The sequence below is a fragment of the Procambarus clarkii genome, chromosome 72, assembly GCF_040958095.1.
Source record: "Procambarus clarkii isolate CNS0578487 chromosome 72, FALCON_Pclarkii_2.0, whole genome shotgun sequence".
NCBI lineage: Eukaryota > Metazoa > Arthropoda > Malacostraca > Decapoda > Cambaridae > Procambarus > Procambarus clarkii.
In genome coordinates this window covers 9,584,987-9,657,075 of record NC_091221.1, presented here as the reverse complement: position 1 = coordinate 9,657,075, position 72,089 = coordinate 9,584,987, and the positions used below count along the sequence as shown (strand labels likewise).

At 48.9% G+C, this 72,089-nt stretch overlaps 2 protein-coding genes across 2 annotated transcripts; both read left to right on the top strand.

Moving 5' to 3' along the window:
- The first annotated feature begins 21,229 nt into the window (after positions 1 to 21,229).
- On the top strand, positions 21,230 to 23,810 carry LOC123773584 (micronuclear linker histone polyprotein-like). The gene is made up of 2 exons (XM_069312568.1): positions 21,230 to 21,296; positions 22,789 to 23,810. The coding sequence occupies exons 1-2, from the start codon at positions 21,230 to 21,232 to the stop codon at positions 23,808 to 23,810; spliced, it is 1,089 nt and encodes a 362-aa protein (XP_069168669.1).
- A 23,716-nt stretch (positions 23,811 to 47,526) lies between these two features.
- LOC123773680 (probable H/ACA ribonucleoprotein complex subunit 1) lies at positions 47,527 to 57,130 on the top strand. The gene is made up of 2 exons (XM_045767515.2): positions 47,527 to 47,586; positions 56,326 to 57,130. The coding sequence occupies exons 1-2, from the start codon at positions 47,575 to 47,577 to the stop codon at positions 56,830 to 56,832; spliced, it is 519 nt and encodes a 172-aa protein (XP_045623471.1). The 5' UTR covers positions 47,527 to 47,574; the 3' UTR covers positions 56,833 to 57,130.
- The last annotated feature ends 14,959 nt before the right edge of the window (positions 57,131 to 72,089 follow it).

The window sequence follows — 72,089 nt, the reverse complement described above, 5'->3', positions numbered from 1 at the left end:
GATTGATAAAGATTAAGCCACCAAGAGGTGGCACGGGCATGAATAACCCCTAATACTCGCAAGAGGATGACTGATGAAGATTAAGCCACCCAAAAGGTGGCACGGGCATGAATAGCCCGTAAGTGGTGGCCCTTTTGAGCCATTACCAGTATCAATAGATGATGCTGGAGATCTGTGGAGGTGCGACTGCACCCTACGTGACGGGAGATGTCTCCCGTGCTCGCAAGAGGTTGTTGTTATAGATTCAGCTACTCGGAACAAGTTCCAAGTAGCACGGGCTATGGTGAGCCCGTAACTTACCTGGCACAGGAGCGGGGCAAGAAGCACGGGCTGTGGTTAGCCTCGTGGACGGGAGATGTCTCGCAAGAGGTAATAACTTGTGCTTAAGTAGTTACTTGCGGCAACCATTGTAAGTGGTGTGGTGCTGGGACCTTGTGTGACCTCTGCGTGTTCACTCTGACTAGCAGAGATCCTGGGAGACTTCAGCAGCATACATAATAAAGAGAAAGCAATAAGCGATGAGCAATGAAAGCGTGTTGGAATGAGGCAGTGAATTGATGAGTCTTCCGTCTGTTGAATATTATAGAGGGAGAGTGTGTATTCACCTAGTTGTGCTGGCGGGGGTTGAGCTCTGGCTCTTTGGTCCCGCCTCTCAACTGTCAATCAACTGGTGTACAGGTTCCTGAGCCTACTGGGCTCTATCATATCTACATTTGAAACTGTGTATGGAGTCAGCCTCCACCACATCACTGCCTAATGCATTCCATTTACTAACTACTCTGACACTGAAAAAGTTCTTTCTATGTGTGTGTGTGTGTGTGTGTGTGTGTGTGTGTGTGTGTTTAATATTTGTATTTACTATTTGTGCCTTCAGAATCGAGCTATTAGCTCTTGGACCCCGCCTTTCTAACCAATCTATTTTTTACCTCTATGCCTACTACATATATTTCTGACATGTACACAGGCATCCCCAGGAAGCAGCCCGTAGCAGCTGTCTAACTCTCAGGTACCTATTTATTGCTAGTTTAAATTCGAACACAAGTCCTCAGTGAAGCCATGCCACACTTGGTCCGGGAGACATCTCCCGTCACGCAGGGTGCAGTTGCGCCTCCACAGATCTCCAGTATCATCTTTTGATACTGGTAATGGCTCGAAAGGGCCACCACTTACGGGCTATTCATGCCCGTGCCACCTCTTGGGTGGCTTAATCTTCATCAATCAATCAATCTCAGTGAAGCACTTGTTCCGGAAGTGTTCGAACGTCAGCAGTTGCGAGTGTGTTTTTCCATTCATAAACCAGCCCGTCCTCCAAACAAAGACCCAAAGTTCATTCCATGCATCCGCCAAACCCCCCCCCCCCTTGTTTATGAATGAAAAGCGGTTTACACACGACTCACAACTGCTGACGTTCGAACACTTCCGGAACAAGTGCTTCACTGACGAATTTTGTTCGAATCACAACGCTATAAATGCTTCACCCACGTACTACAAATACAAATAATCGCCAACAGAACCTAAACACCTAACCTAACCTATGCCTATTTATACACAATATGCTAATATATTATAATATTAATTTATACTTGAGAAAATTCCCGTTTTGAATAAACAGCATGTTAAAATTTATGAATGCGTCTGTGGGGTCGACCGCTGGATGTAATGGACTTGAGTCGAGGACGGGTTGCTCTGTGCGTGCTTCACCCACGTACCACAAATACAAATAATCCACAACAAAATGTTAAACACCAAACCAGACCCAATCTAGGGTTATCTATAAGCTAAATTCTATAATAATTTACGATAAAAAAAAATGAGGATTTAGAATCCACAGTAATGAGAAAACAGATGACTGCCACTCAGGGGTCGGGCGCTGCTTGGTCGAGCCTATCCCGAGAACAGGCTGACCCAGATTATCGTGATGAATACCTTTAATTTACTACGGGCTCGCCATAGCCCGTGCTGCTTGGAACTTTTTGTTCCAAGCAGCGAATCTTAAACAACAACAACAAACCTTGAAGGTAACTCTGCCCTGGGAAACTTCCGGGACCATTGCTGAATACCTTCCAGAGTGTGTTATGGCTGTTATGACTGTGAAAAGGATTTATCGTCTGTCGGCGACGGTAAAACCTTGTGCGTACTGTGCGCTGTTGATGTTATAGATTCTGCTACTGGGAACAAGAAGTTGCAAGTAGCACGGGCTAAGGTGAGCTCGTAGTGGACTTACCTGGCACAGGAGCGGGGCAAGTAGCACTGGCTATAGTGAGCTCGTAGTGGACTTACCTGGCACAGGAGCGGGGCAAGTAGCACTGGCTATAGTGAGCTCGTAGTGGACTTACCTGGCACAGGAGCGGGGCAAGTAGCACTGGCTATAGTGAGCTCGTAGTGGACTTACCTGGCACAGGAGCGGGGCAAGTAGCACTGGCTATAGTGAGCCCGTAGTGGACTTACCTGGCACAGGAGCGGGGCAAGTAGCACTGGCTATAGTGAGCTCGTAGTGGACTTACCTGGCACAGGAGCGGGGCAAGTAGCACTGGCTATAGTGAGCTCGTAGTGGACTTACCTGGCACAGGAGCGGGGCAAGTAGCACTGGCTATAGTGAGCTCGTAGTGGACTTACCTGGCACAGGAGCGGGGCAAGTAGCACGGGCTATGGTGAGCCCGTAGTGGACTTACCTGGTACAGGAGCGGGGCAAGTAGCACGGGCTATAGTGAGCCCGTAGTGGACTTACCTGGCACAGGAGTGGTGCTGTACTGTGCGCGGTGCAGCACACCTTAATACTGCTCATTCACCTTAGCTCGACAAGGACCTACACTTCACTCTCCTACACAAGAACGGAAGAACAACGAAAGAACATAAACAATAGAACAAAACAAACAAGCACCATCAACAACCATCAAAACAAGACACAAAAATATTTGAACAGAAAGTGAAAGTGTTGGGCATGAAGGTGGGTGTGAGGGCGCACGAGCGCGCGCGCCCTCACAGGCCAAAACCCCGGGTGAGGATCAGGCGGGAGGGGGGGGGGAAGTGAGGATCAGGAGGGAGGGGGGGGGGAAGTGAGGATCAGGCGGGAGGGGGGGGAAGTGAGGATCAGGCGGGAGGGGGGGGGGAAGTGAGGATCAGGAGGGAGGGGGGGGGGGGAAGTGAGGATCAGAAGGGAGGGGGGGGGGAAGTGAGGATCAGGAGGGAGGGGGGGGGGAAGTGAGGATCAGGAGGGAGGGGGGGGGGAAGTGAGGATCAGGAGGGAGGGGGGGGGAAGTGAGGATCAGGCGGGAGGGGGGGGAAGTGAGGATCAGGCGGGAGGGGGGGGGAAGTGAGGATCAGGCGGGAGGGGGGGGGAAGTGAGGATCAGGCGGGAGGGGGGGGGGGAAGTGAGGATCAGGAGGGAGGGGGGGGGGAAGTGAGGATCAGGAGGGAGGGGGGGGGAAGTGAGGATCAGGAGGGAGGGGGGGGGGAGTGAGGATCAGGAGGGAGGGGGGGGGGAAGTGAGGATCAGGAGGGGGGGGGGGAAGTGAGGATCAGGAGGGGGGAAGTGAGGATCAGGAGGGGGGAAGTGAGGATCAGGAGGGAGGGGGGGGGGAAGTGAGGATTAGGAGGGGGGGAAGTGAGGATCAGGAGGGAGGGGGGAAGTGAGGATCAGGAGGGAGGGGGGAAGTGAGGATCAGGAGGGGGGGAAGTGAGGATCAGGAGGGGGGGAAGTGAGGATCAGGAGGGGGGGAAGTGAGGATCAGGAGGGGGGAAGTGAGGATCAGGAGGGGGGGAAGTGAGGATCAGGAGGGGGGGAAGTGAGGATCAGGAGGGGGGGGAAGTGAGGATCAGGAGGGGGGGGGAAGTGAGGATCAGGAGGGGGGAAGTGAGGATCAGGAGGGGGGAAGTGAGGATCAGGAGGGGGGAAGTGAGGATCAGGAGGGGGGAAGTGAGGATCAGGAGGGGGGGAAGTGAGGATCAGGAGGGGGGGAAGTGAGGATCAGGAGGGGGGAAGTGAGGATCAGGAGGGGGGGAAGTGAGGATCAGGAGGGGGGAAGTGAGGATCAGGAGGGGGGGAAGTGAGGATCAGGAGGGGGGGAAGTGAGGATCAGGAGGGGGGGAAGTGAGGATCAGGAGGGGGGGAAGTGAGGATCAGGAGGGGGGGAAGTGAGGATCAGGAGGGGGGGAAGTGAGGATCAGGAGGGGGGGAAGTGAGGATCAGGAGGGGGGAAGTGATGATCAGGAGGGGGGGGAAGTGAGGATCAGGAGGGGGGGGAAGTGAGGATCAGGAGGGGGGGAATGAGGATCAGGAGGGGGGAATGAGGATCAGGAGGGGGGAATGAGGATCAGGAGGGGGGGGTAGCGAGGATCAGGAGGGGGGGGTAGCGAGGATCAGGAGGGGGGGGGGAAGCGAGGATCAGGAGGGGGGGGAAGCGAGGATCAGGAGGGGGGAAGCGAGGATCAGGAGGGGGGAAGCGAGGATCAGGAGGGGGGGGAAGCGAGGATCAGGAGGGGGGGGAAGCGAGGATCAGGAGGGGGGGGGAGCGAGGATCAGGAGGAAGTGAGGATCAGGAAGGAGGGGGAAGTGAGGATCAAGACGGGTCATGAAGTGAGAGGATTCTTGCCTGGGGGGGGGGGAAAGAGAAAGAGAGAGAGAGAGAGAGAGAGAGAGAGAGAGAGAGAGAGAGAGAGAGAGAGAGAGAGAGAGAGAGAGAGAGAGAGAGAGAGAGAGAGAGAGAGAGAGAGGGGGTAGGGGAGAGGAAAGTGAAAGGACTCAACGGTGAATGTGATGTAAGAGAAAAGACCTAGAGGGGGGGGGGCGAGGGGAGGGGGGAGTGAAAGGCCAATTGAAATATAGGTGGGAAAGACAGGGAGGGAGAGAGAGGGAGGGGGGAGAGGGAGGGGGGAGAGGGAGGGAGGGAGAGAGAGGGAGGGAGAGAGAGGGAGGGGGGAGAGGGAGGGGGGAGAAGGAGGGGGGAGGGGGAGAGAGGGAGGGGGGAGGGGGAGAGAGGGAGGGGTAATCCTCCTGATCCTCTCCCCGTTTAGAACAAGAAGTTCCAGTAGCACGGGCTATGGTGATCCCGTAAACACACGTAATCCTGCCCATATAGCCTTATAGCCTGGTGTACCAGGTGCTGAGGTGAGCCACCTACCTGACCTGCTACCGTCACCTGCCTGGGTGATTGTGAGTGCTTGCGTAACTGCTTCGTGAATCTGGTTCCTGAGTGGTTGTGAGACAACCTGGGGGTCACAACAGCCTCGTCAATCTTCCCACATTACAACATCCACACCAACAGTCACGGAAGTCCCAGCTGTGTCTGGGTACAAGTGACAGGATGAACAACCCAGCGGGTTTTCTTCCTATTGGGTAGTGTTGTACATGCTGCTATGGCGGTGTGTCCACTCACAAGATGAGTGGCGCTGCCCAATACTGTCACTATGGCGGTGTGTCCACTCACAGGATGAGTGACGCTGCCCAATACTGTCACTATGGCGGTGTGTCCACTCACAGGATGAGTGGCGCTGCCCAATACTGTCACTATGGCGGTGTGTCCACTCACAGGATGAGTGACGCTGCCCAGTACTGTCACTATGGCGGTGTGTCCACTCACAGGATGAGTGGCGCTGCCCAGTACTGTCACTATGGCGGTGTGTCCACTCACAGGATGAGTGACGCTGCCCAATACTGTCACTATGGCGGTGTGTCTACTCACAGGATGAGTGGCGCTGCCCAATACTGTCACTATGGCGGTGTGTCCACTCACAGGATGAGTGGCGCTGCCCAATACTGTCACTATGGCGGTGTGTCCACTCACAGGATGAGTGGCGCTGCCCAATACTGTCACTATGGCGGTGTGTCCACTCACAGGATGAGTGGTGCTGCCCAATACTGTCACTATGGCGGTGTGTCCACTCACAGGATGAGTGGCGCTGCCCAATACTGTCACTATGGCGGTGTGTCCACTCACAGGATGAGTGGCGCTGCCCAATACTGTCACTATGGCGGTGTGTCCACTCACAGAATGAGTGGCGCTGCCCAATACTGTCACTATGGCGGTGTGTCCACTCACAGGATGAGTGGCGCTGCCCAATACTGTCACTATGGCGGTGTGTCCACTCACAGGATGAGTGACGCTGCCCAATACTGTCACTATGGCGGTGTGTCCACTCACAGGATGAGTGGCGCTGCCCAATACTGTCACTATGGCGGTGTGTCCACTCACAGGATGAGTGACGCTGCCCAATACTGTCACTATGGCGGTGTGTCCACTCACAGGATGAGTGACGCTGCCCAATACTGTCACTATGGCGGTGTGTCCACTCACAGGATGAGAGGCGCTGCCCAATACTGTCACTATGGCGGTGTGTCCACTCACAGGATGAGTGGCGCTGCCCAATACTGTCACTATGGTGGTGTGTCCACTCACAGGATGAGTGGCGCTGCCCAATACTGTCACTATGGCGGTGTGTCCACTCACAGGATGAGTGACGCTGCCCAATACTGTCACTATGGCGGTGTGTCCACTCACAGGATGAGAGGCGCTGCCCAATACTGTCACTATGGCGGTGTGTCCACTCACAGGATGAGTGGCGCTGCCCAATACTGTCACTATGGTGGTGTGTCCACTCACAGGATGAGTGGCGCTGCCCAATACTGTCACTATGGCGGTGTGTCCACTCACAGGATGAGTGACGCTGCCCAATACTGTCACTATGGCGGTGTGTCCACTCACAAGATGAGTGGCGCTGCCCAATACTGTCACTATGGTGGTGTGTCCACTCACAGGATGAGTGGCGCTGCCCAATACTGTCACTATGGCGGTGTGTCCACTCACAGGATGAGTGACGGTGCCCAATACTGTCACTATGGCGGTGTGTCCACTCACAGGATGAGTGGTGCTGCCCAATACTGTCACTATGGCGGTGTGTCCACTCACAAGATGAGTGGCGCTGCCCAATACTGTCACTATGGCGGTGTGTCCACTCACAGGATGAGTGACGCTGCCCAATACTGTCACTATGGCGGTGTGTCCACTCACAGGATGAGTGACGGTGCCCAATACTGTCACTATGGCGGTGTGTCCTTCAGTCACGCCGACTTGGGACGGGAATCAGTCGCGTTAGAAGGGTTTAGTGGCGTGATTAGAAAAGGAGGGGGGGAGGGATGTATATATTATGCCTTTCTATACATATTCTCCCTCGTGTATACACCCAGATCGACAATGTGTATGTCAAGGAATGTGGAATTGAAATAGGTTTATTGAGGTATAAATGTATACAAAATCATGAGGCAGCTCAAGCTGTCAAACTCCCAGGAAACTAGTTACTGCTAGGTGGACAGATGCATCAGGGTAAATGAAACTTTGCCCATTTGCTTCCGCCTTCGCCGGGAATCGAGCCCGGGTTATTAGGACTACGACTCCCACTTCCCAGCGTGGTCCACTGGGCCACCGACCCGCACTGTCTGTGTTTACTAGTTGTGTTTACTAGTTGTGTTTACTAGTTGTGTTTACTAGTTGTGTTTACTAGTTGTGTTTACTAGTTGTGTTTTTGCGGGGGTTGAGCTTTGCTCTTTCGGCCCGCCTCTCAACTGTCAATCAACTGTTTACTAACTACTTTTTTTTTCCACACCACACACACACACCCCAGGAAGCAGCCCGTGACAGCTGACTGTCACTGCTAGGTATCAGGGGCATTCAGGGTGAAAGAAACTTTGCCCATTTGTTTCTGCCTCGTGCGGGAATCGAACCCACGCCACAGAATTACGAATCCTGCGCGCTATCCACCAGGGTACGAGGCCCCTTTGTCTGTGTGTGTGTGTGTGTGTGTGTGTGTGTGTGTGTGTGTGTGTGTGTGTGTGTGTGTGTGTGTGTGTGTGTGTGTGTGTGTGTGTGTGTGTGTGTGTGTGTGTGTGTACACGTCCCCCACAGAATGGGCGTGACAACAGCCCTTCCACCGCCGCCCACAAGACGGGTGTAGAATTCTGTATGAACAGACTAAAATGAAATGCAACTAGTTAAACATAACTGAAACTGTCTTTGAAGAAGAACGAGACCAAAGTTCCAATCCCCATTAACTAACCCTCCTTACAACCCCCAGGCACAGGATGGGGTACTGGGCAATCCTCCTTACCCCACTAAGCTGCAGGATGGGTAAGAAGTCCATATTAATACTAATTAAAACACTCCCTCGCTCTTTGCGTCTCTGCCTCCTTAACCTGCGGCCACTGGCTGGCTCTTCACTTTCTGGCCTCCTCCTCCCCCCCCATCACGCAGACACTCTTGGTTCCCTAAATACGTCTCCTTCCCTTCTATTTCTTCCCCCTCATACCCCCTTCCGTGTCCCTCTCTACACCACCTGTTCATCCTAGACCTGTCAGGGCCTTTCACCCCCACGTTTGGTCTGGATTTCACTTTCTCCCGTAAGACAGCCTCGTAGGGTCTTCAACCTCCTTTCTTCCAGATCCCTCTTGCCTACTCCCTCGACTGGTGGAGGAGTCTAAAACCTGGGGAGAAGTATGCATTGCGTCTACGCTATGTCTTCTTCTTGAATAACCCTAACTACCCAAGCCTATCCAGCACAACCCAACCGCCAGCCAGCACAACCCAACCCCCAGCCAGCACAACCCAAACCCCCAGCCAGCACAACCCAACCCCCAGCCACCACAACCCAACCCCCAGCCAGCACAACCCAACCCCCAGCCACCACAACCCAAACCCCCAGCCAGCACAACCCAACCCCCAGCCAGCACAACCCAACCCCAAAGCCAGCACAACCCAACCCCCCCAGCCAGCACAACCCAACCCCCCCAGCCACCACAACCCAACCCCCCCCAGCCACCACAACCCAACCCCCCCAGCCACCACAACCCAACCCACAGGAGGAAGGGTACAGTACATAGGAAGAAGACTATGATACAGAGGAGTGTTGCGGTACAGTGTATCAGCAACAGTGTTGAAAATTTCTGAATTTCAGAACAAAAAAGTTCTGAATCTCAGTTCTTTTGTAAAGTTCGGAATTCTGATTACATTTATATGAAGCCATTACGACTGTGTGGGACTTGCCAGAGCCACGTCTCTCCTCTCTGGCGACACCAAACTAATAGCAACTTGTGCAATAATTAGTCTTTGTCAGGAATTAAGCTTGTGGTAAAGAGAACCTCGGCTTTGGGGAGAATGTGACACAGAACCTGAGGATGGTGGAAGACCAGAGGATTATCAACACTATAAACCAGACATGACAGGGCTGATCGACCTCGTATGGGTCAATAGGCCTTCTGTACTTTCCTTCATTCTTAACAAGTTACCCAACCTTAACAGAGGAAATATAAGAAAGGTAGTGACGACGTTTTGATCCATCTTGGACTAACCAAGTTGAAACCTCTATTTCCTTAGGCCAAAAATCTTTAAGAATCCCGGGAGTCGTCTGGAACAGTGGACAGTGAGGGAATATATCTATGTATCCACCCTGAGGTTATCTTGAGTGATAACCAGTCTACCCTGACTGATAACCATATGTCCTCCAGTGCTACTGCACATTGGGAACTGGGTCATCGGTACTCAATTGTCCCCGTAACGACTGGAACCTCTTGGCCGGTAAGGCAAGAGTGTCACAACCTCTCTCAAAGAATTTGCCTCCTAGTGTGTCTCATCTGCCAGAATTTCATGCAAAATGTGTATTTTTCTATATTCTACATAAAAATAGAAACATGTAATTTAGTTGAATAGGTTTCAAATATATCTTTATCATGTGTTGTTATTAAATAAAGGAATATAATTCGGAGATCTTGTGCGCTAGAACATTGAGGAATGATGTACTAACTCCCACATTCTGATGGGTATGTGATTGGTGGCGTATAACTATTCTGAGTACTTGAGGTGAGCCTGGTCGGCCTGGTCGACGACCGGGCCGCGGGGACGCTAAGCCCCGGAAGCACCTCAAGGAGCCTCTCTATCCCTTCCCTATTTCTCCAAGATTTTCCCATACGACAAGAAGTCGAAGTAGTGTCACGCCGCCGAAGGAAGTCAATGATCGCTGCTCTTCCTGTTACCTCACTTGCTCATGCAGAAAGGTAATCCTTTGGAGGCGGAAATATTTCTTAAGTAAGTGGCCACATGACCACGTCCGCCTTGAACCAGTAGTGAATGTCTCGGCCCTCGCTAAATGTCATTACCAACACCAAGTTCACCTTGAACATCTGCTCCACTCCCGTCTTTATCCACCTCGATCCAAAAAAAAAAAATGTAAGCAAACAGAAATGATGAGAGTCATGCTTGGCCTCGTTGGAGGGTGAGAGTTAATCATTGTTGAGGAGGTGATGAGTGGGCGGTTAGCCAGTGTCACTCAGAGGTCTTGACCAAGCATTGCTACATCACCCAGTCACTGCCTCCATCACCCAAGGTGGAACTCGGAACGAGAGGTCTTGACCAAGCACTGCTCCACCAGCCAGTCACTGCCTCCATCGCTGCCTCCATCTTGCAAGGTGGAACTCAGAGCGAGAGGTCTTTACCAAGCACTGCTCCACCAGCCAGCCACTGCCTCCACCACTGCCTCCATCGCTGCCTCCATCACGCTACAGAGCCGCTAATCCCTTGGTCAGGGCCCTCATATACCTTCGCCAATCTAACCAACACACATTCACATTTATTACTGAACATATTCATATTTATAACATTATTATGGCTATTAAAAATGGCTGAATATTATATAATTACATTTGGCAACACTAGAGAGACTTGTGCACACTTTGGGTATTGATCAAGGTTCAGGAGCAGCATTTTTTTGATAGAAATACATCCGGTGCATAATTGTCTCATGCAATGGAGAAAAATGCAAAATAAAATTGTTAATTGGTTTGTTCTGTTCACTTTGAACAGTAATATGTTCATCACAGGTCTTAAAGGAAACATTGGTGTCTCATCTTTCATTTGAAATTTATTAAACATCAAATAACTTGTACTTAATTCTCGCACTCTACAAGAGCCGTCACCACCTCAACACCCCACAAGAGCCCTCACCACCTCAACACCCCCCAAGAGCCGTCACCACCTCAACACCCCACAAGAACCGTCACCACCTCAACACCCCACAAGAGCCCTCACCACCTCAACACCCCCCAAGAGCCGTCACCACTTCAACACCCCACAAGAGCCGTCACCACCTCAACACCCCACAAGAGCCCTCACCACCTCAACACCCCCCAAGAGCCGTCACCACTTCAACACCCCACAAGAGCCCTCACCACCTCAACACCCCCCAAGAGCCGTCACCACCTCAACACCCCACAAGAGCCGTCACCACTTCAACACCCCACAAGAGCCCTCACCACCTCAACACCCCCCAAGAGCCGTCACCACCTCAACACCCCACAAGAGCCCTCGCCAGCTATTCCAACATAAAGACCTTTGCCAGCTTCAAGCTCCATTAACCCAAGATGTTACCACCTATTACTAACATCACCGTAACTTACAAAATTAAGCTTTACACATCACTGATAAGATCACAAAAAGGGGAACATCGAAATATAATTCCTGATACCGCTAGTCTGTGCTCACACACATGACTCGTACACCATAGAATATAATGCCAGATATGAAAAGCCACAGCAGCGGTCATAAGCAACAACAGGAGCAGCAGGAGCAGCAGCAGGAACAGCAGCAGCAGGAACAGCGGTAAGCACAGCCGGAAGAGAGGCAGGTAGAGGTCGATGAAGCAGGATAAAACTAGGTTATACCCTTTAACGAGCGAAGCGTAGGAAAAATGGCAGCGACCACAGGTAAAGGAGAGGCCACCATTAACGAGAAACAGGACGCGAACCTGCTCACCAAACACCGATTCTAACCCACAATCTAACCATTCAAACCAGGGGGGACCTAACCAACCAGGAAGCCGCTAGCATCATCAGAGATCCAGGGATATATAGAGAACAATTCAAGTACCTGTTGCTGGTATCCTGAATGTGTGCGTGTGCGTGTGTGCGTGTGCGTGTGTGCGTGTGCGTGTGTGCGTGTGCGTGTGTGCGTGTGCGTGTGTGTGCGTGTGCGTGTGCGTGTGCGTGTGCGTGTGCGTGTGTGTGTGTGTGTGTGTGTGTGGAGAGATGGCTGCCTGGTACAAGGAGGAAGAGTTGAAATTGAAATAAGTTTATTGAGGTAAAATACACACAAAGGGATGAGGTAGCTCAAGCTATTCTCACCCCGTTCAGTACATCGTGTTAATACATACATAGACACACATCACAAACAATAAACATATTACCGAACATTCTGAGAGATAAACATATACATTTCCTAGGAGGAAGAGTTAGGGAGGGGAAATGACCGCATATACGATCATTATATACACATATACACACATTATATAACCCAGTGGAACATCTGTGAGAAATTCTTTGGAGCAGGAGGGTGGGATCGATCATTAGAGAGTTGTCATCACAATCAAAACTAGCAACTAGATGGCGGAAAAGATAGTGGTGATTCGGTCGTCTTAAGCGTCAGTTTGGGTTGTTCTACCGAACAAGTCAGCGGTACATTAAGATGATGCTGGTTCGATGATATTGGTGTGTTATACCAAGGTCTTGTTTGGCACTCACCACCACCACACCCGCTGGTATGTATGGCACTACTGGGCCAATCAGCCTTTCCGCACAGCACCGCTCCTGTGCCAGGTAAGTCCACTACGGGCTCACCATAGCCCGTGCTACTTGGAACTTGTTCCGAGTAGCTGAATCTGTAACAACAATTAGCCTTCATTTGGTCGGGGAGGCATCTCCCGTCACGCAGGGTGCAGTCGCACCTCCACAGATCTCCAGTATCAGCTCTTGATACTGGTAATGGCTCAAAAGGGCCACCACTTACGGGCTATTCATGCCCGTGCCACCTCTTGGGTGGCTTAATCTTTATCAATCATCAACCAATCAGCCTCCTTCATTGGGTGGTGGGACCCTCCACCCTTAAGGAACTTATGGAGTTTTTTTTTTATTATTATTTTCTACCACAGACGTGGCCACACATTTACAATGCTAACCAGCATATATACATTTTCTTATGTCCTCCATGGACAGGGTGAGAGAAGTGTTAAACATTTTATGGAGGTGGTGGGCCATCCTGCCTAGTGCTTCAGGACGGGGGAAGAGAGGGGCAGCAGTTAGTGGTGGGCCACAACTCCCCCACGTCCAGACGGACCAGTTAATGGCACCTTAACGACTCTACTTCCAATTGCCCTAATGTTCTTAATTAATCTGGCCCTCTGAACCCCAATACCAGCGGCTGTTCTTCGTTCTACAGGCGAGGATGAAACGTGTTATGGCCCACTAGCGCAGTGGTCTACGCCGTAGGCATACACTCGAAGATCCTGAGTTCAATCTCGTGGTGGGGGTGAGTGAGTGACGTCTTTCCCCCCTTTTCACCAGATGCCTCTGTTCACCTAGCATTAAAGAGGAACCCGGGAAACAATGAACTGTTCCACTGAAATGAATAAGACAATGAAAAAGTCCGCTACGGGATTACCATAGACCGTGCTACTTGGAACTTTGTGTTCCCAGTAACTGGATCTTAAAACAAACACACACACACACACCTGTCTCCTGCAGCACATATCAAGCGGATAACATCAGCGGCATATGCCAGGCTGGCCAACATACGAACGGCATTCAGAAACTTGTGTAAAGAATCATTCAGAACTTTGTATACCACATATGTCAGGCCAATCCTGGAGTATGCAGCCCCAGCATGGAGTCCATATCTAGTGAAGGATAAGACTAAACTGTAAAAGGTTCAAAGGTTTGCCACCAGACTAGTACCCGAGCTGAGAGGTATGAGCTACGAGGAGAGACTACGGGAATTAAACCTCACTTCGCTGGAAGACAGAAGAGTTAGGGGGGACATGATCACCACATTCAAGATTCTGAAGGGGATTGATAGGGTAGATAAAGACAGTCTATTTAACACAAGGGGAACACGCACAAGGGGACACAGGTGGAAACTGAGTGCCCAAATGAGCCACAGAGATATTAGAAAGAACTTTTTTAGTGTCAGAGTGGTTGACAAATGGAATGCATTAGGAAGTGATGTGGTGGAGGCTGACTCCATACACAGTTTCAAGTGTAGATATGACAAGAGCCCGATAGGCTCATGAATCTGTACACCTGTTGATTGACGGTTGAGAGGCGGGACCAAAGAGCCAGAGCTCAACCCCCGCAAACACAACTAGGTGAGTACAACTAGGTGAGTACAGGGGACACAGGTGGAAACTTAGTACCCAGATGAGCCACAGAGACATTAGAAAGAATTTTTTCAGTGTCAGAGTAGTTAATAAATGGAATGCATTAGGCAGTGATGTGGTGGAGGCTGACTCCATACACAGTTTCAAATGTAGATATGATAGAGCCCAGTAGGCTCAGGAATCTGTACACCAGTTGATTGACAGTTGAGAGGCGGGACCAAAGAGCCAGAGCTCAACCCCTGCAAGCACAATTAGGCGAGTACACACACACACAGCAGTGCCTTGTTGAGCGTCGACCCGCTGGAGAATGTCGGGTTCGACAGTGAAAGTGAAATTACTTATTTGGCCAGGTACACCAGCACTTGGGGGGGGAGGGGGGTCATACCCTCACCTCCGGGGGCTGTTGGGTCACGCAAACAACGGCCGAAACACACGCTACGCACACACACAGGAGGCGGGACCAAAGAGCCAGAGCTCAACCCCAGCAAACACAACTAGGCGAGTACAATTAGGTGAGTACACACACACACACACACACACACACACACACACACACACACACACACACACACACACACACACACACACACACACACACACACACACACACACACCGGACAGCATTCGTGTTTCGCAGTCCACGGACCCGGGTTCGATTCCAGACTGAGGCAAAAACAAATGGGTAAAGTTTCGTGTTTCGTTCGTGTGTGTGTGTGTGTGTGTGTGTGTGTGTGTGTGTGTGTGTGTGTGTGTGTGTGTGTGTGTGTGTGTGTGTGTGTGTGTGTGTGTGTAATATAGGCATCAGAGACGATAGACAAAATTAGGTCAGGCGATAGATAGAAAGGTAGGGGGGGGGGGGGAATGAGTAGTTAAAGATCAGATATTCAGTGACGTTCATTTAGAATGAACTGAAGAACGTCTCGAATCTTCTCAAACCCGACTATCGTCGATATGGGGTCTCGGTAGTACAGTGGCTACGTTCTCGACTCGCAATCATAGCTACCGAGTTTGATTCCCCGGGCAGAACAGAAATGATTTGGCACGTTTCATTTCATCTCATTCCTCTGTTCACTTTAATACCCCGTGAATTAAGCGTTTGTTGAGGCATTGCATCCGCGGAAGATTCTGCAGTTTGACCTTGGGGGTCAACCCACGACCTAGTGACTGACTCGGCCCACGACCTAGTGACTGACTCGGCCCACGACCTAGTGACTGACTCGGCCCACGACCTAGTGACTGACTCGGCCCACGACCTAGTGACAGGGAAGACGAGGCCGAGACAGAAGACCCCATGATAGTGACAGGAACCAGGTACACTCTGAGGATACAGCCGCTGAAAGACCTGACATTACAAAATTATACAGTAGAGGGGGGGGGGGGGTAGAAATAGCCTAAGCTACTCTATCCCTTTGAGATGTATTTTTTCTTGTCTCAATAAACATACTTGAACTTGACATACAGTAGAGAGGCTCTCGAATAAGCACAAGAATGACGTAGAATGTATTACACTACAGCAGACAGACAGACAAGAATAAAACCCTAGTGAATGGACATTATGCTGAAGGAAGGTCTCGCACCCTAAGGCATATGTGTAGAGGAGATATAATACAGGTGTGTAGAGGAGGAGGAATAAAACAAAAGACAGGTTTGTACAGGATATGTGAGACTAAGAGAGAGAGAAAGTAAAGACTGGACTTGATGGAAAGTAAGACTAGTGGCTAAAACAGACTGGATCTACTGGAAAATAAAGCAAGACTTCACTTTCTTAACCTTAACTTTATATTCAAGGCATTCATATACGAGTCCACGCTGGCATTCCGAAAGGAAAACTACGAAGAGATGAGAAAATTCCTAACAGATATAACATGGGAAACAGAGCTCAGAGGTAAAGACGGCCCAAGACATGATAGACTACATCACGTAAGGAGGCGGCAGACAAATTCGCCTCAGTCCATAAGGAAAAAAAATGAAATTGAGACGAGAAACCCATGGCTTAACCAGAGGTGTAAGCTAGCAAAGCAACTAAGTACAAGGGTGTGGAGAAACTATAGAAATAACAGGACACTTGAGAGCAGAGAAAGATACCAGAGCGCCAGGAATGAATACGTCAGGGTGAGAAGAGAGGCAGAAAGACAATATGAAAATGACATAGCAAGCAAGGCAAAGACTCAACCTAAATTGCTGCATAGCCACATCAGGAGAGAAACAAGTCAAGAAACAGGTAACGAAACTGAGGATAGGGGCAGACGGATTCACGATAAACGACAAGGAAGTGTGCGAGGAACTCAGTAAGAAATTCCAGGTCTTCACAGTAGAGCAAGGGAAATACCCTGAGATAAGAGAGAATATCTAACCAAACACCACTAGATGAGTGTGATTACCAGTGGGGAGGTGAGGAAGCATCTGCTAGAGTTGGATGTGACAAAGGCTATAGGCCCGGATGGAATCTCACCATTGATTCTAAAGGAAGGAGCAGAAGCTCTGTGCCTGCCACTCTCCATGGTGTACAACAAATCACTGGTAACAGGTGAACTGCCAAAAATTTGGAAGACGGCTAATGTAGTCCCGATATACAAGAAGGGGAATAGACAGGAGGCACCGAACTACAAACCAGTGTCCTTAACTTACATTCCATGTAAGATGGAGAAGATTGTGCGAAAAAAGCTAGTGGAACATCTGGAGCGAAAGAACTTTGTAACACAACATCAACATGGGTTCAGGGATGGCAAATCATGCCTCACAGGATTAATCGAGTTCTATGACCAGCCAACAAAAATCAGGCAAGAGAGAGAGGGATTGGCAGACTGCATATTTTTGGATTGCCAGAAAGCCTTTGACACAGTACCACATAAGAGACTAGTGCAGAAACTGGAGATGCAGGCAGGAGTGAAAGGGAAGGTACTCCACTGGATAAAGGAGTACCTAAGCAACAGGACACAGCGAGTCACTATGAGGGGTGAGGTCTCTGAGTGGCGAGGCGTCACCAGTGGAGTCCCACAGGGATCAGTCCTTGGACCTATACTGTTTCTGATATACGTAAATGATCTCCCAGAAGGAATAGACTCGTTCCTCTCAATGTTTGCTGATGATGTAAAAATTATGAGGATGATTAAGACAGAGGAAGATAGTATGAGGCTACAAGATGGCCTAGACAAGCTGAAGGAATGGTCCAACAAATGGCTACTAAAGTTCAACAAAATTAATGTAAGGTAATGAAACTAGGTGGAGGAAATAGAAGGCCAGACACAGAATACAGAATGGGAGACTAGTCCTTCACGAAACGGACTGAGAGAAAGATCTAGAAGTTATATCAAGCCAAACCTGTCTCCTGAAGCCGAAATCAAAAGAATAACTTCGGCGTCGTATGCGAGGCTGGCTAACATCAGAACTGCCTTCAGAAACCTGTGTAAGGAATCCTTCAGAACCTTGAATACCACATATGTAAGATCAATCCTGGAGTACGCGGCCCCAGCATGGAGTCCGTACCTTGTCAAGTACAAGACGAAGCTGGAAAACGTTCAGAGGTATGCCACTAGACTAGTCCCAGAAATAAGAGGCATGAGTTACGAGGTAAGGTTGCGTGAAATGCACCTCACGTCGCTGGAAGACAGAAGAGGCCGGGTACACATGATCACCACATACAAAATTCTTAGGGGAATCGACCGGGTAGACAAGGATAAACTATTCAACACTGGTGGTACGCGAACAAGGGGACACAGGTGGAACGTTAGACACAGGGACGTTAGAAAAAACTTTTCCAGTGTCAGAGTAGTTAACGGATGGAATGCATTAGGCAGTGATGTGGTGGAGGCTGACTCCATACACAGTTTCAAATGTAGATATGATAAGAGCCCAGTAGGCTCAGGAATCTGTACACCAGTTGATTGACGGTTGAGAGGCGGGACCAAAGAGCCAGAGTTCAACCCCCGCATGCACAACTAGATGACTACAACTAGGTGAATACCACTTCACCTAGAACTGTGATAATTAGGCTAATGGACTCTGGCGGAGACCGGTCCACTAATACAGAGTGCTAAGGAAATTTAATCTTTTAATACTTACTGGATGAATGGAATTCCTTCTGCATTACTTCATGAATTACAAAATGGAATATATTTACTCATCAAAAAATGCTCAAAATCACAGGTGAAGTTAACAAAAAATGTAAGATCTAAGTCTTATAATTAAGGGGAAAATATACAAAATACACAGATTAATTAACAATATCTTTATTTAATAATGCAAAAGTTAATGCAATAGGGAGCCGGTCGGCCGAGCGGACAGCGCACTGAACTAGTGATCCCGGTTCGATCCCAGGCGCCGGCGAGAAACAATGGGCAGAGTTTCTTTCACCGTATGCCCCTGATACCTAGCAGTAAAATAGGTACCTGGGTGTTAGCCAGCTGTCACGGGCTGCTTCCTGGGGGTGGAGGCCTGGTCGAGGACCGGGCCGCTGAGACACTAAAAGCCCCGAAATCATCTCAAGATAACCTCAAGATATCCCTAAGCTAGTGACATCTCGCCCTTAGAGGCATGATAATGGACTCCAAATTGTACAGGAAATTCAGAGACCATTAGCTCTATTATTTAATGCTCCCCCCCCCCTCTCTCAGGGTCTCCTGCTCTTGAGCTCTGCCTCCTCTATAATTAAGCCTCCACCCAATTAGGTGAAACCAGGCCTAAGTGCCCTGGCACCTAGGCCAATGAGAACTAGGCCCTGGTCCTTGTCCAATGACAACACTAAGATTCAAAGAAGGTTGGAGGGGGGGGGTTCTCACGAAACTGGATTTTTATGATTGGCTAAATCGAGAGAGATGTCTCCCAATCACCAGCTGAGACAGAGACAGAGAGGGGGAGGGGTGTGTCAAACATGACTGGCTGTTATAGTGAACCTGAACCAAGTGAGTCTGAGAACAGTGCACGAGAGGACCTAGTAATGTCTCGCATCACCTCTCCCATCGCACAATATCTCCATTATAAAGTCCTTCCTTCCCGTAAGCCATGTTAAATAACAACCATTTCGAACACCCTACACAACACAAAAACATAGCAATGTTTCAGCAAGCCACGTGTTTAACCCAGTTTGAAAGTAAGAGCAGCACACACAGCCCTGCCACGTGGCGGACCCTACACGTGGTGGACCCTCCACACGGCCACGTGGCGGACCCTCCACGGGGCCACGTGCTGGACCCTCCAACAAAAAACTGAAGATGAAGAGCAGGATCACAAGTCCACCAGATCAACTTTACTTTCAAAACCTCTCTCTGTGCAAACCCATAAACGAGAAAATAAGTTTCAGAATTATTATATATATTATATATTTTTCATACTCAAGTGGCACCCCCCAAGGAGGACTAAATTCTTACTTGGATACCAGCTGCGTGTCTCTAAGACCCTCCTATCTAGATGGCACCCAACTGTCTAGATGAATTAGGCACTCAACAATAGGTGCCTGGAACTCCCTGATGCCTATGTACTCCTGTGTGCACAACAGGCATCAAGGTGACCTGCCCCAATCATTTGTGTCCTGCACGGGAATCGAACCCGGGAGTCTCATATCCGGCTTCGACTCTGAATCGAACCCGATTAGGAGTCGGGATAGTTGAGGTTCACTCCAAACCTCAATAGTTATCAAAACCAAGAGGTTCAAGAGCCATTGCTGAAGGCAACTGGTGCCTTGAAGGCGGAACCCAGGAGCCGAAGCTTGCCCAGTAAGCACATATATATGAGAACAAACATCACCCCCCCACCATATCTTGAGATGATTTCGGGGCTTTAGTGTCCCCTCGGCCCGGTCCTCGACCAGGCCTCCACCCCCAGGAAGCAGCCCGTGACAGCTGACTAACACCCAGGTACCTATTTTACTGCTAGGTAACAGAGGCATAGGGTGAAAGAAACCCTGCCCAATGTTTCTCGCCGGCGCGTGGGATCGAACCCGGGACCACAGGATCACAAGTCCAGTGTGCTGTCCGCTCGGCCGACCGGCTCCCGACCATAAACAAAGACAGAACAAGGAGAACAAATAACACCAGATAGAGATGAACAAAAGCAACAAACCCACACCAAACCTGTCTATTGTTCAGATAGACGGAGGGTTGTACAGGACGGACCGACGGACCGACGGACAGGTGGAGAGACGGAGAGACGGAAGCATCGCTAAGACAGACCCCGGTACCGTACGATCGTTGAATTCTGATGATAAGGAAGACAAAGGCAGGTCACTGAATTGTCAATGACCTTACAGCGGTGAAAGGGTACACGTGTTCCTTAAGATATACACACGTGTTGCTTAAGATACACACACCTGCTCCTTAACATACACACACCTGCTCCCTATCATCATTCGTATGCAATATAGCAATCTCCGGCGACCAATGTACACATTGCACAGTACTACCACCACCACCAGCAGCGCTTGCAACAGCCCTTCTCAAGCTGAACGTAAGCTTGAGCTTACGTAACAAGCTTAAGCAAGCTTAAGTAACACACGTTACTTATTATAACCACTGTTACGTCACGCATCACCCGAGAGAATGTAACATTTGCTCAATTTATAATCTAATCCACTAAACTTTCTTGTAAATTAAATACGTCAATAAATTTGACGCATGAAGCGGGTAATTTCAGTCCTTTTAGTCGTCTAGATAATTATTGGTGGGTAAATTGGTGGATAATTGAAGCAAATAGTCACATCGTTGCACGGAGAGTTTGTTTCTGCCCGTCAGGGGTTTGTGGAGGTAACAAGTCACCCAGGGAGCGTGGGTGTAAGATGCTGCTTGTATGAAGAGTCCCAAGTCACTCAGGGAGCGTGGGCGTGCGATACTCCTTGTATGAAGAGATCCAGGGAGCGTGGGCGTGCGATGCTCCTTGTATGAAGAGATCCAGGGAGCGTGGGCGTGCGATGCTGCTTGTATGAAGAGACCCAGGGAGCGTGGGCGTGCGATGCTGCTTGCACGAAGAGCCCCAAGTCACCCACGGAGCTTGGACGTGCGATGCTCCTTGCACGAAGAGTCCCATGTCACCCAGGGAGCTTGGACGTGCGATGCTCCTTGCACGAAGACCCCCAAGTCACTCGGTGAGCTTGGACGTGCATCGCACCGCGCATGAAGGTTAAATGTGGCAAGTCCATCCACTACAATGTGGTCACCGCCTGACATTCACGAGCCACGTCGCTACTCTGCAAGAATAAAGGTTGTCTCCAAGAGTTTCCAAGAGTTCACGTCCAGCCGCTCCCAGTGAAAGACTTCGCGTTGTTTTTTTTTAAAACAACATTCACTCTCGGCTGGTTAGAAAGTTGCGTAGCCACTGGGTTACAGACCTTCACCCTCCCCCAACACACACCACCCCCTCCAACCCTTCCAAACCCCCCCCCCCCCCACACACACACACCAGCAATGATAGACGGAAGTTGTGTGTGTGTAACCCCCTCTTCCTCTCTCTCCCCTCTCCCAAGCAAGCGGCTCCTGTGACACGGGTGTGACCTCTGGCGTTTCTGACGTGTGCGCACGCACGCACAAAGAGGGTGTGTGTGTGTGGGGGGGGGGTGTTACAACACGCACAGCATGAGATCATCAATGTAACTCGGGAAGAAGTAACGGGAACTTCCTGTTACACCTCTGTGTAACAGGAAGCTGGAGTCTACTTGACGTGTGAAAGAGGACCCACAAGTCCCAATCAAGAGGACCTACAAGTCCAATCAAGAGGAACCCCAAGTCCAATCAAGAGGAACCCCAAGTCCAATCAAGAGGACCTACAAGTCCCAATCAAGAGGACCTACAAGTCCAATCAAGAGGACCTGAGCACGATGGCCTGAAAAATTGATACTCGACCCTTGTCAGAAAATAGGACTAACTTAAGGCCGAACTTTGGGACCGTGACTTGCGGACTCCGCGTCCCCCCCAAGGACACGGAGGACACAGAGGACACGGGAGGTGTGTCAATGTTAATAACATTGACACACACACACACACACACACACACACACACACACACACACACAGTAACCAGTGTCCAGTCATGTGCCTCACCAATCTTGATATAAGGCTACTAGGACGTACACGAGCCGTACACGGCGTGACGTACACGCAGGGCCGTACCCGGGCCATACACAGTGGCAAGTATTACACATACACACACACGTGTATGTCTGAACAACATACAATGACTCAGCCTAAGCTGGACCAGCTTGGCCTATAGCTTCCCTTAATCTCAGCAACTTGTACATTCCTCAGCACTTTACTAGCTGAGAAACCAACCAACCCAAGCCTAGGATTGTTATATAGTGTCTCAGAGCTCATAACATTTTTAATAGATGTAAACAATGCCAATATGATTGAGGAAAGATGTAACGGTTTCGTATCTGGTTGCATAAATGCTTGATAAAACATGATGATGTCTCCACAGAAACCTCATTAAAAAACGAACACACACAAAAATAATATCGCAGCTTCCGGAATAAGGACACCAGTGACGATACATTTTCCTACATATAAAATACATATAGATGATTACTGGAACGAGGTCAATCATTTCAAGGATCAAACTAGGGTAGTTATCGTGTGTATAGCGTGTTAAGTAGACTGCTGGGAGTGCTGACTGCAGTCAAAACCGAAACACAGGAACAGCAGTCAAGGGAGACGGAAGTCAAAGGGGGAAGAGCAGTCAAAGGGAAACAGCAGCCAAAGGGAAACAGCAGTCAAAGGGGAAACAGCAGTCAAAGGGGAAACAGCAGTCAAAGGGGAAACAGCAGTCAAAGGGAAACTGCAGTCAAAGGGAAACTGCAGTCAAAGGGAAACTGCAGTCAAAGGGAAACTGCAGTCAAAGGGAAACTGCAGTCAAAGGGAAACTGCAGTCAAGGGGAAACTGCAGTCAAAGGGAAACTGCAGTCAAAGGGAAACTGCAGTCAAAGGGAAACTGCAGTCAAAGGGAAACTGCAGTCAAAGGGAAACTGCAGTCAAAGGGAAACTGCAGTCAAAGGGAAACTGCAGTCAAAGGGAAACTGCAGTCAAAGGGAAACTGCAGTCAAAGGGAAACTGCAGTCAAAGGGGAAACAGCAGTCAAAGGGGAAACAGCAGTCAAAGGGAAACTGCAGTCAAAGGGAAACTGCAGTCAAAGGGAAACTGCAGTCAAAGGGAAACTGCAGTCAACGGGAAACTGCAGTCAACGGGAAACTGCAGTCAACGGGAAACTGCAGTCAACGGGAAACTGCAGTCAAAGGGAAACAGCAGCCAAAGGGAAACAGCAGTCAAAGGGAAACAGCAGTCAAAGGGAAACAGCAGCCAAAGGGAAACAGCAGCCAAAGGGAAACAGCAGCCAAAGGGAAACAGCAGCCAAAGGGAAACAGCAGCCAAAGGGAAACAGCAGCCAAAGGGAAACAGCAGCCAAAGGGAAACAGCAGCCAAAGGGAAACAGCAGCCAAAGGGAAACAGCAGCCAAAGGGAAACAGCAGCCAAAGGGAAACAGCAGCCAAAGGGAAACAGCAGCCAAAGGGAAACAGCAGCCAAAGGGAAACAGCAGCCAAAGGGAAACAGCAGCCAAAGGGAAACAGCAGCCAAAGGGAAACAGCAGCCAAAGGGAAACAGCAGTCTAAGGGAAACAGCAGTCTAAGGGAAACAGCAGTCTAAGGGAAACAGCAGTCTAAGGGAAACAGCAGTCAAAGGGAAACAGCAGTCAAAGGGAAACAGCAGTCAAAGGGAAACAGCAGTCAAAGGGAAACAGCAGTCAAAGGGAAACAGCAGTCAAAGGGAAACAGCAGTCAAAGGGAAACAGCAGTCAAAGGGGAACAGCAGTCAAAGGGATACAGCAGTCAAAGGGAAACAGCAGTCAAAGGGAAACAGCAGTCAAGGGGAAACAGCAGTCAAAGGGAAACAGCAGTCAAAGGGAAACAGCAGTCAAAGGGGAACAGCAGCCAAGGAGAACAGCAGTCAAAGGGGAACAGCAGTCAAAGGGGAACAGCAGTCAAAGGGGAACAGCAGTCAAAGGGGAACAGCAGTCAAAGGGGAACAGCAGTCAAAGGGGAACAGCAGTCAAAGGGGAACAGCAGTCAAAGGGGAACAGCAGCCAAGGAGAACAGCAGTCAAAGGGGAACAGCAGCCAAAGGGGAACAGCAGTCAAAGGGGAACAGCAGTCAAGGGGAACACAATAACAACAGCTCATTGGGACGTTTTCATGCTTGTAAACTGTTTAATAAATGTAACCAAAGCCCTTAAAGATTGAGGAAAGATGTACACGTTCGTAAGTACTTGCGTAACTGCTTTCGTGAATCTGGTCCCAGACTCATAACCAAATGCAGTATTTTTTCTTTGGATCACTAGAAAATATTCCCTACCTTGCCTAACCGCTACAGGTAATTATGAGGAGAAAGCTCTAAGCCAGTATGCCTATACATCACAGAGAAGGGAGTATGTTGGCAGAGAGCTGGGGTATGAGGGCAGAGAGCTGGGGGTATGAGGACAGAGAGCTGGGGGTATGAGGACAGAGAGCTGGGGGTATGAGGGCAGAGAGCTGGGGGTATGAGGACAGAGAGCTGGGGGTATGAGGGCAGTGCCCAAGCACTTTGAGCATTCGGACGCCAACCGTCCGCTACATTATTAATATAATGCACTATAATTACTACAGCTAAATCACTTTGCTATGGTGTACGGGAATCACTGGAAGTAGTAGTCACTCCAACACCACAACCAATCAGCACACGAGTTAATAGTTATCATTCTGTGGTAAGCTGTCCTGGTGACTTAAGGCTTCGGGTGAGGAATAAGAATTATCCTCGCTGTTTAATGTATTCTACACGAGTACCCTTGTTTATATGTAGGCCAAGGTCCCGTCCTTGTGTGTGTGTGTGTGTGTGTGTGTGTGTGTGTGTGTGTGTGTGTGTGTGTGTGTGTGTGTGTGTGTGTGTGTGTGTGTGTGTGTGTGTGTGTGTGTGTTTGTGTGTGTGTGTACTCACCTAATTGTGCTTGCGGGGGTTGAGCTTTGGCTCTTTGGTCCCGCCTCTCAACTGTCAATCAACTGGTGTACAGATTCCTGAGTCTACTGGGCTCTATCATATCTACATTTGAAACTGTGTATGGAGTCAGCCTCCACCACATCACTGCCTAATGCATTTCATTTATTAACTACTCTGACACTGAAAAAATTCTTTCTAACGTCTCTGTGGCTCATCTGGGTACTCAGTTTCCACCTGTGTCCCCTTGTTCGTGTCCCACCCGTGCTGAAGAGTTTGTCTTTGTCCACCCTGTCAATTCCCCTGAGAATTTTGTAGTTGGTTATCATGTCTTCCCTTACTCTTCTGTTTTCCAGAGACGTGAGGTTCAGCTCCTTTAGCCTTGTGCGTGTGTGTATCTGAGCTGACCTTCAAGTTCAAGTATGTTTATTGAGACGAGAAAGAAAAACATCTCAAAGGGATAGAGTAGCTTAGGCTATTTCTACCCCCCCCCCCCCCCCCAGAGCTGGCCTTGATACAGTTGTAGTTATACAACTGGCCATTAGCTCGTTCAACTATCTTGAGATGATTTCGGGGCTTATCATCCCCGCGGCCCGTAGCACCTATACTATCCCTCGTGGTTCCAGCGCACATATTGGGGAATGCCTCCAGCCGTTCCTGAGGACATCCGGCATGCCTCCAACCATCTCTGGGGACATCCGGCATGCCTCCAGCCGTCCCTGGGGCATCCGGCATGCCTCCAGCCGTCCCTGGGGACATCCGGCATGCCTCCAGCCGCCCCTAGGGGCACCCTGCATCTGGCCAGTGCCTGTTTTAGAATTGCCTACCGCGGTCATTCCAGCCAGGCCTACCCCGCCACCTATTTAAGAGGGTAACACACTTCACCAACCCTAACTACCACTGAAATGACATGGTTAAGAACAAGAAGGCGATGAGTCACAATAACGTGGCTGAAGAATGTTGACCAGACCACACACTAGAAGGTGAAGGGACGACGACGTTTCGGTCCGTCCTGGACCATTCTCAAGTCGATGAGAGGAGGAGACTAAACTAAAGGAAACTTTGCTCATGCAAATTACAGTGACTCTCCCTCGAGGTGGTCCTAGCCTCCTCAACCATCCACATTTTCACACCATTTTTATCTTGCGTTTCGTTCGGCTTTCTCAAATCTTTATCCGCCATCTTTTTACTTCTCGCCTATCGTCTTCAACAATGCCAACTTCCGCATTTCTTCGGTCTTGTTCCACGTTTCTTTTAGTCTAGGAGCTGTTCAGTTGAGACAGTTAAGCAAGTCCCAGCTGTGTCTGGGTACAAGTGACAGGATGAACAACCCAGCGGGTTTTCTTCCTATTGGGGAGTGTTGTACATGCTGCTATGGCGGTGTGTCCACTCACAGGATGAGTGGCGCTGCCCAATACTGTCACTATGGCGGTGTGTCCTCTCACAGGATGAGTGACGCTGCCCAATACTGTCACTATGGCGGTGTGTCCACTCACAGGATGAGTGACGCTGCCCAATACTGTCACTATGGCGGTGTGTCTACTCACAAGATGAGTGGCGCTGCCCAATACTGTCACTATGGCGGTGTGTCCACTCACAGGATGAGTGGCGCTGCCCAATACTGTCACTATGGCGGTGTGTCCACTCACAAGATGAGTGGCGCTGCCCAATACTGTCACTATGGCGGTGTGTCTACTCACAGGATGAGTGACGCTGCCCAATACTGTCACTATGGCGGTGTGTCCACTCACAGGATGAGTGGCGCTGCCCAATACTGTCACTATGGCGGTGTGTCCACTCACAGGATGAGTGGCGCTGCCCAATAAACTCGCCCCTCGGGGCAAAATTTAAAAATAAAAATTATTCTTGTTTAACATCATCTGTGAATCGGTGATTTCGTGGATGTTCGTGTTCTGGGGTTCCTCCTTTGTTCTACGGGCTCACCATAGCCCGTGCTACTTGGAACTTGTTCCGGGTAGCTGAATCTATAACAACAACAACTCCTAAGAGTCTGCTGGTGCATGCCCCCCCCCTCTCTCTCCCCCCCCCCTCCTCTCTCTCTCTCTCTCGTAGCTGTCTGGTGGCGAGTCTTAGCGAGCCACACTTTCATCAGCGAAGGTCAGTGAAAGATGCGAGTATGTGCGTAGTTACCCAAGTGTATAGGATGGGAGCTTGTGCTCGTGGTGTCCCGTCTTCCCGGTACTCTTCGTCGTATAACGCTTTCAAATTACTGGGGGGGGGGGGGTTTGGCCTCCACCGCCTTCTCACTTAGTATATCAGACGACAGTACAAAAAAAATCAAGGAATTTTACAAAGTAAAGAAGCTACCGGGGGAGCCGGTCGGCCGAGCGGACAGCACGCTGGACTTGTGATCTTGTGGTCCTGGGTTCAATCCCGGGCGCCGGCGAGAAACAATGGGCAGAGTTTCTTTCACCCTATGCCCCTGTTACCTAGCAGTAAAATAGGTACCTGGGTGTTAGTCAGCTGTCACGGGCTGCTTCCTGGGGGTGGAGGCCTGGTCGAGGATCGGGCCGCGGGGACACTAAAGCCACGAAATCATCTCAAGATAACCTCAAGATAACCTTCGGAAATACCAGAAGCCATGGTGAGTGTGTGTGTGTGTGTGTGTGTGTGTGTGTGTGTGTGTGTGTGTGTGTGTGTGTGTGTGTGTGTGTGTGTGTGTGTGTGTGTGTGTGTGCGCGCGCGTGCGCACACAATTTCAGGCTCTATACAAGTCACTTGGCAGCCACATGAAGGGGGGAATGGGGGGGGGGGGGGGGAACGGGTTCGGGAACCAAAATGAACAGGCGATAAACTGATGAGAGGAGAGAAACTCACGACACATAATAAAGACGTTTATAAGGAACTCGACAAGAGATTTTTTTTTTTTTTTTTTTTTTTTGAGATATATACAAGAGTTGTTACATTCTTGTACAGCCACTAGTACGCGTAGCGTTTCGGGCAAGTTCTTAATCCTATGGTCCCTGGAATACGATCCCCTGCCGCGAAGAATCGTTCTACATTTCAGGTCTACACAAAAGAATAAGAGAAAGTTCCCACACGGAGAAGAACGATGACAACACAAGCCAACGCCGGAGGACCTTGTGCTTGCCACAGATGAAGCAAGGCGACTCCAAGAGTGCTTTATCCATACGTAAGACAGTCTGACCAGCCAGTCTCTCACCAACCCGTCCTCGACTCAAGTCCATTACCTTCAGCGGTCAACCCCACAGACGCATTCATAAATTTTAACATGCTGTTCATTCAAAACGGGAATTGTCTCAAGTATAAATTAATATTATAATATATTAGCATATTGTGTATATATAGGCATAGGTTAGGTTAGGTGTTTAGGTTCTGTTGGCTATTATTTGTATTTGTAGTACGTGGGTGAAGCATTTATAGCGTTGTGATTCGAACAAAATTCGTCAGTGAAGCACTTGTTCCGGATATGTTCGAACGTCAGCAGTTGTGAGTCGTGTATAAACCGCTTTTCATTCATAAACAGGGGGTTTGGCGGGTGCATGGAATCACTTTTGGATCTTTGTTTGGAGGACGGGCTGCTCTCACCCAGGGGCTAGATTCACGAATTAGTTACGCGAACACTTACGAACCTGAACCGCTTTTCTCAATCTTTGGCGGCTTTGTTTACAATCATTAAACAGTTAATGAGCTCCGAAGCACCAGGAGGCTGTTTATAACAATAACAACAGTTGATTAGCAAGTTTTCTTGCTTGTAAACTATTTAATAAATGTAACCAAAGCCGTCAAAGATTGAGGAAAGATGTACAGGTTCGTAAGTACTTGCGTAACTGCTTCGTGAATCTGGCCCCTGGATACTAGGAGATGGACCTGAAAGAGTGACGTATTCACTTTGAAAATGTAATTCATTGAAAATGGGAAAATGAGATTCATTGAAAATGGGAAAAATACCAGACTGTTGAAAAACGACAAATGTTGCGTTGATGTATGAAAATGTTGATACACAGAATGAACTAATGAAAAACCCATTCTGTGCCGTTTCTTGCATACCGTGCAAGATTATGGAAAAGATAACAAACAGAAAGCTAGCACAATATCTAGAGATAAAGGCCGTCATATAACACAAGAATGAGCTCAAGGGGCGGAAAAATCCCCCCCCCCTCCCTCCCCTCACAAACTTGACAGAATCCCATTACTAGAAGACCAAGAACAACAAAGAAGATTAACTGCATATTTTTCTACCGTCAGAAAATCTTCGACCATCCCTCGTGGTTCCAGCGCACATGTTGGGGAATGAGCCAGAGTGACAGGTAGGGAGCTCCAGTGAATAAGAATGCAACAAAATGGAAGGAAACATATCTCAGTGTGTTGACCAGACCACACACTATAAGGTGAAGGGAGGACGACGTTCCTGTCCGTCCTGGACCATTCTCAAGTCGATTGTGAGAATGATCCAGAACGGACCGAAACGTCGTCGTCCCTTCACCTTCTAGTGTGTAGTCTGGTCAACATACTTTAGCCACGTTATTGTGACTCATCGCCTGCATACCTCAGAGTGGTAAGACGTCCCCAGTGTGGCTCCACAGGGGGCAGTACCAAGCCCAATGTTGTTAATGATCTCCTAGAAACGATACACTCCTCCCGATCAATACTTGCCGTTACGAAAAAGTATTAACAGAACTAGCATGCGAGTGACTGCAACACTACAACAAGACCTGAGGAAATAGAAAGTATTGTCCAAACTTGGGTACTGTAAATTAACTGAAGCCGCTGCACAGTAATGAAGCAGTGGTGGGAACAGGAGGCCGGACACGAGTAAGCTAACGGGAATTGTTCATTTAGCTTAGACGCGACACAGCAAATATGTAACATCATTGGCAAGACGTGACAATTAGCAAGAGTCTACCATACTCTGAGGTGCCAGCAGAAGGCTGCCTGCAACAGTCTCAGAGAGAGATCGAATTGACCCCCAGAGAGAGATACCGAACTGTCACAAAGAGAGAGACGCCGAACTGTCCCAGAGAGACATCGAACTGTCCCAAGAGAGACATCGAACTGCCCCAAGAGACACACCGAACTGTCTTCCCGAAGCTAACATCAAGACGCTGTCATCTACATCATATCCAAAGTTGACTGAAGGACTACCTTCAGAAATCTAGGCCAGGATTTATCAAACATTTACGGATCTACTTGCGAAACCTTTACATCATTCTTTGACCACGGCGACTTGGTCTGTATGTATGAAACAGTTTATGAGGTCCGGAAACGCTACGAGGTTGTCCTCAAGAATAATAACCTTGTCTTGTGAAGTTCCCAAGTTCATGAACGGTTTACACACCACAGACAAGGCTGCCACGGTCACAGGCTGCCACGGTCACAGGCTGCCACGGACACAGGCTGCCACGGACACAGGCTGCCACGGTCATAGGGTGCCACGGTCACAGGCTGCCACGGTCATAGGGTGCCACGGACACAGGCTGCCACGGTCATAGGGTGCCACGGTCACAGGCTGCCACGGTCACAGGCTGCCACGGTCACAGGCTGCCACGGTCACAGGCTGCCACGGTCACAGGCTGCCACGGTCACAGGCTGCCACGGTTCAGGAGACTTGTACAGGTCACACAAATGAACGTAAATGCTCAGGAATCCTGAGTACGGAACAAGGAGTCATTCGGGGCCTCGTGTACCGTCCAGTCCGTCCTCCTAAGGTTTCCCAACGTCTGGAAACCGTGGTACTAAAGTGGCCTTATGCTAGCCTGACACAATAGGGTCCTGAATATGTCGCATCAGCTGGGTTGGTGTTGTTCAAGATTCAGCTACCAAGAACAAACAGTTCCAAGTAGCACGGGCTATGGTGAGCCCGTAGTGGACTTACTGGCACAGGAGCGGGGCTGTAAATGTTGTCCAGCTGGGAGGCTTATTCTCGTTAAACACAAAAGTACCAAAATGAACAACAGAGACAAAATAAAATATATAATCAGTACCAGAACAGCAAGTTAGAGCCACAGAGTCGCTCAAATTCTATTTTGCCTGACGGTTGTGAAGTGGGGCTCTAAACCCAATCCCTTAGAGCTTAATCTCAATCCCTGCCGGCACAAGTAGGCGAGTATAACTAGGCAAGTACACACATTACCCTAAAATATCCTTTCACTTTTTAAACCAAGTGGTGAGGAGTTGCGGGAGTATGGGCCAACCCGACATTACCGGGAAGGGTGGAACAGGCAGCCGTGACAGAAGCCACAACCTCCTTTCCCACTCTCTTTCTCAAGGCTGGACGCCACCACCATCTACACACATCCTGCCACCAGAAACTGTACCATCTAGGTGGCTCTGGATGGCTCCCTTCCTACCCACCTCCCTCTCTCTCTCTCTCTCTCTCTCTTCCTCCCTTTCCTACGTCCCTCTCTCTCTCTCTCTCCCCCTCCCTTTCCTACGTCCCTCCCTCCCTCCCTCTCTCTCTCCCTTTCCTACGTCCCTCTCTCTCTCTTTCCTTCCATCTCTTTTCCAATCATTTCTCCTAGCTCCTTTTTTCCTTATAGCTTCACCTGTTTTATCTCTTATTTCTCCTTTCTCTGTGTACACAAAAGACGGTACATGGGCCAAACTGCTTCTGATTCCAGTCATCAGGGTGAGAGCTAATTCCTGTAGCTCATGGTACGCCCTTATTCTACAAAGGTTTTCCAGTTAGAATTGGTGCCCAGTCAATCCTCCCCTGGTTGACGCGAGGGGGGGGGTGTGCAGGGAGGGGGAGGGAGGGGTATTACAATTTGTATATACTGCTTGTGCCTGCAGGATCGGGGTGTTAGCTCTCGGACCCCGCCTTTCTAACCTTCAAATATACCGACTCCAGACCTATTTTCTGACATATCTACTACACATTTCTCACACACAAAGGGTACATATCCCCAGGATGCAACACACAATAACTGCCTAATTCTCAGCCACTTATTTACCGACAGGTGAACAGGTGCATCAGATAAAAGGAAACGTTGCCCAAACGTCTGTGTCTAGGAGCAATTAATTTGTCTCAAAATACAACTTCACCCCACCACTGTCGCACACGTGGTTCGCGAAGTGCTCCAGGCTCACTCTCACACAGGCCGTGGAGGCCACTCTCTCACGCTGGCCGTGGAGGCCACTCTCTCACGCTGGCCGTGGAGGCCACTCTCTCACGCTGGCCGTGGAGGCCACTCTCTCACGCTGGCCGTGGAGGCCACTCTCTCACGCTGGCCGTGGAGGCCACTCTCTCACGCTGGCCGTGGAGGCCACTCTCTCACGCTGGCCGTGGAGGCCACTCTCTCACGCTGGCCGTGGAGGCCACTCTCTCACGCTGGCCGTGGAGGCCACTCTCTCACGCTGGCCGTGGAGGCCACTCTCTCACGCTGGCCGTGGAGGCCACTCTCTCACGCTGGCCGTGGAGGCCACTCTCTCACGCTGGCCGTGGAGGCCACTCTCTCACGCTGGCCGTGGAGGCCACTCTCTCACGCTGGCCGTGGAGGCCACTCTCTCACGCTGGCCGTGGAGGCCACTCTCTCACGCTGGCCGTGGAGGCCACTCTCTCACGCTGGCCGTGGAGGCCACTCTCTCACACAGGCCGTGGAGGCCACTCTCTCACGCAGGCCGTGGAGGCCACTCTCTCACACAGGCCGTGGAGGCCACTCTCTCACGCTGGCCGTGGAGGCCACTCTCTCACGCTGGCCGTGGAGGCCACTCTCTCACGCTGGCCGTGGAGGCCACTCTCTCACGCTGGCCGTGGAGGCCACTCTCTCACGCTGGCCGTGGAGGCCACTCTCTCACGCTGGCCGTGGAGGCCACTCTCTCACGCTGGCCGTGGAGGCCACTCTCTCACGCTGGCCGTGGAGGCCACTCTCTCACGCTGGCCGTGGAGGCCACTCTCTCACGCTGGCCGTGGAGGCCACTCTCTCACGCTGGCCGTGGAGGCCACTCTCTCACGCTGGCCGTGGAGGCCACTCTCTCACGCTGGCCGTGGAGGCCACTCTCTCACGCTGGCCGTGGAGGCCACTCTCTCACGCTGGCCGTGGAGGCCACTCTCTCACGCTGGCCGTGGAGGCCACTCTCTCACGCTGGCCGTGGAGGCCACTCTCTCACGCTGGCCGTGGAGGCCACTCTCTCACGCTGGCCGTGGAGGCCACTCTCTCACGCTGGCCGTGGAGGCCACTCTCTCACGCTGGCCGTGGAGGCCACTCTCTCACGCTGGCCGTGGAGGCCACTCTCTCACGCTGGCCGTGGAGGCCACTCTCTCACGCTGGCCGTGGAGGCCACTCTCTCACGCTGGCCGTGGAGGCCACTCTCTCACGCTGGCCGTGGAGGCCACTCTCTCACGCTGGCCGTGGAGGCCACTCTCTCACGCTGGCCGTGGAGGCCACTCTCTCACGCTGGCCGTGGAGGCCACTCTCTCACGCTGGCCGTGGAGGCCACTCTCTCACGCTGGCCGTGGAGGCCACTCTCTCACGCTGGCCGTGGAGGCCACTCTCTCACGCTGGCCGTGGAGGCCACTCTCTCACGCTGGCCGTGGAGGCCACTCTCTCACGCTGGCCGTGGAGGCCACTCTCTCACGCTGGCCGTGGAGGCCACTCTCTCACGCTGGCCGTGGAGGCCACTCTCTCACGCTGGCCGTGGAGGCCACTCTCTCACGCTGGCCGTGGAGGCCACTCTCTCACGCTGGCCGTGGAGGCCACTCTCTCACGCTGGCCGTGGAGGCCACTCTCTCACGCTGGCCGTGGAGGCCACTCTCTCACGCTGGCCGTGGAGGCCACTCTCTCACGCTGGCCGTGGAGGCCACTCTCTCACGCTGGCCGTGGAGGCCACTCTCTCACGCTGGCCGTGGAGGCCACTCTCTCACGCTGGCCGTGGAGGCCACTCTCTCACGCTGGCCGTGGAGGCCACTCTCTCACGCTGGCCGTGGAGGCCACTCTCTCACGCTGGCCGTGGAGGCCACTCTCTCACGCTGGCCGTGGAGGCCACTCTCTCACGCTGGCCGTGGAGGCCACTCTCTCACGCTGGCCGTGGAGGCCACTCTCTCACGCTGGCCGTGGAGGCCACTCTCTCACGCTGGCCGTGGAGGCCACTCTCTCACGCTGGCCGTGGAGGCCACTCTCTCACGCTGGCCGTGGAGGCCACTCTCTCACGCTGGCCGTGGAGGCCACTCTCTCACGCTGGCCGTGGAGGCCACTCTCTCACGCTGGCCGTGGAGGCCACTCTCTCACGCTGGCCGTGGAGGCCACTCTCTCACGCTGGCCGTGGAGGCCACTCTCTCACGCTGGCCGTGGAGGCCACTCTCTCACGCTGGCCGTGGAGGCCACTCTCTCACGCTGGCCGTGGAGGCCACTCTCTCACGCTGGCCGTGGAGGCCACTCTCTCACGCTGGCCGTGGAGGCCACTCTCTCACGCTGGCCGTGGAGGCCACTCTCTCACGCTGGCCGTGGAGGCCACTCTCTCACAGCTGGCCGTGGAGGCCACTCTCTCACGCTGGCCGTGGAGGCCACTCTCTCACGCTGGCCGTGGAGGCCACTCTCTCACGCTGGCCGTGGAGGCCACTCTCTCACGCTGGCCGTGGAGGCCACTCTCTCACGCTGGCCGTGGAGGCCACTCTCTCACGCTGGCCGTGGAGGCCACTCTCTCACAGCTGGCCGTGGAGGCCACTCTCTCACGCTGGCCGTGGAGGCCACTCTCTCACGCTGGCCGTGGAGGCCACTCTCTCACGCTGGCCGTGGAGGCCACTCTCTCACGCTGGCCGTGGAGGCCACTCTCTCACAGCTGGCCGTGGAGGCCACTCTCTCACGCTGGCCGTGGAGGCCACTCTCTCACAGCTGGCCGTGGAGGCCACTCTCTCACAGCTGGCCGTGGAGGCCACTCTCTCACGCTGGCCGTGGAGGCCACTCTCTCACGCTGGCCGTGGAGGCCACTCTCTCACGCTGGCCGTGGAGGCCACTCTCTCACAGCTGGCCGTGGAGGCCACTCTCTCACGCTGGCCGTGGAGGCCACTCTCTCACAGCTGGCCGTGGAGGCCACTCTCTCACGCTGGCCGTGGAGGCCACTCTCTCACGCTGGCCGTGGAGGCCACTCTCTCACGCTGGCCGTGGAGGCCACTCTCTCACGCTGGCCGTGGAGGCCACTCTCTCACGCTGGCCGTGGAGGCCACTCTCTCACGCTGGCCGTGGAGGCCACTCTCTCACGCTGGCCGTGGAGGCCACTCTCTCACGCTGGCCGTGGAGGCCACTCTCTCACGCTGGCCGTGGAGGCCACTCTCTCACGCTGGCCGTGGAGGCCACTCTCTCACGCTGGCCGTGGAGGCCACTCTCTCACGCTGGCCGTGGAGGCCACTCTCTCACGCTGGCCGTGGAGGCCACTCTCTCACGCTGGCCGTGGAGGCCACTCTCTCACACTGGCCGTGGAGGCCACTCTCTCACGCTGGCCGTGGAGGCCACTCTCTCACGCTGGCCGTGGAGGCCACTCTCTCGCACTGGCCGTGGAGGCCACTCTCTCACACTGGCCGTGGAGGCCACTCTCTCACGCTGGCCGTGGAGGCCACTCTCTCGCGCTGGCCGTGGAGGCCACTCTCTCGCACTGGCCGTGGAGGCCACTCTCTCACACTGGCCGTGGAGGCCACTCTCTCACGCTGGCCGTGGAGGCCACTCTCTCACGCTGGCCGTGGAGGCCACTCTCTCACACTGGCCGTGGAGGCCACTCTCTCACACTGGCCGTGGAGGCCACTCTCTCACGCTGGCCGTGGAGGCCACTCTCTCACGCTGGCCGTGGAGGCCACTCTCTCACAGCTGGCCGTGGAGGCCACTCTCTCACACTGGCCGTGGAGGCCACTCTCTCACAGCTGGCCGTGGAGGCCACTCTCTCACACTGGCCGTGGAGGCCACTCTCTCACACTGGCCGTGGAGGCCACTCTCTCACACTGGCCGTGGAGGCCACTCTCTCACACTGGCCGTGGAGGCCACTCTCTCACACTGGCCGTGGAGGCCACTCTCTCACACTGGCCGTGGAGGCCACTCTCTCACACTGGCCGTGGAGGCCACTCTCTCACGCTGGCCGTGGAGGCCACTCTCTCACACTGGCCGTGGAGGCCACTCTCTCACGCTGGCCGTGGAGGCCACTCTCTCACGCTGGCCGTGGAGGCCACTCTCTCACGCTGGCCGTGGAGGCCACTCTCTCACGCTGGCCGTGGAGGCCACTCTCTCACAGCTGGCCGTGGAGGCCACTCTCTCACGCTGGCCGTGGAGGCCACTCTCTCACGCTGGCCGTGGAGGCCACTCTCTCACACTGGCCGTGGAGGCCACTCTCTCACGCTGGCCGTGGAGGCCACTCTCTCACGCTGGCCGTGGAGGCCACTCTCTCACGCTGGCCGTGGAGGCCACTCTCTCACGCTGGCCGTGGAGGCCACTCTCTCACGCTGGCCGTGGAGGCCACTCTCTCACGCTGGCCGTGGAGGCCACTCTCTCACGCTGGCCGTGGAGGCCACTCTCTCACGCTGGCCGTGGAGGCCACTCTCTCACGCTGGCCGTGGAGGCCACTCTCTCACGCTGGCCGTGGAGGCCACTCTCTCACGCTGGCCGTGGAGGCCACTCTCTCACGCTGGCCGTGGAGGCCACTCTCTCACACTGGCCGTGGAGGCCACTCTCTCACAGCTGGCCGTGGAGGCCACTCTCTCACAGCTGGCCGTGGAGGCCACTCTCTCACGCTGGCCGTGGAGGCCACTCTCTCACGCTGGCCGTGGAGGCCACTCTCTCACGCTGGCCGTGGAGGCCACTCTCTCACGCTGGCCGTGGAGGCCACTCTCTCGCGCTGGCCGTGGAGGCCACTCTCTCACAGCTGGCCGTGGAGGCCACTCTCTCACGCTGGCCGTGGAGGCCACTCTCTCACGCTGGCCGTGGAGGCCACTCTCTCACGCTGGCCGTGGAGGCCACTCTCTCACGCTGGCCGTGGAGGCCACTCTCTCACGCTGGCCGTGGAGGCCACTCTCTCACGCTGGCCGTGGAGGCCACTCTCTCACGCTGGCCGTGGAGGCCACTCTCTCACGCTGGCCGTGGAGGCCACTCTCTCACGCTGGCCGTGGAGGCCACTCTCTCACGCTGGCCGTGGAGGCCACTCTCTCACACTGGCCGTGGAGGCCACTCTCTCACACTGGCCGTGGAGGCCACTCTCTCACACTGGCCGTGGAGGCCACTCTCTCACACTGGCCGTGGAGGCCACTCTCTCACACTGGCCGTGGAGGCCACTCTCTCACACTGGCCGTGGAGGCCACTCTCTCACACTGGCCGTGGAGGCCACTCTCTCACACTGGCCGTGGAGGCCACTCTCTCACACTGGCCGTGGAGGCCACTCTCTCACACTGGCCGTGGAGGCCACTCTCTCACACTGGCCGTGGAGGCCACTCTCTCACACTGGCCGTGGAGGCCACTCTCTCACACTGGCCGTGGAGGCCACTCTCTCACACTGGCCGTGGAGGCCACTCTCTCACACTGGCCGTGGAGGCCACTCTCTCACACTGGCCGTGGAGGCCACTCTCTCACACTGGCCGTGGAGGCCACTCTCTCACACTGGCCGTGGAGGCCACTCTCTCACACTGGCCGTGGAGGCCACTCTCTCACACTGGCCGTGGAGGCCACTCTCTCACACTGGCCGTGGAGGCCACTCTCTCACACTGGCCGTGGAGGCCACTCTCTCACACTGGCCGTGGAGGCCACTCTCTCACACTGGCCGTGGAGGCCACTCTCTCACACTGGCCGTGGAGGCCACTCTCTCACACTGGCCGTGGAGGCCACTCTCTCACACTGGCCGTGGAGGCCACTCTCTCACACTGGCCGTGGAGGCCACTCTCTCACACTGGCCGTGGAGGCCACTCTCTCACACTGGCCGTGGAGGCCACTCTCTCACACTGGCCGTGGAGGCCACTCTCTCACACTGGCCGTGGAGGCCACTCTCTCACACTGGCCGTGGAGGCCACTCTCTCACACTGGCCGTGGAGGCCACTCTCTCACACTGGCCGTGGAGGCCACTCTCTCACACTGGCCGTGGAGGCCACTCTCTCACACTGGCCGTGGAGGCCACTCTCTCACACTGGCCGTGGAGGCCACTCTCTCACACTGGCCGTGGAGGCCACTCTCTCACACTGGCCGTGGAGGCCACTCTCTCACACTGGCCGTTGGAGGCCACTCTCTCACACTGGCCGTGGAGGCCACTCTCTCACACTGGCCGTGGAGGCCACTCTCTCACACTGGCCGTGGAGGCCACTCTCTCACACTGGCCGTGGAGGCCACTCTCTCACGCTGGCCGTGGAGGCCACTCTCTCACAGCTGGCCGTGGAGGCCACTCTCTCACAGCTGGCCGTGGAGGCCACTCTCTCACACTGGCCGTGGAGGCCACTCTCTCACACTGGCCGTGGAGGCCACTCTCTCACGCTGGCCGTGGAGGCCACTCTCTCACACTGGCCGTGGAGGCCACTCTCTCACACTGGCCGTGGAGGCCACTCTCTCACACTGGCCGTGGAGGCCACTCTCTCACACTGGCCGTGGAGGCCACTCTCTCACACTGGCCGTGGAGGCCACTCTCTCACACTGGCCGTGGAGGCCACTCTCTCACACTGGCCGTGGAGGCCACTCTCTCACACTGGCCGTGGAGGCCACTCTCTCACACTGGCCGTGGAGGCCACTCTCTCACACTGGCCGTGGAGGCCACTCTCTCACACTGGCCGTGGAGGCCACTCTCTCACACTGGCCGTGGAGGCCACTCTCTCACGCTGGCCGTGGAGGCCACTCTCTCACAGCTGGCCGTGGAGGCCACTCTCTCACAGCTGGCCGTGGAGGCCACTCTCTCACACTGGCCGTGGAGGCCACTCTCTCACGCTGGCCGTGGAGGCCACTCTCTCACACTGGCCGTGGAGGCCACTCTCTCACGCTGGCCGTGGAGGCCACTCTCTCACGCTGGCCGTGGAGGCCACTCTCTCACACTGGCCGTGGAGGCCACTCTCTCACACTGGCCGTGGAGGCCACTCTCTCACACTGGCCGTGGAGGCCACTCTCTCACACTGGCCGTGGAGGCCACTCTCTCACACTGGCCGTGGAGGCCACTCTCTCACACTGGCCGTGGAGGCCACTCTCTCACACTGGCCGTGGAGGCCACTCTCACACACTGGCCGTGGAGGCCACTCTCTCACACTGGCCGTGGAGGCCACTCTCTCACACTGGCCGTGGAGGCCACTCTCTCACACTGGCCGTGGAGGCCACTCTCTCACGCTGGCCGTGGAGGCCACTCTCTCACGCTGGCCGTGGAGGCCACTCTCTCACACTGGCCGTGGAGGCCACTCTCTCACACTGGCCGTGGAGGCCACTCTCACACACTGGCCGTGGAGGCCACTCTCTCACGCTGGCCGTGGAGGCCACTCTCTCACGCTGGCCGTGGAGGCCACTCTCACACACTGGCCGTGGAGGCCACTCTCTCACGCTGGCCGTGGAGGCCACTCTCTCACGCTGGCCGTGGAGGCCACTCTCACACACTGGCCGTGGAGGCCACTCTCTCACGCTGGCCGTGGAGGCCACTCTCTCACGCTGGCCGTGGAGGCCACTCTCTCACGCTGGCCGTGGAGGCCACTCTCTCACACTGGCCGTGGAGGCCACTCTCTCACGCTGGCCGTGGAGGCCACTCTCTCACGCTGGCCGTGGAGGCCACTCTCACACTGGCCGTGGAGGCCACTCTCTCACACTGGCCGTGGAGGCCACTCTCTCACACTGGCCGTGGAGGCCACTCTCATACACTGAGAGAGAGAGAGAATATGTTGGTGATGTTATGTAACTGTTGCTCAGCCTCCTGGTGGTGGCTCCTCGCCTCTCCCTCAACGACACATCTGGCTCCCCCCCCCCCCCCCCCCCCCCCCCACGCACCCAGACAAGAACATTTCAAGACAACACTCACAGGGCGAGTGAGAGATGTCGCTGACTGAGTGTTCTTCTCCTCGATTTCAAAAGACGAGAGACCTTCACCTTGCTCTCACACTCATGTCGACTCACCTTCGAGCACGTCGTCGACTCCCCCCCCCCCCCCAGCAGTGCCTCTCACACTCATCCTTACTCACCACCCTCCCCCTCCCCATGCATGCCGTCGGCCTCTCACTCACCGCTAACTCACCGCCAAGAGCCCCCGAACAGCGCGTCCGGACGAACCCCGCGTTCGGAAAGTATTCTGTGACACTAATACACCGCCAACAGCATTGCTGTGTTACCACACACACAGCACCGCAAACCGCCTTACGTTCGTGTCGTCATGTCGCTGCGGGTTATGTTTACCGTCGGTCAAATTAGCGCTCCAGGTTGGCCATATTATCGCCGTGTTGTTTTGGCGGTCTAGCGCCATGCGGTTTGGGCTTTTTTCCCGCCCATTTTCTGTGATTGACACATTGTGTTGAGGCGTCGTGTACCCATTGTGTGTGTGTTGTTTTAATGTGTTGAGGGGCAGCGTGGGAGTGTCTCCCACTGAGGTGCTCCATACAAGAGGTACAGGGTGGGAGTGTGTCCCACTGAGGTGCTCCATACAAGAGGTACAGGGTGGGAGTGCCTCCCACTGAGGTGCTCCACACAAGAGGTGCAGGGTGGGAGTGCCTCCCACTGAGGTGCTCCACACAAGAGGTACAGGGTGGGAGTGTCTCCCACTAAGGTCCTCCACACAAGAGGTGCAGGGTGGGAGTGCCTCCCACTAAGGTCCTCCACACAAGAGGTACAGGGTGGGAGTGCCTCCCACTGAGGTGCTCCATACAAGAGGTACAGGGTGGGAGTGCCTCCCACTGAGGTGCTCCATACAAGAGGTACAGGGTGGGAGTGTCTCCCACTGAGGTGCTCCATACAAGAGGTACAGGGTGGGAGTGCCTCCCACTGAGGTGCTCCATACAAGAGGTACAGGGTGGGAGTGCCTCCCACTGAGGTGCTCCATACAAGAGGTACAGGGTGGGAGTGCCTCCCACTGAGGTGCTCCATACAAGAGGTACAGGGTGGGAGTGCCTCCCACTGAGGTGCTCCACACAAGAGGTGCAGGGTGGGAGTGCCTCCCACTAAGGTCCTCCACACAAGAGGTACAGGGTGGGAGTGTCTCCCACTAAGGTCCTCCACACAAGAGGTGCAGGGTGGGAGTGCCTCCCACTAAAGGTCCTCCACACAAGAGGTGCTCCACGGCTCAAGTGGCCACTGGACGACCTTGTGGACTGTCCAGTTTTTACTCTCCCACCTGACGCCTCCGTCGACTTTCACCGTTCACTCGCCGCAATCACCGTTACCGTTCCTTCACTACACCCACCGTCCACTCGGCCGCCCGTCCTTCCGTCCACCCGGACGTCCGCCGCCCTCTCTTTTTTTTTGTATTATCATATTTAGACATGTGCAGTTATGCAGCTGCCCTAGCAACAACTACCCCCTAGCAACACCCTCCAAAAAGGGGCAATACTTGTTCTAAGATTATTTCTCAGTTTGCTGCATCAGAAGCAGTTTGGAGGTCAATAAATACCGAGAGCTTGGGGCCCTATCCAATAAAATATTCAGCAAAGCAAGTTTGGGCGCCTCATCGTGGAAGGAAGGAACCCACACAGGCTAGGAGCGAGCTAGGGAGTGTCTGTGGACCGGAGATGTCCCCTGAACCCCTTCTGTTGGACAGTTTCCACTGTCCAACAAAGAGTCGTGAACCTGAACCCCTGAGACCAGATTCACGAAGCAGTTACACAAGTACTTACGAACGTGTACATCTTCCCTCAATCTTTGACGGCTTTGGTTACATTTATTAGTTTACAAGCATGAAAACGTCCCAATCAATTGTTAGTATTGTTTTAAATAGCCTCCTGGTGCTTCGGAGCTCATTAACTGTTTATTAATTGTAAACAAAGCCGCAAAAGATTGAGAAAAGATGTACAGAGGCCAGATTCACGAAGCACTTACGAACCTGTACATCTTTTCTCAATCTTTGGCGGCTTTGTTTACAGTTATTAAACAGTTAATGAGCTCCGAAGCACCAGGAGGCTGTTTATAACAATAACAACAGTTGATTGGCAAGTTTTCATGCTTGTAAACTGTTTAATAAATGTAACCAAAGCCGTCAAAGATTGAGGAAAGATGTACACGTTCGTAAGTGCTTCCTTAACTGCTTCGTGAATCTGGCCCCAGGTTCGTAAGTGCTTGCGTAACTGTTCCATGAATCTGTCCCCTGGTTCAGGAGAGTCCTGAACTAGTTGGTATACTGAACAAATCCACAGGGGCCGTGATGAGGATTCGAACCTGCGTCCGGGAGCATCGCAGACACTGCCAGGATGTCTGATGTCAAACCAGATACTGATTTAACAAAACAGAGACGAGGTCAGCAATAATCCAACAAGCCGGAATGATTCCTTCTCCTCTAAGCAAGATTCAGAACGAAATTGCTTTAAAACAACCTAAATAATTACTTGTCTTAGAGCCCGTTGCTAAGATCACTCTGCTACCCCCTCCCCCCTTGTTTCGTCACCCCACAGCTGCTTACCGCGAGTAATTCACTTAATTACTTACTTAGCCTAGTTTGGTTAATTTAATTCAGCGGGGAGGGCTAATGACCGATTTATCACAGAATCTAAATACAACAGACATTTATTAATATATATGCATATATATTATATATATTATATAATTTATTTATATTTACCATTGTACTATTACTAATACTATTTCTCTTGATAATTGGGTTAATAGTTATTGGGGGCAATCAACAGACAGTCTGCAGAGACAGACAATGACTTGGGCAGATTTCTATGCCCCGGCCAAACGGCCATGCGCCGGCCAAACGGCCATGCGCCGGCCAAACGGCCATGCCCCGGCCAAACGGCCATGCGCCGGCCAAACGGCCATGCGCCGGCCAAACGTCCATGCCCCGGCCAAACGTCCATGCCCCGGCCAAACGGCCATGCCCCGGCCAAACGTCCATGCCCCGGCCAAACGGCCATGCCCCGGCCAAACGTCCATGCCCCGGCCAAACGGCCATGCCCCGGCCAAACGGCCATGCCCCGGCCAAACGGCCATGCCCCGGCCAAACGGCCATGCCCCGGCCAAACGGCCATGCCCCGGCCAAACGGCCATGCGCCGGCCAAACAGCCATGCGCCGGCCAAACGTCTATATATCGCGCCGGAAGGTGAGAACCGGTAGTATCGTCTCCGATTGATCGCGCGACCTATAACTGACTATAATCTCCGCTCTCTTCCTGTCGGCGCCCGGAAGACGCTTGACTGCGCATCTTGCCCCCACGACATGCAGGAGCAGCGGGGGTCACCAGAGGTTGCTGCAACAAACCTGTCAAACTTGACACAACTTGTCAAAAACTCCTTTCTCTATTATTCGGCTTAAAAGGCTTTGTTACACAGTGAATATGTGAGATGCAGCTGTGTGTTTTATTATGCACCCCATACTCATCCTGTGAGCGGTAGCGCAAAAAAAGATTTTCAGAAGGCACAAAAGGTTTGTATCAGACCCCAATGGAGATTTTACCGATGGGTTGATATCCCGAACCAATCAGTTCTTCCATTTCAAAGTGTCCTAACCAAAGCAAAACATATAATGCTTGCATACCAGAGCATTGACCCAGGCCTATATAGCGGCCGTCTACAGGATTCATATAGGCCGTGTTCGGGGGATATATATATACCACACGTGTATATATACCCGTGTGGGAATCCGAATTGACGATTGATTGATGAAGATCAAGCCACCCAAGAGATTGACACGAGTAGCCTGTACGAATTGACGATGCTCCCTCTGATCAATCAGTACCTAATACCATGGGAGAAGCTAATTCAGACACATCCCAGGTACTTTCACCCACCGCCTGCACCTTCACGCCCCCCGTGTACCTCCTGGAGGGCGGTGATGACACCTCCACCACTCCCCCTGTTTAGAATCATTTCGAAATTATTGGGTAATGGCAAAAGAGAATTGGATTTTTCTATTGTTATGTATAATACTTGAAGATTTGAGTCCCTCTCTCTCTCTCTGTGAGGGAACTCTTGTTGATCTGTTAATTGTGATGTCACGATGTCTTGGTAACATACCTGTGGGGGGTAGTGGACCCCCATACCCATCCTGCGGGTGGTAGTGGACCCCCATACCCATCCTGCGGATGGTAGTGGACCCCCATACCCATCCTGCGGGTGGTAGTGGATCCCATACCCATCCTGCGGGTGGTAGTGGACCCCCATACCCATCCTGTGGGCGGTAGTGGACCCCCATACCCATTCTGCAGGCGGTAGTGGACCCCCATACCCATCCTGTGGGCGGTAGTGGACCCCCATACCCATCCTGTGGGCGGTTGTGGACCCCCATACCCATCCTGTGGGCGGTAGTGGACCCCCATACCCATCCTGTGGGTGGTAGTGGACCCCCATACCCATCCTGTGGGTGGTAGTGGACCCCCATACCCATCCTGCGGGCGGCAGTGGATCCCATACCCATCCTGTGGGCGGCAGTGGATCCCATACCCATCCTGTGGGCGGCAGTGGACCCCCATACCCATCCTGTGGGCGGCAGTGGACCCCCATACCCATCCTGTGGGCGGCAGTGGATCCCATACCCATCCTGTGGGCGGCAGTGGATCCCATACCCATCCTGTGGGCGGCAGTGGATCCCATACCCATCCTGTGGGCGGCAGTAGACCCCCATACCCATCCTGTGGGCGGCAGTGGAAAATGCTACAATGGCACACTATTGCCTCAAGAACCGAATACCAAAAAATATCTATCCAAGAAAGTAGAAATCTTGAAAGCTATAGTTACACAATTTAATGCATATATCAATGGTTCTTTATAGCACAGTTTGGCGAGGACTTTCCACCCTATTCTTAAGAACCATATCTACGTCGCACATTGCCACCAATGTAAACTTCGCGAACGAACAAGTTCGTGAATACGAACGCGAGACGCACCACTAGCAAGGGCAGATGCCTTGATCACCAAGGCTCCAGCGGCTCATTTACTGCCAATTCCTCTTGGGTGAATTACATACCTGGAGTATTCCTGAAGAGGGTTTCTGGAGTTGTTTTTCTCCCAAGGATCAGGGAGTAGAAGAAACATACTTATAATATACATAATATACTTATAATATACATACATATATAATATACATATCTACTATATATACATAGAAGAAACATATCTGTATCCACCAATATTGAACCGATTCAACCGTGTATTAAAAGATAATATTTAGGATTATAATAGGACCTAAATAATGGGTTATAATAGGACTCTTTTGCTTCAGCATGACACGAAGAAACCCATTACTCGGGTAACTGAGTAATCTGTGATTGAAGGTTTGAGAAACTAGGATTTTGTAGGAGTATCTGGTGTATTTACCTAGTTGTATTCACCTAGTTGTGCTTGCGGGGGTTGAGCATTGATCTTTCGGCCCGCCTCTCAACTGTCAATCAATCAACTGTTACTAACTACTAATTTTTTCCACACACTAGTGTGGCTATTGAACGGTTCGAATTGGGCCTTAGTTGCTATATCATTTCCCATAATACTTCGCCACTCTCCTAGTTTCTATATACACATTCCTCACATAATATAACCAACGCGGTTCTTATTTTGCCAAAGCTGATATGTAATGTTGGTGTTCCGTGAATACATAAAATGTACGGTGTTCCGTACACCGTAAAGAAGGCGTACAAGGTATCCACATCCAGGATAAGCGTCCTGGATGTTGACCAGACCGCACACTAGAAGGTGAAGGTACGACGACGTTTCGCTCCGTCCTGGACCATTCTCACAAAATCGACTTGAGAATGGTCCAGGACGGACCGAAACGTCGTCGTCATCGTCCCTTCACCTTCTAGCGTGTGGTCTGGTCAACATACTTCAGCCACGTTATTGTGACTCCTCGCCTGCAAGCGTCCTAGATGTCTGAACTCTATAAACGTGAACAGATAACAGTCGTGAACCCGTCGCGTCTCAACTGCCCACAGCATCGCTGGTTGGCAAGGTTGGTTGGTTGCAAGGGAAGGGGGGGGGGAGATAATGATGGTTGCATGACGAGTAGTTAACACTAACAACACAATCATACAACAATCACAAATAATATTATACAGCAACATACACGTGCAAATAAGGACATTATTTGACTTTAGGCCATTCATATTATAATGGAAATAATGGAGCATTGACAGAATGGCCTCAGCGTAGCCAGTGGTAAATGGATAATGACCAATAGTGAATAGTGAATAATGACAATAGTGACAATGTCGATAAAAGCGCTAATACTATTTAAATTTCCCTTCATTGATATACATTTTTAACCACAGTTTTCCTTCAGGATCCGGTGGCTGAGCGGACAGAACACTGGGCTCGTGATTCTGTGGCCCCGGGTTCAATCCCGGGCGCCGGCGAGAAACAATGGGCAGAGTTGCTTTCACCCTATGCCCCTGTTACCTAGCAGTAAATAGGTACCTGGGAGTTAGTCAGCTGTCACGGGCTGCTTCCTGGGGGTGGAGGCCTGGTCGAGGACCGGGCCGCGGGGACACTAAGCCCAGAAATCATCTCAAGATAACCTCAAGAAGGATGTGAGGTCCCGACTGTGTGTTGCCAGATATCGGGTTTTGTTATTTACTCTGTTACTATTTAGGCCTAATCACAGACTGTTAATTGGATAATAACCGGAATTAACATTTGTCTATATACACAATTAACTGGTTGCAAATAAGGATTTAGTATGGGACGGGGGAAGGAAAGGAATGGGGCACAATCACTTGGACAGTCGGGGATTGAACTCTGACCCGCGTGACACACCCTACCGTCTAGCACAAGTTTTGCCCTCATGTGCCACCTGGCCCCTTGTCTTTGTGTCCTGTACGTAGTTTAAGATGTTGTGCACAACGCGCAGTTATCGTCTCAAGATCCCTGCACAACGCGCAGTTATCGTCCTAAGATCCCTGCACAACGCGCAGTTATCGTCCTAAGATCCCTGCACAACGCGCAGTTATCGTCCTAAGATCCCTGCACAACGCGCAGTTATCGTCTCAAGATCCCTGCACAACGCGCAGTTATCGTCTTAAAGACGGCTGCGAACCGTGAAGGACCCGTGGAACATCAGGGAGGTACAACACAAGCCGCTGGCAGAATGCATAAACCGGAAGACCAAGTTATGATACACCGGAACACACTTATCACAACACCCTTAAGACACCTCGAACGACTGTTACAAGACCCCGCACGCCACTGCGCATCAAGGACACGACAACCCACGACAGGCTTGCGTAGGGGGTGACGCAAAGTGTCGTTCGGATCATGTCCAACAAAAAATTACCATCAAAACAAACGCCAGGGGGCCAAGCTACCCGCCCGCTCACATATAGAAAGGCGTAGAGGTAAAAGTGGCCTGCCGTCCGAGTCCAACCTCCGGATATATAAGCGGGCGGGCGGCCGGCGGAGTGCAGTCACTCCAAGATGAAGCTTCAGGTAAGGTTGTGTTTTGTGCCTACGTCACTTCTTGGGGGTCAGGTGTGGGAGGGGGGTCGAGCTTGAAGGTGTGTGTGTGTGTTGGGTCGAGCAGCGTTTCTCTCTCTATATGTCCGGCTGGCTGAACATTGTGACACACACACACACACAGTTCTTGTGCTAATACACATTTCCACAGTGAACACACACACGTGCAACACCTCAAAGCAGATGTTGTCAGGTGTTTACACTACAGCAAGATCATAAGAGTCTGCCTTGTAGCCAGGACCGGGGGCGACCCGCGGTCCAGACCTTCTCGTTACATAGCTATAAGACACGCTGCTCTGCCCAGCAAACAAGAACCACTTGCCCAACCTGTTTAGCGCCATTCTGAGCAGCGAGTGATGTGGTCCAGGCGGACCAAGAGGATGTGACGACAAAGACTCGTCCCATCCTTCAAGTTTACTGAGAAAAAGGAAGTACATCTCATAAGGATAGAGTAGCTTAGGCTACAAGACACATCCTTCAAGACCAGAATGTGTCACAATGACTCTTGGCAGTGAAGGGTGAAAGGCAGCAACACCGAGCAACACCTGGGGGCCAGTGTTTCCATTTGGGGATATTTGGTGGTGATGGGTCAGGCGTTAGCTCCCCTGACCCGTCAGTTGCTGGTGCGTTACATGCGGCTGACCCACCGGTTGCTGGTGCGTTACATGCGGCTGACCCACCGGTTGCTGGTGCGTTACATGCGGCTGACCCACCGGTTGCTGGTGCGTTACATGCGGCTGACCCACCGGTTGCTGGGGCGTTACATGCGGCTGACCCACCGGTTGCTGGGGCGTTACATGCGGCTGACCCACCGGTTGCTGGTGCGTTACATGCGGCTGACCCACCGGTTGCTGGTGCGTTACATGCGGCTGACCCACCGGTTGCTGGTGCGTTACACGCGTCTGACCCCACCGGTTGCTGGTGCGTTACATGCGGCTGACCCACCGGTTGCTGGTGCGTTACATGCGGCTGACCCACCGGTTGCTGGTGCGTTACATGCGGCTGACCCACCGGTTGCTGGTGCGTTACATGCGGCTGACCCACCGGTTGCTGGTGCGTTACACGCGTCTGACCCCACCGGTTGCTGGTGCGTTACATGCGCCTGACCCACCGGTTATGTGTACAACTCCTGGACCCGTTGACCGCAGGCTAGAGAGTGTATGGGGTCAGCTTCCGGGATCACGAACCTGGTTCAGCCTGGCTCCACTCCTCTGTAGCCACTTTCAATTTCTGCTGTGCACATGCGCGGGGGGAAATGGATCTCATGTCAAAAGTGAATGTGTGTAGCTGCATTTTGTTGGGGGTGGTTCTGGCGGACGTGACTCGCGGCTCTCTGATCATATGCGACAACAAGGAGGGCGGAGAGGCCGGCGGCCAACTCCACCCAATAAGCGCGCGCCCTTTTTGGCGGCAAAATTACAAAAATTTGAATTTTAATACGCTGGTTGTCATCTATTATCAGCCTCACGCGCCGGTACAGACACACACATACATTTACAGACAAAATATTTAATATATCTTTTATGTCACGGGAGTTAAATGTGATTTAGAATGCACAGAGATTCCAAATTCAAATCAGTTTATTGACTTATAAATACACACAGAAGGGATGAGGTAGTTCAAGCTATTGTCACCCCGTTCAGTACAACGTGTTCATAATATATATAAATATATATTATTTATATATATTTGTGTGGATTCCAAATGACCTGATATAAATACCACACCAGTACCTTTTGTGGTAATCAAGTTTGAATATTATTTAATATACAAACTGCTACGTTAACTTGTCGCAAGTGACGTATTGACTGTGTCTGTTTAAGCAAGCACTGTATTAATGATAGTGTGTTTACAAGCTAAATGTCTGGGTTTCATGTCTGAAACCCAGACATTTGGGCAAGTTTCCTTACACCCGATGCTTCCGTTCACCTAGTACTAAACGGGTACCTGGGAGTTCGTCAATTGTTGTGGGTCGCACCCTGGCAGAGGTCAGTCAATGGTAGGCTTCCTATACCATGCACTTTGAAACCAAATCATTGCTTGCGGACCTTTGGAGGGTAGAAATAGCCCAAGCTACTCTATCCCTTTGAGATGTACTTTTTTCTTGTCTCAATAAACATACTTGAACTTGCTTGCGGACCAGAGGTAGCGGATGTGTTAGATACAGGGCCAATGGTTGCTGTAGTGAGAGGATACAGTACGAGATAGTGTAGTGCAGTGCTGAATTTTGTGTACCCGAATAATTCAGTGTCCCCAGGGTGGTGGTTGATGCTTTAGAATCAGCTACTTGGAACAAAATGGTCCAAGTAGCACGGGCTATGGTGAGCCCGTAGTGGACTATCTGGCAAAGGAGCGGGGTTGTGACTTTTTTGGTGTCCTAGGGGCCAGAGGGATGTCAAGAATGACCTAGGCTCCCAGCGTCATGTAAGGCTCTCCAATATAGCCGCCTGTTTTAGAGATAAATACAGTCATACACCCACCGCGGGCGGGCTCACCATAGCCCGTGCTACTTTGAAATTGTAGTCCAGAACAAATCTAAAAACAACAACCCACTGTAGTGTACACATACCTGAGTGCCACACACACACACGACAAATGGGATGCATTAGGCAGTGATGTGGTGGAGGCTGACTCCATACACAGTTTCAAGTGTAGATATGATAGAGCCCAATAGGCTCAAGAACCTGTACACCAATTGATTGACGGTTGAGAGGCGGGACCAAAGAGCCAGAGCTCAACCCCCGCAAGCACAATTAGGCGAGTACGAGCCACGTCCACAGCTTTCAGTTGGACAAAACCTTTCTTCACCTGAAACCTGTTTTTGTACTCAAAAAAAACACCACTCACAGCCGCACTTTCACTACTCCCACTTCTTTTCAAATCCGTTTTATCCACATGCGAGTGACGCCCGGAAGACACATTGAGTGTTCGCCGGTCGTATCATCCATTCGAGGTCACCGCTGGGGAGAAAGGTCAGGCGGTCCTCATATCACGGGCTCACCATAGCCCGTGCTACTTGGAACTTTTGCTCCAGGTAGCGGATCTTAAACAATGGGACCCTCATCAACCTCCACAAAACACTACAGCAGAGTAAATCGTGCATGAAACGATGAAAATTGAAGTCTCGCATTTTCAATTGCTATCAAATTTCTGGATAGATATTCGTGAAGAATTATAACGGCTAGCACAACGCTCGTTACTTAATCCCTCAAGGCTCGTTGACCACCTTTTAACGTCCCATCACCGCGCGCGTTACCTGAATAACGTGAGAAGTTGATGTTCTTAACCCGTGATATTCTTAACATATCTCTACGTCTCTTACCGTTTTCTTCATCTCCTACCACTCGTATAATCAAGTTAATACTTGGGCTAACTACTATAATTTTTTTAGAATAATTTACTAATGGACCAAACTTGTTCTAGCGGTCCATGTGGCTTGTACTCTTCTTACAGCAGAAACAAAAAAAGACTGCAAAAGTTTCTCAACTTCGTTACGCGTAATTTAAATATTTAATTCCGGGTTCCTTCCCTTTCACTGCTCACAGCCGGCGACGATTAAGGAATATATATTTTGTCTTTGATGAGTTGGTGAAATGTGCACTGCGACCCCACCACACTGGTGGGGTCACTGCTAGTGTGTGGGGGCCACTGCTAGGGTGTGGGGGTCACTGCTAGGGTGTGTGGCCACTGCTAGGGTGTGTGGCCACTGCTAGGGTGTGTGGCCACTGCTAGGGTGTGTGGTCACTGCTAGGGTGTGTGGCCACTGCTAGGGTGTGTGGCCACTGCTAGGGTGTGTGGTCACTGCTAGAGTGTGTGGTCACTGCTAGGGTGTGTGGCCACTGCTAGGGTGTGTGGCCACTGCTAGGGTGTGTGGCCACTGCTAGGGTGTGTGGCCACTGCTAGGGTGTGTGGCCACTGCTAGGGTGTGTGGCCACTGCTAGGGTGTGTGGCCACTGCTAGACTGTGGCCACTGCTAGACTATGGATTTGAACGAAACACTCCACTAACAGCCTTGTTGGGTCCACCAATTTACTGAAAAAAGACCCCTTTTAAAACCGATGGTTTGATCCGCCTCGTTAAACATAAAATGAGTTTATTTGCTAGAAAAACATGTATTTTTTTTCCTATACTATGATTATTTCCCAGCATAGCACTAAGCATCTATTTCCCTCGGGTTTGATTGAGGCAATTTAACTTTTTTTGAGAGAGGTGAGGCTATTTAGGTAATTTGTTGGCGAGCATAATACTGATTTTTGCATCAGTCTTTGGCTCTCTCTCACACACACACACACACACACACACACACACACACACACACACACACACACTCACACACTCACACACTCACACACTCACACACTCACACACTCACACACTCACACACTCACACACTCACACACTCACACACTCACACACTCACACACTCACACTCACACTCACACTCACACTCACACTCACACTCTCTCTCTCTCTCTCTCTGGGTCCCAAAAGGCAAGCAATAATCCTGTTTCAGCAACAGAGAAATCATTCAGCCAGCATTTTTTTCCCTTTCCGAAATTGCTAACTCACCGCGACACACACATTCGAGGCGCACTCAACAAATCTTGCAAAATAAGAGAAGGTTTCAAGCGGACGGGAGAAAGTGGTGCCCCGTGGCATCAATGAGTCAACGGGAACAGCCCAGGAGAAAGTGGTCGCTTGAAGAAACATTACGAAGGAAACACAAGGGCGAGGAAAGGGAGAGGTGACCATGGCGAGAGATGACGGGGTGGAGAGACAGAGAGAGAGACAGAGACAGAGAGACTAGTGCCTGTCTAACTAACCAGTTCTCAAGTTAAATCGTATTAGGCCCAAATGCCACATTGGCACTTTATCGAAATTAAAAAAAAAGTTGGAATCGCACTATTTAATACCTTTAAGGGAATCGTCTTCCTTAAAGTCAAGGGATCTAATGTCAACCTTGTGGACCAGTGGCCAGCGATTCCTGGCTCTTAATTATGTAACATCAAAGCGTCATAATATTAAGGTATTCTAGACATCTGCTTCAAAACTTCAAGAAGTGGTCTCTGAAGGAGACCTGTTCAGAGGTCAGAGTTCAGAGGTCTCTGAACAGGGAACACTTCCCTGTTCAGAGAGAAGAGAAAGGGCGGGACATCCAACGGGCAGAGCCAAGAGTCACTCCAGCTTCCATTATCCTTCCATTACTTCCATTATTCCATTAAGAGCTTCCATTATCGCCATCTATAAAGATCTTTTCGTTAACTCTTCAAGCCCCATACCACTTCTTGGGTGGCTTAATTTTAATCAATCAATCAATTGTTAATTATCGCCTCACACAGCCTGTGACGGAGGCCGAGGGGGGGGGGAGGTTGTCCAATAAGCTAGCTCTTTACTTAAAGGCAAACACCCCCCCCCCCCTCAACCGACAGGGAGGGGAGAGGGAGGGTTACCGCCCCCCCACCTCAGGGAGGGGCAATAATCTAGGGGTTCATCCACAGTGCTCTGGGCGAGGTCCCAGAGGATTAGGGTCGTGGGGTGAAAGGTGTTGATCGTCAGACGGGACTCTATGAATTAGACGGAAGGTTACGAACACGTGAGATACAGGACAACGGGTACAAAGTCATCGACTGTAACCAACAGCTTCACCTGTAGTGTTGGATAAGCTTATTGTAGACACCTTCCCGCCTTAACCCTGGGCCTGGGAGAGAGACAGAGAGAGATACGATTGATAAAGATTAAGCCACCCAAGAGGTGGCACGGGCATGAATAGCCCGTAATGAGAGAACATAAGAACAAAGGTAACTGCAAAAGAGAGAGAGAGAGGTGAATGACATTAATATTAAATGTCATTTACCAACTGGTTCACAATATTTAAGCTAAACGGTTTACATTTGCTGTAAATAATTCTAAACTGTTGTCATGTCCCCTATCGACAGGTTAGAGTTAAGATTTACCAAGCATTTACTCATTCACTTACTACCACTGTACAGCTGTCAGTCAAAGCGGCTTTGTTTACACTTAACAACAACCTCCACAACCACCATCACTATCCACCACAACTATCAACACCCACCACCAACACTACCAACCACCACAAATGTCAACAACTTTCACAACCACCACCAACCACCACTGATCTCCGAAGCACTACGAGTTTGTTTACAACAATAATATCCTTCATTTGTGAAGTTTCCAACCTCGTAAACGGTTTAAAAAATGTAAACAAAGCCGCCGTGACTACTGAAAGATGTACAGGTTTCGCAAGTGAATGGATAAAAAATGCCTGGTGAATGTTGACTCTGGTTACAGTAACAGTCCGAGGTAAACTATCTACACTAGGTAAACTTGGGGTACTTTACAGTAAACCACACACTTGTGCTCACAATGAGGACGCTCCTAGATGACGTCTCGCTTGTAAGGACTTTAAAACTATGAATTTTTTTTACCGTTCTATAATTTAGGTTAAGTACATCATCATTGTCAGTCTCCGTGGTGTAGTGGTAAGACACTCGCCTGGTGTTCCGCGAGCGCTATGTCATGGGTTCGTATCCTGGCCGGGGAGGATTTACTGGGCGCAAATCCTTAACTGTAGCCTCTGTTTAACTCAACAGTAAAATGTGTACTTGGTTGTAACAAGGATTCTTCGCGGCGGGGATCGTATTCCAGGGACCTGCCCGAAACGCTACGCGTACTAGTGGCTCTACAAGAATGTAACAACTCTTGTATATATCTCAAAGGTGACGTACGGTGTGTGCTTGTATTAAATCAAGCACAGGCCGTTTATTAAATCAGTTTTAGCAACAAATTGAAATTCAAGATAGCAGTAATAAGAGACTTCAACCATGACCAAATGGTCCATTTGAAACAATGGACCCGAGAGGCAGGGAAGAGACATGGAGAGCAAACCTTAGAGAAGTGATAGAGAGGAATTTCCAACTGCAACATATCACGGAGGAAACAAGGAATGGGAACACCATAAAACCCCATTATGGGTTAAGATTTAGAATATACTGTGGCAGTGGAGGTCATAGAGACCTAGGGCCAGATTCACGAAAGCAGTTAAGCAAGCACTTACGAACGTGTACATCTTTCCTCAATCTTTGACGGCTTTGGTTACATATATTAAACAGTTTACAAGCATGAAAACTTCCCAATCAACTGTTGTTATTGTTATAAACAGCCGCCTGGTGCTTCGGAGCTCATTAACCGATAATAACTATAAACAAAGCCGCCAAAGATTGAGAAAAGATGAACAGGTTCGTAAGTGCTGGCATAACTGTTTCGTGAATCGGGCCTCAAGGGAAAGCACCAGTCCACGGTGACACAGGCAGCACCTACAGGCTAGGGAAACACGCAGAAGAGGATGGAAGATCCTCTTCTGCTCCCCGTCTGAAATATAAGAGAACACACAAGGAAATCGCAGCTTATGCAAAATGGTGAGGAATGTGTATATAGGAACTAGGAGAGTGGCGGAGAAGTATTATGGGGAATGATATAGCAACTAAGGCCCAATTCGAAGTCCCAATAGTGTGTGGAAAAAATTTGTAGTTAGTAACAGTTGATTGATTGACAGTTGAGAGGCGGGCCGAAAGATCAAAGCTCAACCCCCGCAAGCACAACTAGGTGAATACAACTAGGTAAATACATCAGGAGAAATATGAACAAGGTGATCTGACTCCACAAAGCAAAACATAAGAAGAACTTGAAGCTTCAAAGCAGCCTTTAAGCTGTAACTTAAACAAATAGCCTTAAGCAACCCCCCCCCCCACCCGACGGGCTCACCATAGCCCGTGCTACATGGACACTTCCTGAGTAGCTACATCTGAAACAACAACAACCCCCCTACCCCCCACCTCCCCGAAGTAACTTTAAAATGGCAGACACACCAGTAGTAAGACAATAACTACAGTAAGGAAATAACTACACAAACTTGTCTGAAGGAGGCAACGTAGCTCCTTAGATACTAACCGAGACAGCGGAAGCACTGTGCTTCCCTCGGTACTGTATTCAATTCCTCTCTAAGTAATAGTAGTTCGAGGCTATTGCAAAAATGGCAAACTTTATGCCAATATACAAAAAGAGATAAAATAAAATTGAGATTATACTTATTCTGCCAGTGGAGACGTCTCAATACATATTATGAAACTGTATTTTAACATTAACGATTTCAGTGTTATATGTTTTATATCATATATAAATTATGAAATGTGTTTTGTATAGCGTATACATTATAGCTGCCAAATATCCACAGTAATTAACTGTTGTTCTTGTTTAAGATTCGCTACCTGGAACAAAAAGTTCCAAGTAGCACGGGCTATGGTGAGCCCGTGAGAAATTAACATAGAACACCATAACATCCACAACAGTCAACAGAGAACACCATAACATCCACAACAGTCAACAGAGAACACCATAACATCCACAACAGTCAACAGAGAACACCATAACATCCACAACAGTCAACAGAGAACACCATAACATCCACAACAGTCAACAGAGAACACCATAACATCCACAACAGTCAACATAGAACACCATAACATCCACAACAGTCAACAGAGAACACCATAACATCCACAACAGTCAACAGAGAACACCATAACATCCACAACAGTCAACAGAGAACACCATAACATCCACAACAGTCAACAGAGAACACCATAACATGAAAAACAGAACTAACAAGGAACACTGTTTTTGGTTCTATTGCAGATCGCGTTGGGAGCCGTGTTGTTGCTACTTGCGGCGCCGCCGGCGGCCAGGAGCGAGCCGGGCGGCAAAGGAGGCGGGAAGGGCAAGGGCGGTGGCGGCGGCGGCTACGAGGCCTACCAGACAGTGTTGACCTACAAGCCCGTCGAGGTCACCAAGCCCGTGGTGGTGCAGAAGCCCGTCATTGAGCACCACCCCGTCTACGTCAAGAAACCCATCATAGTGCACCCGGCGCCTCCCCCGGTCCTGATCCACAAGCCTGTAGTGCACCACGTCCAGGAGTGGAAGTTGGTGACGGTACCTAAGGTCACCTACCAGCCCGTCTATGTCCACAAGATCCCCATCCCTAAGGGCAAAGGCAAGGGCAAGGGGCTAGGTGATCTCTTTGGCGGGAAGGGCAAGGGCAAGGGAGGAGGTGGGTATGGTGGTGGTGGCGGATATGGTGGTGGTGGTGGGTATGGTGGCGGAGGAGGAGGGTATGGTGGCGGTGGTGGTGGCGGGTATTGGTAAACTGTTTACCTCTGGTTTGCCCCGTGGAACACACCTCCCTGTTACCATCAGCAGAGTCAGCGACGCTACAGGAGACGACATACACTGTCTTACTCTCTGTCGTCGCCTCAAGAGTCCGGTGTAAGCCAGCCCGACACCCAGCCTATTACTCTTAATTGTTACTCATTAGATTAGCTCATCTACTCACTTCGCCGCTCATCTATCATATACACTGTGTATATACTGTGGTATCTTACCTCAACTTTGTTTTTTGTACCTTGTTTTTATACTCTTGTTTGACCAATAAAATGAAAATATATCTGTGGTATGGCTACTCCCTAGTTAAACTGTCAGAGTAGTTATGCTATTGTTACATCAATTGGCTAAGTTGTTGTTGTTATAGATTCAGCTACTCGGAACAAGCTCCAAGTAGCACGGGCTATGGTGAGCCCGTAACTTACCTGGCACAGGAGCGGTGTGTGATGTCCAATTGGCTAAGCTGATCTATGTTCCTGAGCCTATTATGTGCCTTTGTTACATAACTGTCACATTATGTGCCTGTGTCACATAATTGTTACATAATTGTCACATTATGTGCCTATGTTACAAACCGATACTACTAATGTCTGTCTGTTTTCACTACCAGTGAAATAGAGGAGAACCCAAACTACTTTTCCTCCTATGTAAAATCGAACAAAAAGTTCGAACAAAAAGTACATCTAGCAATGAGTCCTTGCGCAAGGAAGATGGAACTTTTCCAGTTAACAGGAAAGAAATGATTGAAATACTCAATATAAGAATAAGATTCTGCTTCCAGTGACCCCTCCTGTACACACTTGAGATCATTAATACACACGATTTTGTCTTCGAACCATATATCAAATGTCACTAACCCCCACTGGACTTTTGTAGTAGATATAGATAGCATGTCTATACGCACTTTGCACCAGGCTTGGACTCTGGATGCTATATTCACCAAGAATTGATAAAAAAAACGATTTCAGGCCCTAAACATCATTTAGAGATAGGCGTAAAATTTTCTTAAAACGAGATCGCTCCACTCCACAAAGGAGTCAATAAAGCAGACACAAATTTATAGCCCAATAGCACTAACCCCACACATAATACCAGAAGACGTTGTTAAAACACATATGGCAAAATCTTACTGAAGCGACCATACGAGTCATAAATACTCATACTCCGCCCAAGTAAAACAGAAACAAGCAACACTTAGTGGGCCAGCCAGAGGCTTAGGGCCCGCCCAGGAATATCCCTGCAAAAAAAAAAATCACAATACAAATCTTTGAAAGAGTTCCAAGATGTAACATGACAGAACACAAGGAATCACAGCATCTACATAACCCAGGACAACATGGGTTCAGATCCTGCTACTCAAGCTCCCCAGAGCCACATATAGCCAATAAGTCACAATAACCTGCCTTAAGATATCATTACTAAACTACATATCAAAAAATGCTAAAACAACAATGTTTCGGTCCGTTCTGAACCATCATCAAGTCGCGTAACCCAAAGCTAATTAAAAATACGTAACGAAATAGGGTACAAATTGGTGGTGGGTGACGCTAAACGAAGTCTACGAGGCGCTTGAATTGTCAATTTTCTTTGGCATGTCCCAAGACCAATTTTAGTCCTATTTTGGTATTAAACAAGAAGCCTTTCTCAAACATTGTCCACCACATCTCAACAACACATAGAAAACTAAGGAGAAATGCAAGAGGCTTACCTGCTTGATGGGGTTCTGGGAGTTGTTCTACTCCCCAAGCCCGGCCCGAGGCCAGGCTTGACGTGTGAGAGTTTGGTCCACCAGGCTGTTGTTCATTGATAAGGTACAGCGCCAGTATTCACCTAAAGTGCCAGTACTCACCTACAGCGCCAGTATTCACCTAAAGTGCCAGTACTCACCTACAAGACATAAAAAAAAGTATATCAACAACAGTTGAATTATTTTACAAAATCAGACCCTGATCCCCAAACTCTGCTCTTCTCACATTATATTTCTTATCAACTCGCTCAAGAGTTGATAAGAACTCATCCGCTTCAAATAGTTACAAAATTACACAAAATTACAAAAAAAATACAAAATTAAAAAAAATTACAATACAGCCGCTTAGGCTACTAACAGTTGCAAAATTATATCAATATTAATCCTGATCTGAAACCTCTTCCTATCAGGGTATAACAAAACCCAAAAAATCAAACCAGAATTATCTCTCTTGATACTCCTTGAATCAGATTAAATCTGTGCAAATACGCTTGCAAATAAAGGGACCCAATATATGGAAATTCCTTGCTAATGAAGTACAAATGAATAACAACAAACTTGTTCAATCTATAATCTTTACTCAAAAGTAACAGATGAAGTACCTAATTCCCTCGCCACATTGAGCTACTAACTCACTACTAACTCATTGTCTAGAAATATATCTATTATTATCTCTTTCTTATTATCTATGCTCTGTATAATAGCTAAACGTGGAACCGAATGGGGCTGGGTCTCCCCTTACCTTCTCCCAATATTCCCCCACTTTTATCTCTCTTCCCTATCTCCCCCCCCCTTTCTATTCTTCTCTACCCCATCTCCTCCCTTCTTCCCACTCTCTCCACCTTCCTCCCTTCCTGTCCCACTCCCCCCCTCTCTTCTTCCCCTCTCTCAGAAAATTAAATATGAAGCACTGATAAAAACGGCTTAAAAACTCTACGGAAAACGTATCTTCGATTTTATTTCAGATTTCATGAAAATCACAGGGAAGGGGGGGGGGAGTTATAGATGCCCATATTTCTTATTGTTGGCACTTATGCCGACCCCAACTGGCTTACGACACTCCCATACCACCCAAGTATCATGGTGGAATGTTGAGTGAGGCTAGCCCCAAGTATCTGGCCGTCTTTGGATACACAAAGGCAGTCGGACACATTCTATTTTATATAGATTTTGTTAGCTCTCAAATTCCTACCATTGCTATATTTCTTTGACTTTTCACATTGTGATTTAAAATGAACTGCAAAGTGTGAGAGCGTTTAACCCTTCCTGAGGTTATCTTGAGGTTATCTCGAGATGATTTCGGGGCTTAGCGTCCCCGCGGCCCGGTCCTCGTCCAGGCCTCTTTTTTTTTTTTTGTTACACACCCCCAGGAAGCAGCCCGTAGCAGCTGTCGAACTCCCAGGTACCTATTTATTGCTAGTGAACATGGAAATCAGAGGAGAAAGAAACTCTGTCCATTTGTTTCCGACTTCGCCGGTGATCGAATCCAGACCCTTAGGACTATGAACCCCGAGCGCTGTTCATTCAGCCGTCAGGCCCCAAAGTACCACAACACTTAGGGAAAACACACACACACACGTAACATTATTGTGATATATCAATGAACGAATCCCCAGGAGCCGTGGTGAGGGTTCGAATCCCCAGCACACAGATTCGAACCCTCACCACGGCTCCTACGGATTTGTTCACTTAGGAAACACGTATTTGCGACCTTGAAATATGGATAATTTTTTATCAACAGCTTCTATTTCTGATCCTGAACTCCCGCCCATTTCATCTCGAGGTTGTGCTTCAGCTCCTGGGCCCCCTAACTTGAATCTTACAATTGACATCTCCTAAAATAAGTTAATTTACATAGTTATGTATTGCATAACTTATCACACGAGACGTATCTTTGAATTGCACAATTTCTTAAATTGCGTCAAGTCCTCCTAAATGCAATGTGCTATATAGTCATCCTGGCTTAGTACTTTCTCCTCATAATTTCCTTCTCTCTCTCTCTCTCTCTCTCCCAGCTGGAAAAAAAATTGCTATACTTTAACTAGTTTAAAAACAGAAGCAACATAATGTCTACTACAATTAACATTCTATAGTTTATATGTTCACTTCACCAGGGTCCACAACTCTCACAGTTCTTCAGCTTAATTAACCCAAGTTAATGCTAAATATTGCAAATATATCAAACATGTGTATCAAATTTATAACTTTTTTAAACAAAGTTATAACAAATTTATAACATTTATATCAAACTGTAATGTCTACCACTAAAGCTATGAAATTTAAAATACTGCAGCTTTCATTCTAGCTTCAAGGATCACTCCAAAAATCTGTAAATCATACATGTTTACATTTATACATGTAAATGTTCAACTTACATCTCATAGTATGACCCTGGCGTGCCATACTTTATAATAATTCCAGGAATAGTTTAATTTATAAATGTAAAAGTACTTATATATATATAATATATATATATATATATATATATATATATATATATATATATATATATATATATATATATATATATATATAATATATATATATATATATATATATATATATATATTATATATACATATATATATATATATATATATATATATATATATATATATATATATATATATATATATATATATACGTCGAATTCTCTTCATTTCTGAACTATGTTGAAGACTAAGGTATACTTGAAGGATGGCAAATAGCCCTGCAAAGATTGATAAACCAAATTACTAAACACCAAACCATTTGGGATACTATAAAGCCTAAATTTGAGGCCTACCGTGAATGTAATGCCCAGGCCTAATGGTCGTGATGGCCCTGCTTGTCATAGGCCTACACTACACGATATTATCCATAGGGGAACAACCCCCATAGAATCCTTGGAAGACATTACTTCAATTTACAATTCAGCTGGATACAAATCTTCAGGAATAACGTAGAGACTTCGACAAGCCGCCGGCATCTCGTCCCCATCGAGGCCACTAGAGATGGTGGTCCTCAGATAAACTCCGGTAACCAGCTCAAATAAACAAAAAAATACAGAAAACGTGATTCAGTTCTTTCCAAAGAAAACTTAATACTATGGAGAACTAAAACAAAATAGACGTTCCCTCCGGACAGCTCGGATAGAATCTTTTACTTTTTTTTCTTTGAGATATATACAAGAGTTGTTACATTCTTGTAGAGCCACTAGTACGCGTAGCGTTTCGGGCAGGTCCCTGGAATACGATCCCCGCCGCGAAGAATCCTTGTTACAACCAAGTACACATTTTACTGTTGAGTTAAACAGAGGCTACAGTTAAGGATTTGCGCCCAGTAAATCCTCCCCGGCCAGGATACGAACCCGTGACAAAGCGCTCGCGGAACGCCAGGCGAGTGTCTTACCACTACACCACGGAGACTAAGATTCGCTACCTTGAACAGGAAAGTCCAAGTAGCACGGGCTATGGTGAGCCCGCAGTAGACGGTGAACTGCCAGGTACACCAAGGAAAGTTAGGTCCGTGTAAATGGTTTACATTTGATGCTCTCTCGGGCTCATAATATCATCGTATCATTCCTTAACTTATGTTTTGGAGAAGGTGAAGATGTGGGGAGGGGAACTGTATGTATGAAGATGGTAGAAGCAGGTTCTTCACTCACCTTTTGCGTGGATGAGGTGATAGGGAACAATTAACTTCCTCGGGTGACAGGTAGCCTGTGTATGTATATATGTTACGCTCATATCGAGGTCCCCCCCCCCCAAAGGTTGAACTACTGACCCTTCCCAGGATGCAACTGTACAATAGTTCAGTAACTCTAGGGTACCTATTTACTGCTAGGTGAACAGCAACACTAGGTGAAAGGAAAACTGGCCAAACTGTCTGTCCCACCTGGAATTCGAACCCGGGATTCTAAACTGCGAGCCGAGAACGAACCCAAGTGTACTACCGAGCCCAACCACTCCCTCCCTTTGTGTGTGTGTGTGTGGAGGCCGTAGGGAACCCGTTTATCCACACACTTCCTTTCCTCTGAGCCAAAAGTGATTTGTTATGCTCGCTGCAGGTGTCGCCCTTCTCACCCCTCCCCTCCCACTCTTCCACCACACCACACACCCCCTCCCACTCTTCCACCACACCACACACCCCCTCCCCCTCTTCCACCACACCTCACACCCCCCATCCCCCTCACGGCTCACGTCCGTCACACCATTGCCAGATGTCATAAAGCCTGGTGAGGCGCCTGGTGAGGCCACCACCAGGAGGTCCCAACAGGTACAAGATAATGGAGACGGGAAAGGGGGCAAGGAGACCAGGAGACATCATAAACGGAAGGCTACTAAATCGGGAGAATCGGTGGAGAAAACTTTCCGAGTGGATATAATTGTATATAATTAATTATACACACCATACCCAGCCCGTGGGCGCTAGTGAAGGTTACAGAGGCTCAGGAAATGAACCTCCAAAATTCGTTTATCTAGGCATTGTTGATTATCTAATTACATTATTGATCAGTTAGTTACACAGTTTTTAGTGAATTATAATCAAGATCGGGTTCGAGAACGACCCCCCCCCCCCAAGTACAGACTCTAAGCTAAGCAACTTACACATACAATAAGCTAGTTTTATAATTTATTTTCCCTGTCATGCATGCCATCCATGATTCAGTGGGGAAGCGGTGGAATGGTTAAAAATAAACCGCATTTACTACAGTTAGCAAACTGGGAATAAGAAAATCCGTAGGAGCCATGATGAGGCTTCAAACCTATGCCCCGGGTGTCCGCAGGAACACGCCCTAGTCAACTAGGCTACGATATGTAAAGTTTAAATTTTACTTCAAGTAAAGTATACGCTCTATAAAGTGGGGGATACTTGGCTCAAATTTCTGGTAGATCATTTGGAATGAAATATTTGTACATTTCTTGGATATTTGTTGTATAGTAGTCTCTAAATTTATGTATCTTTTTGAACTCGTCCGAAACTTACCTGCCCGAAACGCTGCGCGTACTAGTGGCTTTACAAGAATGTAATTACTATGCTATGTATCCTCACAATCCCAATATATCTTCTTGTATATAAATAAATAAATAAATAAATAAATAAGTAAATAACTCCATACTTGAACTTTGAACAGGGTGTCATCGGTTAGCATACGAGACGCCGTTAAACTGAACAAAACATTTAGGAACCTAAATCAGTACTCCTTTAAGGCACCTTACACAGCATTTGTTGTTTCTCCCGAGAATCGGACTTGGTATCCCTCTGATTGTGAATCAAGAACAAATCCAATTACACCACGAGACCCCACATACACGATACCGGACGAGGACAGCCTCGTTAAATTGAAAGTAGGACGAGAGGACACTAGTGGAAGCTGGAAACACAAATGAGCCAAGGAAATGAAAGGAAATACTGGTACCCTTTACGGCTGGTCAACACATGTTACTGATAGATAATAGATGGAGGGTTGGCCAACCCTTCATCTATCATACTGATAGGTGAAGGATTGGCAGTCACCTCCATCCACAACGGGTACAACCAGCCTCGTACAGTTACTTTGAGGTGAACAAATCCACAAGGGCTGTGACGAGGATTCGAACCTGCGTCCGAGAGCATCCCAGACGCTGCCTTAATCTTAATTACGCTGCTTAATTACCTTGAGGTGTTTTCGGGGCTTAGCGTCCCAGCGGCCCGCTAGTCGACCAGGACTTGACCTTGATCCCTCATTGAAACAGTGATAGGTAAGTAATATTAGGCAAGTACCCGCACCTGTCACCTCCCCCCCCCCCCCTCACTCACCCAACACCTGAATTACGTGACGGCTTCGCAAGGCGACGCAGAGGACAGCTGTTAATTAAGTGGACTGTCTTTAGAGGAGACAAGTCATTTGGTGGTTGGTGAAGAAAGTGTCGTTGCTTGAGTGTGTTCCCGACAGCTACACTCCAACCATAAACTGTGTGTGAGTGTGTGTGTATTCACCTAGTTGTGTTTGCGGGGATTGAGTTTTGCTCTTTCGGCCCGCCTCTCAACTGTCAGTCAACTGTTTACTATTTTTATATGGTACACACAGTATATGGTTGGAACTCCAACCATATACTGTGTGTGTGTGTGTGTGTGTGTGTGTGTGTGTGTGTGTGTGTGTGTGTGTGTGTGTGTGAGAGTATATTTTTCTACAATGTTGATCATCCAGCTGGAGCAATCTACATATGCACATTCAAGATATTTCAAGGCAAAGACTCTTAAGTTTATTATTGATAGAAGCATAACGTGGCCCATTTTTCTTGTTTTAAAGAGAGTAGCCCCCAGCTACAGCGCTCAGTGAGGCCAGACACTGATGTGGCAAATACTAGTCTTATAAGAGTACCTTCAGGTAAATGTTGAGGCATAAATATGTATTTGTTAACATTAAAGTATTTATTACTACTGATAGTAGGCTAGTGAACTAGGCTAATTCAATTTATATTTTCATATTTTTGTCTTTAATCGATAGAGATGGATCATAATTAACTTGTGCTGGTAAAATCTTTACTAAATTATGGACATACTGATGTAAGAATAATCTATGTTAATTATTTAATGTCAATCAAAATTTTATTCATAAACGGTTGTATAATTATAGTTGGAAAAGTTTGCATATAAAGTACGGTACAACAATTACACAAGGGGAGTCACAATAACAGAACAGCTTTATTAATGACAATAAAGACATTGTCATTATCAAAATCAAAAGCTTAATTGTAACAACTTATACAAATCATTTCAATGAAGGCTAGACTGAACAGATGCATAGCAATCTAAGTCAAAAAATACATTTTAGGCATAATGCGAGTGACATTTAGCCAAGAATTAGAAAGATGATATATTGTCATTACAATATATCAAAAAATTAAATTAGGATGATGAGAGTTAGAAATAGAACTAATGTCAACAATTCATACTATGACGTTATATATATTTTCACACCTCAACATTCTACATAAACAGATTCTGTGGACTATCCCGGCTCGTAATCACTCCAAACACACACAGCTCATATGACATCGATCTTACTTCAATCGAACTCAAAATGCCTGCCAGAAATCCATCTCTGGCATTAGTCATTGCAAATATCCAGCTGGAAGGCTTCCTGCTGACCACTTGTGTTATCCTGTCCTGCAGACCCGATACCCCATTAAAAATATCACTCATTCTTAAGTTGTATTTCCTAACAATTAAGTTTATATGTCTGGAAACGTGGGAGTAGCCAGTAATGAGTGTCGGAAAACCTAACCAAAACAGCGAAACTTGTGTTGAACGAGTTTGAACAGCTAGTTGGCAGCCACAGGTCGAGGCACCTACACGTTACCTCGTAAATATAGAAAGGTCAAAAAACCTTACCAAAATATGTACCCCATTTACGTCATCGTCACTTTAAACATAAATAAATCTAACTTGAACCAACCTACCGAAAATAAGAAATAACGTTTTATATTTTCTTAATACAGGTTTTAGATCGTACTGTAGGGTGGGTGCTCTACCCACCCCTCGGCAGCAGGTCCTCATACGCTGCCTAACTTCACACCGTCTGCAGCATTGATCCCTTGTGTGGACACTTTAGCACCTGTACTCATGCTCACCCACCGCTGTCATGCCTCTGACAGTATTGACGTCCAGCAGTGGACGTCGTGAATGTATTATTGTGCGTGTGACACATGATGTATGTGCACCCATGATGGATACCAATACCCCAAGCTGTATACAAATCATTATAATATTATGATCCCGACAGGATTCGAACTTGCGAGGCCAAGGATTATGCCTCTGGGTACCACAGTATCGATACCACTACCATTAAATACATAATGGGACTCTCACATGACCCAGGTATATATACCCAACAACATACCACGCTACACGGTAGCTTTCGTGCAGAAATGCATAAAATATATAAAACTATTCTCAAACAATATTAATGCCAATAAAACATTCAAAAAGCAAGTTAATATTAGGTAATCACCACTAACAATTGAACATTAACGCGCGCAAAACCGGAACTTACCCGTATTATATACTCTAATAATTTATTTACGTCCAGGACGACTTCCTGGAAATACGGACTCAAATCGAAACGACATAACGAAGCCTATTTTCTGTGTTCAGTGACATAATGCGTTCCTCGAAAAATACAAAATAAATGTCCAAAATATATGAAATAAAAAGGGTAGCAGAGAGAGTACTAGTAGAATACAGCTGTACTTACCAGAGCCAGTAGCAGCGTGCTGAGGGTTACTTGAAGAGTAACTCAGACAAGGCAGTGGACAATCTGCCTCTTCAATACCCTTTTCAGAGCGTTTTGTTTGGCTGCTTCTTTGACCTGTACTTGCCGCTTCATCCTGCAAGTTACATCGACGTTCGCAACTCTCAAACCCCCTATACTGTTTTTGCTACGATTAATCAAGCAGATGAACGTCTGTCTACCCGAAAGAGATTTCAAACACTTAAAATTGTGCAATTGTTATTAAAAACTTAAGGCTTATCTTCCATGACTTTTGAAGCACTTAAAGAGGTCACACACACACTTAGCACTTGCTCGTATACTGCCAACATTCTTATTAATTGTTATCACAATCGTAAGTATCAAATTGAGGGAACAGACGCCATATGCCGCTCCAGCTCAGATAGTGTAAAATTGGTTTAATGTTTCCGAACTAATTTTGACCTTTAAACTGATCGTTTTCCTGGCTGTTTTTAGCTCCGAGTCTCCACTATCACGTGATGGACACTTTGCACTCATATTTGCCAAGAGTTAGTGAAGTTTTGCCATTTTAAACGACACTACACGGGCCGGGAATGTCTACAATGAGACATAAACAAAGATTGAGGAGGTCGCTTAAGATACGCCACGTCGGTTCCTCGGAAAGAAAACGAACATAATTATATTTTTTTCACCATACATTTAAAATTTCACGCATTTACAATATTAAAAAAAAAGGACGTAAATCATAGTTTAGGTTTGCGAATTGAAAAATTGTAAGCGTTCATTAGATAAAAATTGAAAGCCCTTAATACTAAATAATATTATTTAATAAATTAGTCCCAATTCAATGCAGAGTTTTTTTCCAAACTCAGAAACTTGTAAATATAAATACAAGATAATAGATAGATCGATAAATAAATAGACAACTTTCAAATATTGCACCAAGTAATGGCGAGAGGAAAAAACTAGACAGTATACATTACATTTGAAATTAATAATGGATGAATGGTAATAAATTGGTGTATGTTTGTATGTATACCAGACAAAGTCCATTTAATGGCAGAATTTAACCATTTTGTGTAAAAACTTTTATATCTCTTATTATTAATTATAACAGTAATCGAAAAAGTCATAGTTTGTATATACAAGAGATGAAACAGAGAGCCATGAGCTAGAGCGATGTGCTGAGTCTATAAGGAGGCCGAGCTTCCAGAAATACCTTCCTGTGATTGGCTGTTGCGGGGAATACCAACACTCTTTTATGAATAAAATTTTAACGAAGAAATAGGTCCTTGTACACAACAACAAGGTTGTTGTGAAGAAGAACAACAATTTCAGTTTTGCACCTGACAGAAATCTCCATCTAACTGAATAATTTACTCCAATAAGAGGGCAGAGCAGCATCATTATTTGTGTCAAGGCAACCCCCAATAATAACGTCACAAGTCAGGTAGCCAGCCCATGTTTCTGTAACACCCATTACATCCTACAGTATTTAATTATCACTATATTACTAATTTTAAATAGTTAACATTTCACTTTTTAGTTAGATTAAAGTTGAAGCAGAATGTCATAAGCAAGGATGGTGTGCTGAATAAAGATGATTTATTAAGTGGATGGAGCCTTTAGCTGATCCCTTCCTGTGATTGGCTGTTGTGTGAATGTCAACAAAGAATATCTACCAATGATATGCCATTTATTATGCACCCCATACCACTTGTGGGCGGAGCTTGGAACCTCCTACCCGAGCACAACCCGCCTTATGGGTTGCTGTTTGGCTATTTGTAGTGCGTTGGAAAAAAAAGAGATGGCGCTAGTTGTATTTTCTGGGGTAATTTGTTATAAGTGTAATTTGATGTCAACAGATGGCGTAAGCTGTACCTTATGGCCACTGTTGACCAGCCAGTCGATAGTGTTCTCTTCTGCCGACAGATGGCATCAGCTGTATTATTATTATTTTTATAATATTATTACAGTAATAATAATGTATTATTATTAATTTAAACACTGATCTATACGTCTGGTAGCTTATAATAAGGTTTTATACCATGCTGGTATTAGGTAACTAGAATTCTGCAATTACTTTTTTTATCTACTGTTGAGGATATGTAAGATAAATGTAAGGTTTTGAGGCTAAGTAACAAAGATAGTTACAAGATACGAGCCAGATGGTGTTGAGATTGCAAAAGGGATTATGATAAGAACTTAAGCCAAAAAATCAATGCATAAATGTTCGCAAATATGAGACTGGGATTTATTTCTCGAAAAGTTAGCAATAAAATACGCTTTCTAGTTCTTTACTTTTAAAATTAAGACCAGGGGCCGGATTCAGGAAGGTACTTACAAGGTTTTTCCTCTTAGCTAAGAGCGTTTTCCGTCTTAGCACCTTCGTGGCGGCTACGTCCGTATTCAATTAACTACCCTAAGTGGAAAAACCTTCGTAAGTTCATTCCGGGATTTAAGTGTGGTTTCGACCACTCGTAGCTTTACGTAAACTGGATATAAGTCATTTTTTCTCTACTACATAACACTGGGATCGATTTATGATATTGGAACATGACCAAAATATTATAGCTGGTGAATCTAGTGGAAAAGAGTCCTTCGTGTTAGTTATATATGCATTCTCTGCTTGAAACTTGAAGTAAATATGTGTTTGATGATAGTAGAATTAGTTTTATAATAGCAAGATATTATACCAGTAGTTATTAAGTAAATAAACACTGGTGAACATGAAATATGAGAGAAGGTGATGAGCCCTGCCTGATGGGATCATTTACTATCACCAAATGCCCCTGTTCACCTAGTAGTAAGGGTGTACATTAGCTATACATACCCATTTCTAATTTATTTAGTCTGGGTGAGACAAAATAAAAATATGCTGCACAAATGATGTTAGGTAAGGAAAAGGGTAAAAATGTCAAAAACTTTATTCATTGAATACTTAAAGCTATAATTATGACTATATAGATTATTAAAAAAGAGAGAGGGAAGTAGGGGTCCAACCTCTTCCTGTTATACAATTTGGGTGTGGAACAAGTAATTATCAAAAGAAGGCACCATGCCGGGAAGGCTATGTAGCAGTGAGGTGAGGCAGCTACTTATTTGAGAAATGCTTATTTTATTTACCTTATAAGCTGAGGCAACTTATTTTATTTGAGGAATACTCAGCTGATTCCTCTACATTTAGCATGGAACAAATTTGTGTCCAAGACCTCTTCCTGTTACACAATTTGGCTGTGTAACCAAACTAGAAGTGCTCTACAAATCAAGGGACCCAGAATGTGGAATGACCTCCCGAATCATGTCAAAGGCTGTACCTCTCTCAACCAGTTTAAGAGTTAAACCAAGTACTGCCTAATTAACTCCATGTAACCTAACTTACCTCCTAAATGTCAACCCATGTGTTGCTATTTTTTAAACAACGCTGTTCACCAACATGTGCAATTGCTGATTTATGCTATGTTAACCCCCTTTTTGTATTTTTTATTCCTTCTTTCAACACAATTTATACCTAATCCCGATTACTATTAAGTTTTAGTCTGTGTTTTTTTCCCCCACACCTTGCCCGAAACGCTATGAGTATTAGTGGCTTTAGGTATTGTATGTACTAGCTCTGCCTATAAATCCAACATTATGTTTGTAAATCAACTGTATGTACTTTTCCTGAATAAAATGTATTTATTATTTATTTTTTAATCAGTAAGTATTAAAAGAAGGCACCAAGTTGGGAAGGCTATGTAGCACCATTGTGTGTAACAATAAACCAAATTTTTTTAACAAATAATGCACCTGTATGGGAAAACAAATCCTGTCAGCTGTAAAAATATTGATGCAGTTATTTAAATGAAAAATATAATGAAAGAAATATTACTGGTTTATTTTTATCCTATCTTTTTGTACTGTACAGTATATCCAAGGAAGTGAAAAATTGAGACATAATGCACAATTTAATGAATGATTAGCATGGATTAGCAGTTCAAAAGAAATATGACTTGTATTACATATCAACATGAGATCTTAATGATCCATGGTCAACATGATTTAATAAGGATAATACAGTACTGTATTTGTAATAATACAAACTATAATTTAAAATCTTTATTACTGATTTTTTTTATTAAGAAGATTAGGTATACACAGCAATGTGCTGCTACCCTATTCTATATGGAATATTACACAGTGTAGATAAAAAACTAGCTATAAGTTTATCTAATACTCCCATCTCACAGGATGGTTAGACATACTGTACATGGAATCAATTTAGAAAATACCAGCCTCAATACAAAAAACAAATCAACTCTGACTAAACAACTAAGCAATTTTCACAAGAGGTAAGCACTGAATCATGGAAACATTATATTATAATTACTCTTACCAGTTTCTACAAAACTCCTCTCAAACAATGTATTTTTAAACATGTTTAGGTATACACAGCAATGTGCTGCTTCCCTATTCTGTATAAAGGACCACACAGTGTAGATCAAAAACCAGCTACAAGCTCACCCAACATCCTCACCTCACAGGATGGCCAGTCATACATGGAATTAGGAGAGAACAAAATACTTAATGCTGATCTATTAGCCTCCACTGGCAAAATCTGGGTGCAGCACAAGAATATCTTCCAATATTCCTCAGTGTATGAAGTAATTACAGAGCTCAAAATACCTCATACCATTTGGTATGAAGTCACTGATAACAGGACAATCACAGATATAGTGTTGGAGAGTATGTTCTCTCAAGTAGGACTGAAAACAGATTTTTTTTTCCACCAAGAGGGCTATAAACCCATGGAACCGCCTACCCGCTGAAGCCGTAAATGCCAAATTCCAGCTAAAAAATATCATTAAGACAATTGGCGGGCCCTTTAACAAGCCGCCGGCTTTCTGTCCTCTTCGAGGTCACTAGATAGTTAGTGGCCCTTGGGTAAATTCAGTAAATATATACAATAATTGTCAGCGCATCTTCCGAGCAACAAGGACAGCTACACAGTATATCTTAAAATTACGTAGGTAAACAACAAATGTAACATATTTGTTTACTACAATGTCGGTGCTGGCTGTAGAAGTTGAAAAAACATTGTTTTACTTCGAAATATACTAATTTAATAAGAAAATTCGACGTAAATAGGAGGCAGTAGAGCAGGCTAAAACACCGTTATCCTATAATGTTCATCTGTAGCTTGACCCTAAATACTCGTTTATTAAACGAATTTATTGTTAGAGTTCATTAGAAATCGTCTTTGTTGAAGATTGTAAATACTATGCTATGTATTCTCAC

Bases quoted from the DNA above. Each gene is read 5' to 3' on its own strand.
- LOC123773584 (XM_069312568.1), top strand. From the start codon at position 21,230: ATGCTCCTTGCACGAAGACCCCCAAGTCACTCGGTGAGCTTGGACGTG. The intron at 21,297-22,788 runs GTTAAATGTGGC...TGCTGACTGCAG, and splicing joins GCATCGCACCGCGCATGAAG to TCAAAACCGAAACACAGGAA.